Raw genomic sequence first — 53,566 nt, 5'->3', positions numbered from 1 at the left:
TACAGCTGGGCTCCTCTCTTAGTTAAGGTTCACTATTGCTGGGAAGAGGCACCATGGCCATGGCAACATTTTTTGGGAGGGGAAGGGGATTGTCCCAACAGAAAACCATTTTATTTCTTGGTGAATGTGTCTTAATAAGGCCTCAAAGTAAATAAAGCCAGGATTCCACTCACTGGAATTCCACTCCAACCCTCACCCCACCCCCCCACCCCACCCCAAACCTACCATTCTTCCTCATCATTTTTGTCTTGTCCTGAGGAAATTGCTTGTGAAGTTAATTGTTGCCTTTTGTAGGAAGGCTGCTTGTTTGTTCCTGGCTGCCCAGACCTGAAATAATAACACAGAAACTATATTATTTGCCCCACTGCTTGGCCTATTAGCTTATGTGTACTTCTGGCTAACTCATATCTTAAATTAACCCATCTCCATTAATCTGTGTATCACCACGAGGCTGTGGCTAACCAGGTAATGTTCCGGCATCTGCCACTGATGGGGCTACTCCCTGACTCCACCTTCTTTCTCCTAGCATTCAGTTTAGTTTTCCCTGCCTAGCTAAGTTCTGCCTTGCTATAGGCCAAAGCAGTTTCTTTACAACCAATAAAAGCAACACATAGACAGAAGGACCTCCCAAGGAAAGCAACAAGTTGACTGGTGGACAATTGTTTGTTTTAGTTATTAAAGAAAGACATTGTTGGGCTGGAGAGATGGCTCAGTGGTTAAGAGCATTGCCTGTTCTTTTAAAGGTCCTTAGTTCAATTCCCAGCAACCACATGGTGGCTCACAACCATCTGTAATGAGATCTGGTGCCCTCTTTTGTCCTGCAGGCATACACACAGACAGAATATTGTATATAAAATAAATAAATAAATAAATACATAAATAATTTTTTTTTAAAAAAAAAAGAAAGACATCGTTATTCCCAGAACTCCCTATTACCCAACCCCATCCTATATGTGTACTGGGGATGGAACCAAGGACCTTGTGCATATTAGACAAGGGCTCTACCACCTTCAAACCCCCGAGCCCCACCCCAAGCTATTTCTATGTGGTTCTGTCTGATCTGGAACTCATAGAGATCCCCACCTCTGCTTTCCAAGTGCATATGACCATGACAACTTTTATAAAAAAACATTTAATTGAGGTGATGGCTTGCAGTTTCAGAAGTTCAATCCATTAACATCATGATGGGGAACATGGCAGCACGCAGGCAGATGTGGTGCTGGCTATATCTTGACCAGAAGGCAGCAAGAAGTCAACTAACTGTCACACTGCAAACAAACCTCTTTCAAGAAATTTATTGGGAAGGGGATGTCCAGGAGTGTCACTGCCTCTAGGGTGAGAAGAAGCAACAAACCAAACATTGAGAGCTTATATAGGGTTTCTTGTTGTGGGGGGGCAGATTGGGTAGTTTTTCCAGGGTGGTTTGGTATTGGTGGGATTTTGTAGCATGATTCTGGGGCAAGCTCAAGGATTGATGGAATTCTATGCTCAGGGATTGGTGGGATTTCATGCCCAGGAACCCCAGGAATTGGTGGGATCCTGTGCTCAGGGGTTGGTGTGATTCTGTGGCCTGATTCTGAGGCAGGCTCTCAGGATGGTCAAGTCAGAGTCAGGGTGTTTTTTTTCCTTGACCCCTTTGGGCCTACAAAGGCCTCATTGGGTTGTTGACATCGAATATTCCTACCTTGGAACACTGCCTTAGCCCACACACTGGGGTGACACTAAGCCTGCCAGCTTGGCCATAGCTCAGTGGGGGAAAGGCTGATGAAACAGGTTCAGGCTGTTTGTGCCACTGCCCAGCTCTTTGTGCCACATGATCTCACATACCCTCTGACCCCAGAGTTTTGAGGATAGGATGTCAGTGGGGGAATCAAAAGGCAGCTTTCTTGGATTCCTGACCAAGGAGATTCAGAAAATTTTACACTTTTCATAAAATACCCCCTGGCATGCCACTACACAGTGTCTGGGGGCATACACCTTGACTGAGATATAGCAAATGTCAGAATGATCAATTATGACCTGAATTCCGTTATCTCATCAGTCAAGTCAGGCATCTACAAGATCAACTGTTCGTGAGGTGGAAGGGCTGAGGATATATGCACGCTGCTTTAGCTCAAGCCTCTGTCACTACTAGATCTGTGCCTCCTCCTTGGCTCTTTCCTGCGACTGCTAAGCATCCTTTGTTACCTTATGGAGGAAGCAGACCAAACTTGACTCATGGATGAGTTAATTTGGTATTTGGTAGTGCTTACAACTCAGTTGGGTTGACCCTATAAGGCCATAAATCCTCCCACTGGGCAGAGCTTCCAGTGGTGCACAGTATGAATGTTCTACCTTGTGTGGGTGGAGAAACAGTTCAAGTTTAATTGTGCATGGACTTGTAGACACTGGTAAATATATTGCCTATTAAATGTCTAAAATGTTCAAGGTAATAAAAGAAGTGTGGGTAGAGGAACAGGAGTAGACATTTGGTAACACTCATTTGTGAGGGACTCAGTGGACAAGGGGTTGAATGACCAGGTTGACCAGATGAACCTAGCCTTATCTATAATGACAAATAATCTGCAGTGTTGAAATCTTGTTTTTTTTTAATGGTCTCTGGAATACAAACTGGAAATCACAGTGTCGGAATGTTGGAAGGTTTAAATCTCAAATGTTGAAATTCTGAAAGTACGCATGTCCCAACAAGAATTTGGAAGTGGATCAAAAGCTATCAGAATGGGATGGGAAACTGAGTTTTGAAGAATAGATTAGCCATGCTACACAGCTGCAAATTTCAGTTCCAGGTGGCTGGAGAGATGGCTCAGTGGCTAAGAACATTTGATATACTTCCAGAGGACCTGGGCTCAGTTCCTGGCACCCTGGTGGCAGCTAATAACAATCTGCAAGTTCCAGTTCCAGATGATCTGATATCCCCTTTGGATTGCACAGGCATTGCATGTATATAGTACAGAGACATGCATGCATGCAAAACACATGTGCATCAATAAAATAAATGTTTTTAAAAAGGAAAAAAACCCACCTCAGTTTCAAAATGTATTATTTGCCTTGACATTTATTCTAACTGATGAAATTCAATAAGTTAAATGTGGGTTGTGTGATGGAGCCAGCAGGGTTACTGATTGCTTTAAAAGTAATTATGGGACAGACATGACAGGATGAGCCAGTGTGTGAAGGTGTTGCTGAGAAGTCACCAGTATTGTGTCTGTCACCTCTGCTGCATGTGTAGATCAAGAACACGTAGAATGGGTTCCCACATGTCCCAAACGCCTTTTTGTTTTGTTTTATGGCATCTTTTTGCAATTTTTCAGCATGTATTTACTATTTATAACTATTTAGCCCTGGTTGCAGCATTAATGATCCAGCTGGCATTTCCCTGGGCAAGGGCCAAGATTCATACAATGATTTCATTGTTACCTTGTTTTCCAAACCATCTTTCCATATTAGTTTATGCTTGTTTTTTTTAAGCCCAAGTAAATGGGTAAATAGGTTGAAAATTGATTGTTAGTCTAATTCCTATAACAATATAAAGAAGCACCAAACTGAAAAGCAAATTCTTAATTTTTATCATTTCATTCTTAAAATTCAAGGATTGAGCTAAATTATGGTCAGATTTGAAAATGTAGGCAAACTCGTACCTCTGGAGTAGCAACGTCCCAGCATTCCACGAGATGGTATGTTTTTTCTATTGCACTAGAGTTTGAAGGCTGAATGGATGTGGCTTTTTAGAAATCACATCTGCTTTGTGCTCCACTGAAGCAGGAAAACATCTTCCCTGTGTGGTTTTTTTTTCCCTGTTTGTAGTTTGGGGGTGAAATCTTATTTTGTTTTTCATGCATAAAAGTGTAGCAAGGAGGCCCACTTGTTTATCCCAGCTGTCTGACTAGCTTAGCCCCGAAATAACCACACAGAAACTGTATTAATTAAATCACTGCTTGGCCCATTAGCTCTAGCTTCTTATTGGCTAACTCTTGCATCTTAATTTAACCCATCTCCATTAATCTGTGCATCACCACCAAGTCGTGGCCTATCAGCACGTCTATCTCTGGTGGCTCCATGGTGTCTCTCTGACTCTAACTTCTTCCTCCCAGCATCCAGTTCAGTTTTTCCTGCCTACCTAAGTTCTGCCCTATCAACAGGCCAAGGCAGTTCCTTTATTCATTAATGGTAATCAGAGCACATAGAGGGCACTCCCACATTATAAAAGTGAAAGAAAAATCTAACTTACTTTAAGTAACTTCTATTACTCATCTAACCTAGTTTTCTTCTGGTACAACAAAGAAATATCTTTGTTACAATTAACTTACAAATTAAAATTTATGTATTCACTTTTGGCAATCAGTTTAATCTTTCAAATATCACAGTATCTTATCTCTTGGGCCTATATTTAGTTACTTAATAATTTCAGTATATAAAAGTTTTATGATTTTAAAAAACTCTTACAATATAACATGCATTTATTTATTTAGTTAGGTTTTTTTGAGACTATTTCTCTGTATAATCCTTGCTTTCCTGGAACTCCCTCTGTAGACAAGGCTGGCCTTGAATTCAGAGATCTGTGTGCCTCTACTTCTATAGTGCTGAGATTAGTGGTGTGAGCCACAATGCCTTGCTTTCCTTCCTTCCTTCCTTCCTTCCTTCCTTCCTTCCTTCCTTCCTTCCTTCCTTCCTTCCTTTCTTAACATGTTTATATTTAATACAGTTCTTTTCACAATAGATGCCTCTTAATATATAGTTTTTCTTCTTTATTTTTACAATATACCTGTCCTACAGTTTGATGTGACTATAATATTTTATTATACCAAATAATTTTCCATTTCATCATCAGATTCATGGAATATATGTTCTTGATAATATTTTCTTCATGACATAAGAGTTTAAATTGTTGGTTATTTGATATCTAAGTGCAATATTTGCTTGGAAGATAAAATAAATATCTAATAGACACATGAAGAAAAAGTTTTAGTGAACCAGGAGTCAGAAGTTATAACTGACTGGTGGTGCTTTGCTGGATTCTGGATTACAGCTTTCTTCTTATTTCCTGTGCTTTGAAATCTTCAGACTATTAAATAATGCTGTACACATTAAGTTATCTTCTTGGACCACCTTTCTATGTAGCAAATAAGAATAGCTTGTATTGTTCAGTGTACTATTTGTTTAAAGAAAACATCCCCCCCTCTTTTGAAAAAAATATTCATTTGGTGGTATTTTCAGGGAAACAGCTAAGAATACAAAGCCACTTACTCACTGTTGCAACAGACCAAAGTTAAGTTTTAGACTATAGCAGAAAGTCTATCAGGACAAAATTTGGTACCATAAGCCATTTAAAATCACATCTGTGCATTTCTCTTTTTTTCATATACCCCTGAGAAAGCACAAATGCCTGCCATGCAGGGAACCACAAGCAACAGGAGAGTGATTATATCCTTCTGCTTCTAGCACAACAGCCAGAACCCAAGGCAGCGAACTGAGGATGAGGAGCAATGAGCTGAGAAGGTGTTTCTTGTTGTTGGAGGAGAGAGCGGCTTGTTCTTCCTGGCCACCCAGCTAGCTTAGCCCCAAAATAATCACACAGAAACAGTATTAATTAAATCACTGCTTGGCCCATTAGCTCTAACTTCTTATTGGTTAACTCTTACATCTTAGTTTAACCCATTTCTAGTAATCTATATGTCACCATGAGGTCATGGCCTACCAGCAAAGTTTCAGCACGTCTATCTCTGGTGGCTCCATGGCGTCCCTCTGACTCCACCCTTCTTCCTATAGGTCAGGCGGTTATAGAAAGATCAAATAAAACCATAAAAGATATGTAAAACTAACATAAAGGGATGAAAAATACTCCCAGAAATAGATTACACAATACTTTATTAACCTTGAATTTTCTTAATGCTAATGAGAAAGGAACAACAGCAGCAGACAGATACTGGATAATAGAAAAGTCTTTTAAATTAAATCAGCCAGTGTATTTCAAGGATGTGGTAACCTCACAATGGAAACCAGGAGATGTGCTATGTTGGAGAAGGGGTTTTGCTCTTGTTTCCACAGGAGAAGAAATGTTATGGATGCCATCAAAATTAATAAAGATTTGGTTTGAAAAAGAGATATATCTTGAGCAAGATAAATGACGGCTCATCCACAGAGGTGACAACCATACAGGTAGTAAGGAAACCTCATAAAGGTTGGGTCAGGGTTCTCTTCTCGTCTTTGCAGGAAAATGCTCATGTTAAAAAAAATCAAGAGACTCTGGACATCTAGATGCCTAAAGAGGAAAAGATAATTATCCAGATAGGATCACCCAGCAAAGATAATTATGTCTTATGAGTATAGGTACTCCGTAGTTTAACCTCCCCAAAAAATTAGACCCATTCATGCTGGTGAACCAGGAAACTGATGTTTTGAAACCACATGGCTTTTTTTTCTGCTATCACTAAATCAGGAAAACCTCTCTTAAAGGAGCCCCAGTGTTAAGCCTTGCTTAATTCTGTGTTCTCTCTCTCCCTCTCTCTCTTTTGCCTAGAATTCCTTTCCAATCTCTCTTAGGTTTTAAGTGGATTTAGTTGGCCACATTGGCACAATCACAATTTCATATTCTTTTTTCTCTCTTAAAAAAGGGCCAAAATCAAAACTAACAAAAGGTTAATAGGCAATAATCCTCCCCACCCCCCAAAAAAACCCAAAGAATTTTTGTGTTGGTCAACTGTTCCTAAGCATGCAGCCTGACCTGGGGTGTGGTTGATATACCCAGTGTCACTTCTTTGATGAAAAGTCATTTTTCCTCTTGCAGTATCAATCAGTTCCAGATATCTTCTGGCTATAGGTGGGACTTTGTGATCATTCTTCATCCTCATACTGTGATTTTATCTGGTTTGAACTTGTCCAGGCCTGTGCATGCTTCATAGTCTTTGAGAGTCCATTGTGTGTCAGATCTCTTGTTTCTGGAAAATACTCTTTCCTTGGAGTCATTCACAACTTCTGGCTGTTACAGTCTTCACATCTCTGCTTCCTCATAGATCCCTGAGTCAAAATTGTAGGTATTTAATATAGACATCTCATTTAGAGCTGAATGCTCCAAGGTCTTTCACTCTCTAAACATTATCTAGTTATAAATCTCTGTGTTGATTTTCCATCTATTGCAAAAAGAAGCATCTGTGATAAAAGTTCAGTGATACACTGATCAATGGATATAGCATTATGCCATTAGGAGTAATTTTATCTCTATGTTAATTTAGCATAATAATTATAGTAGATTTTCCCTTAAGGCCCATAACCTTTCTAGTTTCAATTTCTTGGCCTTTCTAACAGTGTTAGGTCTGGGTTCCAACTCATGGAATAAGCTTTAAATCCATTTAAAATGTGATTGGTTACTCCCACAATATCTGTGCCACTATTGTGCCAATGAGTATATCTTGAAAGCAAGTTGTTATTGTAGGTCTCAGGGTTTGTAGATGGGTGAGATTAATGATTACTCTTTCTTTTTAATTTTTTCCTTTATACTTATCTCATACTTCATATCCCAAATGATGTCCTCTACACCTTATAGTCCTCACATCCCAACACCCCTCTCCCCCAGATCCACTCCTCCTCCTTTCACTTCCAAATAAGAGTAGCTCTCCCAGGGACAGCCACCAAACATACCTAACAAGTTACAAAAAGACTAGGCATAAACACTCATAAAAAGCCTGGATGAGGTAACCCAGAAAAATGAAAAGAGTCCTAAGTACAGGTAAAACAGTCAGACATACCCATCCCCAACTTCCACTGTTGGGAGTCCAACAAGAGTACCAAGCTACATAATTAAAAGGTATATACAGAAAACCTAGCCCAGGCCCATATGTGGTCTGTGTTTGTGAATTCAATTTCTATCACCTCCCATGAGCCCTGCTTTGTTGACTCTGGGCTGTGCTCTCATGGTATCCTCTACCTCCTGGCTCCTATGACCCTTCCTTCCCCTGTTCTTTTGGGTTCCTATGGCTCTGCCTAGTGTTCAACTGTGGGTCTCTCCATCTGCTTCCATCAGTTGCTGGATGGTGCCCTCTGACGACAATTGGGCTAGACACTGATCTATGAGTATAGCAGAATATAATTAGAAATAGTTTCATTGACTTTTTTTGTAGTCATATTTGGTTCCACCCAGGATTCTCTGAGCTGTCCTGCCTCTGGTTCCTGTCATCCAGGCAGTGTCAGACATGGGTTCTCTCTTCTGACATGGGCATCAAGTTGGACCAGTGGTTGTTTGACTGCTCCCACAAATTCTGTCCAACCATTACCCTAGCACATCTTGAAGGCAGAATAGATTATAACTCAAAGGTTTTGTGGCTGTGTTATGTCCCATTTCCACTGCTAGGAGCCTTGCCTGGTTATAGAAGATAGCCAGTTCAGGCTCCATATCCCCCACTACTAGGAGACTTTTCTATGGTCATTCTCATAGATTCCAGGGATTTTCCACTGCTCTAGGGTTCTACATTGCCCCTCAAATGGCCTACAACTCCAGTAGTCTCTCCTATTGTGCTCTCCCTGCTCCCTCAGCATCCCACCTGAACCCTCAGATTCCAATCCCCACCCATCCCCCCTCTACCCGCAAAATTTCCCCTTTCCAGGAAGATCCCTGTGTCCAGCATCCGTCTCTGGCAGAGCTACATGGCTTCTCTCTAACTCTGCCCTTCTTCCTCCCAGCATCCAGTCCTCCCTACCTAGCTCTGCTCTGCCCCGCCCTGCTCTGCTATAGGCTCAAAGCAGTTCTTTATTCATTAATGGTAATCACAGAGTACAGAGGGAAACCCCACATCATTTACTTTTTGATCCAACTGGTTGTTTCCTTCTGGGGCTGTAGTTTGACTGTTGTTTCTGCAGGAGTGGAACAGTGTAGAATACCATAACCTGATAGACACAACCGGTTTCGTTGATCACAAAGCACTACTGGGGAGATTCTTAAGTTGGTCTGAAAATGGTGTTGAACAACCTGGAAGGGTCACTGATTTAAGAATTGTGTCTTGATTAGGAGGTAAAATTAGAGTGAGAGATCTCTGTGCAGGTCAGGGATAGTATAACTTCCTGCTTGTGCTTAGGACAGGAACACTTGGGTTCTGAATCTGCATATATAGATGTGGTATGAGAGCAAGAGTAATGGACAAAGCTAAGAGCTGAATCAAACCACAAACTTATTATGCTATATGTAGTATATTAAACATATACTCTTTATTCTAACTACCATATGTATTTTCCAATGTTAAATGTAATTCTGCTTTCTCCCATTATTCTTTTCTTCTACGAGGAAGGCACCTGTAACTATTTCAAATATTCTTTTTAATATAAAATTGTAGTCTGTCTATTGTTAAAATGTTTAGTTTATAAAAATCAGTGTTGGCACTGTAAGGAAATGTCCACACTTAGACTTAATTGAACCCATTGACAAATATTTCTAAGTGACTTAGAGTCATGTGTTTTCCTTTTATGAGTTATAACATTTGTGATATAGAGAAAAAGGGATTATTTGTGGAAAAATTAACAAAACAATTAACACATAACATGGAGCACATTAGGGAACCCAAAGTAAAATATATTTCAGGCCCCTGGAGGACACAGTGGTGATGCCGTCTAGGTAACTTATGCTCCCAATTTTTTAATTACTAAACTTTGTATTTATTTGTGGATGGTGTATTAACTTCCAGCCTCCATTCTCCTATGGCTTCCCTGTGACCCTAGCTTCCCTCTGGCCTGTGTCCGCTGACATGTAATCTCTGTTGTTATTTGTGGATGGTGTATTAACTTCCAGCCTCCATCCTCCTATGGCTTCCCTCTGGCCTGTGTCCGCTGACATGTAATCTCTGTTGTTATTTTTCAGCATTGCTTTGACTACAATATAAGAAATTTCAAGCCCTGATTGAGAATTTTCATAAAACTCTCAGAATTATAGCACCCCACGGATCCAGGTAAGATCCAGCCCTATTTACATGTGAAAGTGCTACTGGCTCACTTGCTGACATCTCAAGGGTCAGTCTTATGTTGTGAGAGTTGACGGGAAGGGAGGTGGATACTCTAGGGCTGGCACCTGGAGAAGGTTAGACTGTGGTCTCTCAGGAAAAATGAAGAGAAACTTGGGGTATTTGGGTGCACAAAATGATCTTTGTGGGAAGAAGAGGAGACTATTGGAGTAATATACAGTAGGCTATAAGCTGAAGGCATGCACCAAATACCAATAACCACCTCTGCCATTCTCAGGACATCCTCCACACACATTTTTCTGTGACCAGTTTGTGATAACAGCAGATCTCTGTCTTCTACTCCAGTGCCTGACTTGTTTTGGCAAACACATCATTTGCCTATAAGTCTTCCCACTTTTTAATTGAAAATATAGTTAGCAAATTTGGAGTCTGTGCTTTGAGGTCATCTGGAGACCACCATGCATTCTGGGTTTGAAATATTAAAGAAAGATGACTGGCCAGGCAACTGAAACAGCTGACTCCGTAGCAACCACGTCCGCACGTTTAATGAAGTTTCTTTTAGACTTTGCCTTACTGGGCAAAGGGTAAAAACAGAGAACCTTTACAGGGGAAAGTTTGCAATGTGCGATTAATACACAACAGGGTTGCTTAGGATAAAATGGCATTTCGTTTTTACAAATACCCTGAAATTAATTATTAATATACGAAAGAGGGAAGGGAGCAGCACACACTCTTTAGAGCCCAGTTTTAATAGGTCAGAAGTTTTAGTTAGAGATGACATCTGTAGTAAAGTTTCTCAGGCATTGGGTGGTGAACTCACAAGTTGTCTCGTGACTAAATGTGGTGGTAGAAAAAAAAGTAAATGGTTACTGAATGTGCTAGGATCAAACCTTAACTCAGAGTAAATATTGTAAGGAAGCCAAAGTGTTGCTGGCAGTGTTTCCTGCTGTTGCATTGTGCCCCTTCATTTCACCCTTGACTCTGAACATGCACCATGCACACATTTTTTATGAGAATGCTGTCACATTAGCAAGGCCAGTGAGGTCTGCCCAAAATACACTGGCTCAGATTCAAGACTATTGTATGTTGTGAACTGCAGTGCTTTTATTGTACATACACCAACTTCTATTTTTATAAAAACACAATGGTTTGCTTACAGAATAGGGGACATTTTCATCTCATCATTCTTTAGTATCTTTTGATTTTCTTGTGTTAAATGCTCCAATCTCACGAACTTGAAAATCTGCTTCCATTTTCAATTAATCATAAATTATGTAAATAGCAAAAAGCTTTTCCAAAATATGTTTCTCTATGATTTATTATGAGTTGTTGCACATGCTTTGCACAGGGCATCTCCAACCGTTTGGTCCTTGCTCTTTACCCCATGTGCATTCAAGAGGTACTTGGAACTTGTCTTTACTCAACATTTCGTGAAGAGGTAGATGGTTCAGAAAGATCTGTAAAGGCTCACTGTGGAGATAATGGGGGTTTCTTTCTCTTTCAGCTGTGCAATGCTTTCTCTGCTCAACTTTACTTCCAGGAAGTCATAATAAGATTTAAAAGGCTGATTATCAAACCAATTTATTTTGGAGAAAATAAAAGAACACCAAGCATTTCTGAACTTCACTAACCCTCGGGACTGTATTGATTATTTCCTGGTGAGAATGAAAATGATGAAAATTGCTGTGTGACCTTTGGATAATCTTTCACTTTCTTGGTAAAACTGGGATATTAAAACTAATATCTTCTTTCCTTAGGATTTGTTGATTGTGCAGTCTATTGCTTGGCCAAACCATACTGAAAGTCCTAAGATCATTAAATTTGCAGAGGACTGAGTATTAGAAAGATTTATATTTAGCATATCAAATGAGAGTTTAATTGGGAGGTAGACTGAAACATACGCAAACCCATTGAAGGATGATGATATCACGTCCCTGTACATAAAATAACTCCATGGATGGAAGACATCCATGATTAGGTAGTAGAGGGCAGAACTGGGAAAAAGGATGGCCATTGGAGATATGCTATGTGTTAGGAATACTTCCTAATGCGAGCTCTCGGCCGATGCAAAAACCCCAATCAAGCCAAATCACAACAAGCTGAATTAAAGGATATCTAGGTTTTAATGGGATTCTTGTACTCTTGGGTGGCCCTGAGTGGAACCAGCAAGCCCCCAATGCGACCACGGAGGAGGTGGGGAGGGAAGATCACTAAGGGACTTTCCTGGGAGCAGTTTAGACTGGGGGAGCGGTCAAGATTTGGTGGACTGCCTTGACCCTCCTCTGGGGGAGAGGTCAAGGTTTTGGTGGGCTGCCTTGACACTCCACAGGAAAAGGATCAAGGTTTGGTGGGCACAGGGACAGGGCCTCCAAAGATGGAGGCTAGAGACTGGGACTTACATTCCAGACTATATGTGACAGGAAGCTGAGGTGATATTTTGACTAACATTTAGGCTCTCTTTGGAAAAAGGCTACTTCCTGGGCATGGGGCAATGTGGGGAAGGGGAGAGCTGGGTGTTGGTGGGTCCACGCTCAACGCTCAGCAAGAGGTGTGGCTGGAAAGACATCCTGTGTACTGTCATCCCAGAGATGCCAGGCATCTGTTCCTTGGGGGAGGTGAGAAGGCAGGTGGTGTGTGACGTCCTGTCCATCGAGGTTTGAGAGACCTAGGAGTTCAGCTAAGGATATCTCAACCCAGTAAAGGTGCTGGGCAAGCAAGTATCACAAAGAAAGGATGAGAGAAAAATTGTCCTGCAGGGATGCAGGGCAGTGGTAAAGTTTTAAGTGGGGAGGAACGGGTCCCGTCTACTCCCATAACTGAAATTGATGAGGGGAACGTAAGGCCCGAGTATGATGTTATAACAGAGTAAGTAGCTCCTGTGTCCAAAAGAAAAGTAATGGACTTACCCCGCTACCTGCAGCTTTACCTAAGGCTTGGATAGAGTTATGGGATATACCAAGTCTGGGCAGCGTCAGTCAATCCTCTGCAAGGCTGAGAAGTTCCAAGGCTGGCACAGTTTCACTTGTTGATGTTGGTGAGGCCGGACATCCGTGGCGTGGCAGAGAAGGACAAGCCCCCACTGGGGCATTGTGATTTCCAGTGTCCAAGGTTGCTGGCAGATAGGGCATGGCTTCGTAGGAGGTTTAGTGGGATATCGTGACATATGATCATTTTGGCCACATTTGTAACAGCTTGCCTGTGAGGTTGACTTAGGCTGGGCTCCATCAGGGTAGAGCCTTGTGGTTGGCTTCCCTTGCCCCCTTTCCCGTGGCCTTAGGGCAGCTGCTAAGGCTTGAGCTTTCAGATTAACTGCTTGTTGTAGACTTTTCTATCAGGAAGACTCAGCTGTTTCTTCTTGGGCATTAAAAACTTTAAAGGCCATTTTTACAAATTCCCGTATAGGAGTTTGGGGACCCTCCTCAGCCTTTCTTAACTTTTTTCTAATATCTGGTGCTGACTGAGAAATAAAATGGGTAGCCAAGACCGTGGCTCCCACTGGGGAGGCTGGATCTAGCCTGGTATACTGGACCATGATCTCTTGTAACTGATTTAAAAAAAAAAGGCTGGATTTTCATCTGCTAGCTGTGTAATCTCTCTAAGTTTGTCAAAATTAATTACTTTTTCTGAGACCATTTCCATACCCTGAAGGAGACAACGAACCATGATGTCCTGCCTCTGTTGGCTGCTTTGGCCAGGTTGGTAGTCCCAGTTTGGTTCTGTGGCCGGCACAGCCACTTCTCCCACAGGGATTGTACTGTGTACCAAATGAATCTGGTCTGCATATTGCCTAGCTGCTGCCTGAATTCTATTCCACTCCCTAGCAGTGAGAGTAGAAGCTTGGATGACGTAATAGTCCGCCAAGTTAGATTGTAGGCCTTGGATAAATAATGAAACTCTTTAATATAAGCAGAAGGATTAGTAGAAAAGGAACCTAGCCACCTGCCTTTCTATCTGAGAGAGATCTGGAAGAGAAAAGGGAACACAAACTTGGATAATGCCATCTGCTCCCGTCACTTCCTGGAGAGGGCAGAGAAGGGCAGCGTTATGATGGGATCTGGTATGGGAGGAGACTGGGGAGGATTGGGAGGGGCTAACCCAGTGTGCAGAGAGGGTCCAAGGGTGGGAAGATAAAGTAGGAGGGGGAGGGGATGGAAAAAGGTGGAAGTTGACCTTGAATTTCAAGATTGGCCAGGGAGGGGATAGGCAAGGACAGGGAAAGAGAGGAATGTTGCTCCACAGGAAGGGGGTGGGTAGTGTGGGTTTGGGGGAGTGGGGGACGGGCCAGTACCTCTGCCTTCATGGTCCAACTGGAATTGTCAGGGTCCCAATTCCCAGATGACCAGGAATTTGAAGGCATCGTGGCCCTAGTGACCAAGACAGGTACTGCGAGACACTGGCTACTGAGGGAAGGGTGAGTGCAGAGCCCCAAACCATGAACATATGTAAGCTCTGTCCCATTTGTCTCTATTACCACAAAAATTTTCTAGGTCCCAGATGACAGTAAGCTCAAGGCTTCCTTCTGGTGGCCAATGAGTCCTATTGTCAAGATAGTATTGAGGCCAAATCTTAGTGCATAGGGAAATTGGCAGTTCCGGACAGATTGTATCAGACAGCCCCAATTTATAAAGATTTTATAATAGGCACCCCAGGGGCAACAGCAGATCTGGCTTTGAATTTCAAGTGCCCATTTTAAAGTCTATGCCCAGCTGTGTGGCCTAAGTCTATTACAGCATGTCTGCCAAAATAGGTCTTAGGCCTAAATGGGGCCATGAAAATAGAATGCTAGGCATCCCTAAACAAACAAAATTCACTTCAGCTAGGCCCAGCCTAGCTGCTCAGATTGGACTCTTGGTGTGGACCTGCATCTTCCACAAGAGTCCAATAGTCAAGAAAAGTAAATATGAATGGGTCCCTCCAAACCCTATGGCATAGACAAGAAAAAAGGGACTCACGAAGACATAGCCACTGTAGTCTGGGAGCCGGTTTTAGCCTGGTATGGAGAGCTTGGTTTGTGGACAAGGGCACTTTGGATGCATGGCCATAGGCTGCGGGGAAAGGCTGCCCTATTTCGGTGGGATCTCCAGACATTAGGAATATTTCCTAGCAAGTGCTCTCTGCTGACAAAAATCCCAGTCAAGCCAAATCACAGCAATCCAAATTAAAGGATATCCAGGTTTTAATGGGATTCCTGCGCTCTTGGGTATCCCCAATGGGAACCGGAAGCAGCCAACATGACCATGGTGGGGCGGGGAGGGAGAGGGAGAGGGAAGAAAGAGACTTTCCAGGGAGCAGATTAAATAGATTCGGGGAGTGGTCAAGATTTGGTGGGCTGCCTTGACCCTCCTGCGGGGGGGGGGGGGGGGGGGGGGGGGGGGGAAGGGTTCAAGGTTTGGGCAGGTTTCCTTGACACTCCTCAGCTCCTCAGGGGAGGGGTCAAGGTTTGGCAGGCACAGGGGCAGAGCTTCCAAAGATGGGGCCAGAGACCGGGACTTATACTATGTAGCTTGAAAGTTAAGATTTAAGGAAGTTTCTGGTTATGATAAACAGGAAATGGCAATTGTAATGATCAAATGTACACAAACTTTGAGGAGATTGTCTTGATTTTCATTTATGAACAATGGTGAGTAAAATGACTAAAGAGTCTGAATAGGGAAGCAGTTTGAAGCCGTGTACTGCTATTGACCTGAATGAAGAATTTAAACATAAGAAATTTACAACAGACATTAGAAATGGTGTCATCAGTATAGAACTTGCTACATGTTACAGATTTGAAAGAGTGTCATGAGCCACCTTTTTGTGGTGACTTCTGCTGGGCTTCTAGGCATGGTGGGTTTGTATGTTCCAGGGCAGGGTCATGAGGATTAGAAAAGATAGATGGGAGAACAGAGATAGGAAAACTCCCAGAGACACAGGATAAAGGGGAGGGTGACTCAGTGAATACAGAATGCTGAATTCTGACTTCCGAGTTCACCTGTGTTTATTTTCCATACACTTTTATCCCCCAATACAAAAGGGGGGAAGAAGGCAAAAGAGTATTTTAACGATACAAAGGACAACTGGAACAGTTACTTGCCCCAATACTTGAGATATCAAGTAACTATCCTAAGTTAAGCATTCTGTTGTTTAGGTAGTGAACCCACACTAGACCAAGTATCTTGAAGGCAGCCATGTCACAGGTCAAACCTCCTATTTCAAAAGAAAGAGCAGAAGTATACTTGAATTCTCTAACATTTGGTCAGGGTGCAGTGGATGTATGTCTATGGGCCATCTTAATGTACAAAATATAAAGTAACCACACCCTAGTTCAGGGTGTACGGCTACAGTTATCGTCAACAACTTTGAACAAGCTCGGACTCTCTGACCTTCAGACAAGGTGGAATAGGCTCACATTTTTGGGCCTCCAAATATTATTTCCTGTAGTGATGAGCTGTGGGCCGGCTTCCCGCCACCCCGCTCCCAGCCGCCTGCTAGCTTATGCCCCAAAATAACATCACACAAATTGTATTCTTTTAAATACTGCCTGGCCCATTATTTTCAGCCTCTTACTCACATCTTGACTAACCCATATCTAATAATCTTTGTAACACCACGAATGGTGTCTTACCGGGAAAGATTCAGCACATCTGACCTGGTGGCTGGCTTCATCGCATCTCTCCCTGAGCAGAGGCATGGCAGTTTGTCTAACTTAGGAGAGGCGTAGCATCTGACTGAGCCAACTACCTCACTTCCTACTTCCTGTTCTGTCTACTCCGCCCACCTAAGGGCTGGCCAACCAAATGGGCCAGGCAGTTTCTTTATTACCCAATGAGAGTCCTCCATCAATTTCCTTTTTACAAAATTTATTTAAGCCTGAGCTTCCGCTACAGGACACATGACTATGCCTCTCTTGGGGTCCATTTTCCCATTTTCCAAACTTACCTGTCATCGGTGCACACACTCTATCATTTATATCCTGTCTTGGATTGCCTGGGGGAGGGAGATCTAACCCATCTCTGACTACCAGTCTCTGTAAACAAAAGGTTAAGGTCTATGTTAGCCATGTGGCTTAGTGTTTTTTTGAGGGGGGCAAGGCAATCACATCTTGCTTTCTCTGTGTCTGGCTTCCTCTGTGTCTGGTTGATGACTGCAGACTGAAACTTTCCTCTTCCCAGAATTCTCATTGCCCTGCCTCTACTACCTGCCTGGTCACCCTGCCTATATTTCTTGCCTGGCTACTGGCCAATCAGCATTTATTTAAAATATAAGTGACAGGGTACGGACCATTGTTCTACAGCACTTCCCCCTGCTTTTTTTTTTTTAAAAAAAAAAAAACAAGAACTCTGAATAAAATCTTCTTTATTTAGTTTTTTTACTGACCATTATTCATAACAACTTGTAACCAACATTTTAAACAAAGGCAAACATCCATAATCCATTTTTTTGGGAATGTAGGCATAGTTTTCCAGGCTACTTCCTGCTGATTGGTGGCACTGATAATCTTATAGGGACCTAAAAAAATTTAGAATTATGATCAAGTCCTGACTGGAGTATCCTGTAAGGCTTGATCATCTCAGGCAGCAGTCTTTGAACTGTTTTAGATGTAGAACTCAGACATCTGGGTCATTTTTCCTATTGGAGATTACTCAGGGAGTCTTCCTTGGTCAAACTGATTTTTCTTTTTTTTCTTTTTTGACATCATGAAATTTGCAGGCAAATGATATGGTTAAAAAATCATTCCAGAACCAGAAAAACAAATATGTTATATATTCACTTATATGTGAATATTCATTCTTAAGTCTATGATAACAAAACTATAATACCTAGAACCATAGAAGGTAGGTATAAAGTAAGGTACTAGAGTGTACCAATAGATCTCACTAAGAAAGGGATAATTATAGAGGGATGGTGGGTGCTGTAATAGAAGGATAAAGTGGGAGAGGAGGAGAGGGTTGAAGGAGAGAATATGGAGATAAACAGCTAAACTTAAAGGGCAATTGAGAGGTAGTATAGAAGCCTAATACAGTAGAAACTTCCTAAAACATATACATTAATGATGTCAATCTAAATGATGTCACCAAATAGTGGGGGAGTCAGAGTACAAACTGGCCATCTCTTGTCACCAAATGAAGTTTCTAGTACTGGGATTGGGTTGTTGACCAAAGGAGTAGAGAGAGATAAATGGACATAGTTGTTGAGAAAGGTCAAATTCTGCAGACTAATTTTAGTTTTCATACAATTGCTACTATTTTATACTAATCTATCCCTCAATATCTTTCTTTAATTCTGATACTTATTCACAACTGATTTACTTCTTGAGAGTTACGAATTTTATCATTTTTTTCTCTTAGGTGTTTCTAAATTTTAGTTAAAGAAGGCTATCCTTTTGTTATCATTTGCTTTATTCTATAAGACTTCCAGGCTTGCACACAAAAGTACCAATTTTGGAGCATCAAATATGTTCCACAAAGAGGGAACTGTAAGGCTTGGTTATAGCTCTCTATTTTTTTTTAATATACTTGTAAGAAGAAAATCCATAGTCACGACACATACCACACCACAGGTTGGAGTTCCTGATGGTGAATATATGTGAACACTTCCTCCTTCTTCAAATGTGTGTCTCCCATTTCCTCCTAGAAAACTGTAAGTTTTTCTATGCCAGGTATGGAATGTGCTTTATGGTTCAGTCTTATGGGATTGGTGGGACTATCTCAGTTATCATCCCAGTATCATTCCCTCCTGTAGTGTCATTGGTAATAAATGTAAATTGGTATTTTACAGGGTCATGAGCTTGACCAAACTCTTCTGTGTGTTCTGGGACAAGACACTGAAGTTCTTTCTAGGCTGAGAAACTACTGTGTTTTGTTGGAGTCACTATGAGGATATGTATAGATGAAGATTCTGTATATTTCATGTTTGTCTAGCAGCCTCTCACCACCCTGTTGGATTGGTGCCTCATATTTTAGGGATGTTTCTCATCAGATGCTTAAGAAATTCCTAAGTGGAAGGGAACCTGGTGTCAAGAAGAAGTCATGGGCAGGAATGCAGAAATAGATATTTGAAGAGTACCAGGAGACAAAGGGCAATGAGCAAATCAAACTCTGAACACACAAAATCAAGACAAACCAAACAGAAACTAGAATGCCTTCAAAGTTCCAAGGGCCAATGAAACTGAAAACAAACAGAACACTCAGAAGCCAAAATGTTCTGGAAGCACACAAAGCAGAAACTTTAAACAATTGCTTTGTAAGCAAAACACGCATCCCAAAGAATAGGATCCTACAAAATCACAGCTCAAAATACAACATGGGACTAATGACCAAATCTAAGGAGGAACCAGCTCCCAGAAAGGACTCACAAACTTTTAAACAAGAAGATAAGACTACAGGGGATCCCTTGTAATGGTGTCTGGTGCCAGTGCAGTTGAGTCCTTTGGGGAAGAGCAGGGCATTCTTTTGAGGCCCCATATTGGTCATCAGGAAAAACTCAGCTCTTTACTCTTAATTTTCAAAGGGAAAAGAGACATTATTCTAGGGCCAAATATGAGTGACAGTGGCCTGGGAAAAGATTTGTTTGTCAAATGGCAAGTCTCTGTGTGGTTCTACTTCCATGATATTTTTACAGTAACAGAACATAGAAAATCATAAATCAATACATTTTTCAAGTACATTGATGAGTGCCTCAAATAGATGGGCTACAAAAAATGGGAAATTCTTAACCTACATAGGACTCAGACACAGTCTGATGACATTCTTGGCATAATAACTGATAGAAGTTAGAGTATATGTTTTTACATTCAAAGGATTTATCCATTAGTCACAAATTTGTTAGGTCTCAGACAGAATAAGGCAGTAAATGTCTATTAAAGGGATTAAAGGTATTCTAAAGTAATTTGGCTCTGATTTGCAGCATCCTTATATCCCTGCACCATTGAAGTTCTAATCAGTCAATCAGCTTTTGTAGTTCAATGATCTTTCTAAGAGTTCTTATTCATAAAGACAAGCTCTTGGAATGCAAAGTTGATACCCATGACTTCATCTTTTCCCTTCTTTCAGACTGAAGTTCCTTGTGATATTTTAATACTTTACAGATCATGGTTTTAATGGTCTGTTAATTAAATGGAGGGCCACATGCATCTCTGTTTAGAATATCTTCACTCTTGCCAGGAAAGTAACAAATCATATTTAACTTTAATTTTTTAAAAGCCATCTTTGGGATTAGGTGGGGGAGGGGAGGATAGGGGAGAGAGTACGAGGAGATATGACTGGAATTGGGGGTCATTTGAGGGGTGATTGGAACCCTAGTAAATGGAGAGTTTTTAAAGTCTATAAGGTGACTATAGCAAGGACTCCTAGTAGTGGAGGATATGGACCAGCCATCTTCAAGGCAAGGCTTCAAGTGGTGGGATTGGAACATTTACTCACAATCTTTGACCTATAATATGTCCTGTCTGCAAGATATCCTGCAGCAATGGTGGCTCAGAGTTTGTGGGAGTGGCCAATCAATGGCTAATCTCATTGAATACCCACCCCAGGAGAAGGAGCCCTTGCCTGACACTGCTTAAATGATCAGGAACTGGAAGCTGGACAGCCCAGAGACCTAGGGAAGAAACAAACACGACTGGCCAAAAAAAAAAAAAAGTCAATGAAATGATTTTTAATGCTATATATATATATATATATATATATATATATGTTATAGATCAGTGCCTATAATCATCAGAGAGGCTTCCTCAGCTACTACTAGGAGCAGATGTGTGGACCCACAGCCAAGCATTAGGTAGATTTTGGGGATACCTGAGGAAGATGCGAAGGAAGTATTGTAGTGGAAGAGAGGTTGAAGGTGCAGGGAGAACATGACCTACAGAACCAACTAAGCAGGGCTCATAGAGACTGAAGCATGATTCTTTCACCAGCTCTCGGGACCTCTTTCCTCCTGCTGAGTTGCCCTGTCCAGACTTGATATGAGGGTTTGTGCCTGTCTTAGTCTATCTTCTTAGGGGAGGTGGTGGTGGGAACTAGGAAGAGTAGAGGGAGGGGAGGCTGTTGTCAGATGTGTTGTATAAGAGATGAATGAATAAAAAGAAAAAAAAACAGCCATCTATAACACACTTTAATAAAGGGAGTGTTGTGTTAAAATGAAATAGCAAACACATAGAAAGTGTTAGGAAATGGGCAGTTTTGTTTATACAGACCGAAGTGTACTAAAGAGAGAGGCCCCACCCCCCAGTGCAAATCCTGTGTGCTTTTTGGAGCTGCATTTATAGACTCTTGGAGAGCAAACTTTCCAGTGCATTTGTTCAATGTGAGCCAATGGCTCTTTTTACCATTTTGGGAATCTGCCTGTCTTGTTTGATCTTTTTTTTCCTATGGAATCAGCACCACAGCAAAGGGAAGCTTCCACCTGGACCCACTCCTCTTCCAATTGTTGGAAATATTTTGCAGGTGGATGTTAAAAATATCAACAAATCTCTGAGAACGGTAAGAGTAATTAGCTTCCTCTCAGTGTTTTCAATGAGTGAATTATACATCCTCAGCACAAATAAAATGTGATCCTAGACTCCATGGAGATGCTACCAGGAATGAGGAAGAAAACCCTGACACTTGGGGTCCCAACTTAATAGTCTTAGCCACTTGTTTTAACAGAAGCGTGGGTACAAAAGTTAACTGTACAGCAAAAAGAGGTATTTTACTATTACTGTGACCACTTTGAAAGAGAAATCCACAGGCTTTCTTTGTGTTGACAATCTTGAGAGGTTTTGCATGTGAAAAAACAAAGACAAGAACTGAGGAGTTTGCATAGCACAGTTTTAAAAATTTATCAGTGTTGAAGAATTTTCCGGTCCTTGAGGGTAGAGGACAATGCTCATTTGGTGGTGAGGAAACTGATTTCATTTTGTTCAGGAAGTTGTTCAACTGGTCATGTTCAATTTCCTGGTTTTCTGGAAGGAGTACTATAGTTCTCATAATATAACTGCCCCTTTTGAGGATATATCCTTCATAGAGGGAGCTGCCTACAGAGCTCTGTCAATTTTGGTGGTTTAGGATAATTATGGATGGTTCGTAGGGTGCTATAGAGGCTCTAACAGAGCCTGTGAGGTTGAAAAGACTTCAATCATGTCAATGGCTTCAACATTGATGTAGGAGGATTAGCCACTTCATATAAACACTTGAATGCTTACCGAGCCTACACTCAGAGTCCAACAGTAACTGAACCACAATTTAAGGTCATGGAGACAGGTATAAGCTGAAGGCAGAGATGTTAAGATTTATCTTGGTTTTAGTTACCCATCAGACCCAAGTGAAGAGTGAATGTGTGTCTGATGAGTATACATGTATATGTGTGTGCATATGTGTGTTTGAGTGTGAGCACACGTCTGTCACAGTGATCATGTGGCAGTCAGAGGACAATCTTGAGTGTCTGTCCTGCTTGCCATGTTTGAGACAGTGCCTTTGCCAGTCACTGCTGTGAATCTCAGGCTGGGTGGCTGTGAGCTTCTGGGATTCTCCTGTCTGTCTCCCTTCTTGTGGGAGAGATTGAGTTGCATGTGTGTTTGACTGTTCCTGACTTTATGTGAGCACAGCAAGTCCTTTATACGTGGAAACATCTCTCTAGGCAAAGAATGAAAACAAAATTTTTAATGGAAACTCAAGTCAGCTCCTTGTTCTACTGAGAGCTAGAAGGAAATGGGATCCAGGAGTTGATCTGTGATGCTGTCAGGAGCAGAACAGTCGGTGTTCACGTACTGTCCTAGGTCCTTCAGCACAGCAATTATTCTCTGGTGAACTACGGTACAGATGGAACTGTGTTCAGTTACAAAAACCTATTGATTTATAAGTTTTCAAGTCTACATTTCCCTAGAGAATATATTGACTTGAAATCAAGGACATAACTAAGAATTCAGGAATTCTGAGAGTTCCTACCATGTTTTCTGGATAATGAATCACTGACTGCTCTATCATTGATCCACATGGCAGCCATTTTCTGAAACCTGAAGGAGTGACGGGAAAGCTATCTTTTGCCTGAGACAGTCAGTCACCAGAGCACTCGCTGCCCCGACAGCTCCTTCTTCCTGGGCTGGGAGTTAACTCCTGGGCTGGGAGTTAACTCATAGCTTGGTACAAGATTTAAAATCTCCTTGGGATTTAATTTCTGTCTCTTTAATATGTAATGATTCCACACAGGTTAGTTGGCTGTGTTTACATTGAACAGTAATGAATGGCTGCCTGGCTTCAGGCACCATACTCTGTGCCTGCAGCTGATTGTAAGGGTGACTGGAATGTAGAAAGTCTTACAGAAGGTGCAGTCTGGAGAGTAGGCATGTCTGTTCTGTTGTGTTTGCAGTTGTGCTAAAACTCTGAGACGTCAGCATGAAAGATGACATGGAGAACGGATGACAGAAGATGACTATTGTGTCCAAGTAGGATGAGTGGCACAGATGTTCCGTCCTCAGGAATGAAACACATTGAATGTAATATAAGAATAGGCTGGAAGAGAAATCTAATGCAAATATAGATTTGGCAAGAAAGCATAAAAGTAAAATTTGAGCAAATACACATCACAATCTGTGTTGTATAGAAGACGACTAGTAACAGCAATGTCGGCAAGAGCCTAGCGATAATGGCTGTTGCTATTAAACTATTGGGTCTAAAAGTCAATGAACACGTGAATATTAAAACGTCTCTTCAGTATGAATGAAAATATTTCCCTCACTGACCACCTATGCTCTGTTTCCAGCTAGCAAAAGAATATGGCTCTGTGTTCACCGTGTATCTGGGCATGAAACCCACGGTGGTGCTGTATGGATACGAATCATTGAAGGAAGCTCTGATCGACCGGGGAGATGAGTTTTCTGGCAAAACGCAGTCGTCATTACTCAGTCAAGTCAACCAAGGGTTAGGTATGTCTCTGTGTTGGGGCACATTCAGAGCTACACATGTGTCAATGAAGTTACATAGGCAAGGAAACCGAGAAGCCAGAAGTATTTATAAGTTCATGAGTTATTTTGTAAAAATTGGAAACAATATAAATATAGCACAGGAAAAGCATTTCCTTATGTCATATTTGTGAAATCTCTGTTCTTTCTGATTTGTCATCTGCCCACTGCTCTCCCCCTTCTTGTCTGTGTCACTGATTCCCCTGTTCCTCCCCAATAGCCCATCTCTGCTTTCACACATTAGCCTCTCTTTTTATCCCCTCCTCCTAGATCTCTTCTTCCCCTCTCATAGTCTTTCTTCTTTCATTACACACAGACACACAGACACTCACACACACAACACACACACACACACACACACGTGCATACTCAAGCACGCACACACATGCATAGGTGCAGCCACATATGCACACTTTAGAACTCTGTAACAGACACCTGCTGGTTTTTTTTTTTTTTTTTGTTTTTTTTGAGTCTGGCTTCCTTTACTTGAAACAAATAATTTACAGTTAGGTTTTCTGTTGCTACAATATGACCAAAAATAAGTTGGGGAGGAAAGGGTTTATTTGACTTTAAACTTTCAATTTGCTATTTATTATTGAAGTCGGGATAGGAACTAGAACAGGGCAGGATCCTAGAGGCAGGAACGATGCAGATGCCATGGCAGGGAACTGGAGATGGTAGTGCTGCTTACTGGCTCGCTTCTCATGGCTTGCTCAGCCTGCTTTCTTATAGAACCCAGAACCACCAGCCCAGGGATGGCACCACCCACCATGACCTGGGCCTTCCTGCACTGCTAGTTGAGAAAATGCCTTACAGCTGGATCTCATTGAGACATTTCCTCAACTGAGTCTCCTCTGATGACTCTAGCTTGTGTCAAGCTGACACACTAAACCACTGACTACACCCTGTAAATGTGTTCATTTTCTTTATGTTTGGTAGATTTTGATTATAATGCATTATTAGATTTAAGTTGCATTTGGTGTGACATTTCAGCAAACAGATACAGCACCTACTGACAAATTTGGCTCATTTTTTTCCTCACCATTCCCGGCCCTCTTCTGACCTCTAGTGATCATTAATGATATGTGCTGTTTATAGGGGATCTTTAAACCATTTTCAAGATTGATTAACTTTACACACAGTGTCCCCATGAAGTATTAAGTTTGAACTTGTGACTCCAGCGTACTCATTTTATATTAAAACCAAAGCATATTGATGAAGATACTGACACAGAGAAAAGAAATGAAAGGAACAAAATATCTTAGTCACTAAATCTTCTGTCTCCGGTCTGAGTATGAATCTAGGTGATTTTATGTCTGTATAGTGTGAGGACCAGTGTAAATATGAATATTTCCAGACTCGTATTCAGTCTTTTGTCTTTAAAAGTCATAAGGAATATTTGAATACAATGCAAAGGGACAAAAAAAGCACAGCCTTACTCCCCTAAGAGTGCCTCAGGGACACTCAGTGTTTGTGTACTGCCCTGATATTGGAAACGCTCTTTTCCTTTTAAATTATTTTTCACATTATTATAATATAACTACAAAATTTCTCCCTCCAAATCCTCCCATATACTCCTTGTTCTTTTTCAAATTCATTAACTTTTTTGATAATTGTCATTGTATGAATATATATATATACATATATATATGTATATATATATATAAAACCTAAGTATATAATATATAAATATAACCTGCTAAGTCTGTATGATGTTACTTGAATGTATATTTTCAGGGCTAACCATTTGCTGTTGAATAACTAGTCAATACTCAAGGTTGTAGAGCCCAGTCCTAATGGAAATATCCACAAAATAGTCCTGCACCCAAGATCTAGGGAACACTGTGGAGAGGGAAGAGAAAGGATGGAAGAACCACAGGATCAGGGAGTTTGCTGTGAGAATGTGTCTCTTAATAGTGTCAGAAGTCTTACTAACATGACTTCCCAAATATGAGGTGAAAAAGGATGTCACCAATAGACATGGCAAAGTGAATGGCGAGGGGAACTGTAAGTCCTCAACATTATAAACAGAACTTCAAGCACCTGAGGAATGTTCAGAATGGAGGAAATTGTCTTCCCTTAGGATACTGTTTCCATCCATTGGAAATGCTTTTAAAACAAGTTCAGAAGTTTCTCAGGTCACACTGAGATTACATCCCTGCAAATTCATCTAAATGAAAACTAGTCTAAGTTGGAAATGTACTTACTACTTACCATAGTTAACCTAACAAACACCACGGTCTCACATGGCACATTGTAGAGTACGGGTTACTGTCTTCTGTGGTTGCATGGCTGATTAGGAGATCTGGCTTGCTGCTCAAGATTAGGAGGGCATATTATAATACAATTTAATAACCTAAGAAAGGAGGAGCATTCAATATTCACATTATGGTTTATACTAATCATGTAGCTATTTTCTACTAACTCATTGCAGAGAAACGAGAAGTTGAAACACTGAGCGTTGGAAACTAAGTGTATATCAGTTATTGATTTTGAGTCTGGCATAAAGCTGTCCAGTCTTCTGTTGGAGCACTGAGTGCTGGCAAAAGTGACAAGGGATCTTTGGCTCCTCTGTATTGTTGTCTAAAACTTCCTTGACAATTTTATTTTTATAGGCTTACCTTTTGCCTTGATCACGTTTTGAATTAAGAGAATTTATGTTGAACTTCTAGATGCACAGATCACACAATACATGCAAGAATTTAAGCAAGCTTAAGAATCAATATCATTTCCTGTGATGAATACTCTCCACTAGAATTCACATTATTTTCTTTCAACAGGCATCATTTTCAGTGATGGGGAAATATGGAAGCAAACGCGGCGTTTCTCCCTCATGGCCTTACGGTCAATGGGAATGGGAAAGAAAACTATTGAAGACCGAATTCAGGAGGAAATCTCTTATCTATTGGAAGCACTGAGAAAAACCAATGGTATGTATCTATTTCTAGAATTACTAAATGAGCAAGGCTTTTTATAAATGTCATGGAGTCAGAAGTATAATTAAAGGTTACTCTGATCACATAAGAACAGTAAGACATGATGCCGCCTGCCTTCCCAGGACCCAGGCTCACCAGCTTTTGCCCAATTAACTTTCAGTATTATCCATGGTTCCTGGTTTCATGTGATTTTGGAAGGAGAGAAAGTTACAGGAATCAGGAAATGCTTTCTAGATTAGATATGAAAGCAGCCCTGAGAATTCCCCGTACATTGGCAGGCTCTGTCTAGCAACAGGACCACACTGACCTTCACGAGGAGGGTAAAAACATGACGAGCTATGTACCCTGGAAGAAAAAAAAAAAGGTGTTCAAGAACTTTTTGAGAAGCGTTAAAGGGTGACCAAATTATCTAATGTGTCAGGAGCAATGATTCACATGGAAGAATATGAAATGATGGAGCTGCCTCAGAAGAAGTCTCAGTGCATAAGTGGGGTTTGGGCTATGGAGGAGGAGAAAGTATGGGCAGGAGAGCGGGTAGAAGGGGATGGAGTCAGGGTTGCAAGATATATATGACTTTGAACTTCAGCATCTAAATGTTTTTAAGAACACCACTAACACTGGGTGGTGATGGAGCCTGCCTTTAATTCCAGCACAGAGAAACCCTGTCTCAAAAGAAAGAACATCATTAACATCATTATTGTGTTTTAAGCCAATATTCTATAATTTTAAAAGCATTTTAACAGTTTTTTGGTAGTACATAAAATACAATTATTACAGATAGCATTTGTATAATCTGGTTGATATGCGGACAAATATGTGGAAATGAATGGAGCGTGTCAATGAAGCTAATTTGGGTGATACAAAGTAACGTTATGCTCCATACAGGTGCAGAAGTGGAAAAGAACATGCTGCATGCATTGTGTATATTATTTGTGTGAGTTCATTTTCAAATGTAATATGTTGATTATCCTCTTGTGTTTAACTTTCTAGGAACTCTGGAGTGTTAGTAGCTATATAATACAGAACTGTGCTGATTAAATGCAGTGTAGTTCATTCAATCACTTTACTTCTGGATAATAGACTTATTTCAGCCTTTGGAGTTAGTAACATAAAATTTACAGTGCCTAAAAGTCATTGCAGACCTTTGAGTTCTCTGTCAATTTTTTAGAAATATATATAAAATATATAAAATATATGTGTGTATGTATATTTATACATATATATTACTAAATGATGTGCCTGTTTAACATATCAAAGCAGAGCTGGCTGCCTGGTTCTCCCAGCATACTTCGGCCTCTACTAGTAGCATGGTATGACTGGCATATGCTTTTCCTTACCCTAAATTTCTCCAGCCCAGGGGCTACTCTTACCCTAAATGCCCTTCCCTGTATAATTCATCCATTCTGATTACCTGGTTTCTGTTTTGCGTATCCTTTACTCTTCTGTTTCTCCCGTTTCCCTTCATCCCTGTCCTCACATGACCTGTCTCAGGGTCTTCCCAACCTTGGCAAGCATCCCAGCTTTCTTGGGTCCCCAGCAAAGAAACCCGAATGTCATCAGGAAGTAGTCATACAAAAAATTTCATTCCGTATCATTTATTATCAACAAAAAGACTGGGATGTCAAGTCTCAAATCTGGGACAATGGCTAATGGAGAAACCTGTTTGACATATCAAAGTAGACTGACTCCAAGTTCTCTCATCATACACCAGTTCCTACCTGTTACAAGGGAAGACTGGTATATCCTGGTCCCTACCATAAATTTCTCCAGTTTGGGGGCTGGGCTGCCCTCTCCCCAGCTGTTCTTCCCTGTAGAATCCAGTCATTTTGGCTACCCTGTACCTCTTCTGTCTACTTTTTACTCTAATGGCTCTCCCCCCACTCCCCTTACATGGTCTAGCTCAGGGTCATGTTCTTTTTGGATTCTACTAACATCCCACTATCTGAATATGCTCTCTATTTTACCTCCAATAAATCTTCCCCTCCATCATAAAAGTAATATTTTGAAAGTTTGAGTAAGTAAAACAACGTATTGGGGTTATACATATATGAAATGATTTGACCTATATAACAATAATATTATATATATTATGTATATATATAATTACACATACACACATATAATACGATACAAATTGTCTGAAAAAGGTGTGAAAGACCATAGAGATTTATACTTGATTGTGATTTTCTATCATCTCCTAACCCACATTCGTTCACACTTGTCTTCATTCCACTTCTCCACTGGACCTCACACTCTTATTGATGTTATTTCTCCATTACACAATAGAAAACCCTGGAAGTTTCTTTATAGGTTGCATAGACCTGTTGTCTTTGTAACTGTTATTATTATTATTATTATTATTATTATTATTTTGAGACAGGCTTTCTCTGTGTGTAGTCCTGGCTGTCCTGGCTCACTCTGTAGACCAGGATGGCCTTGAACTCACAGAGATCCATCTTCCTCTCTAGTGCTGGGATTAAAAGCATGTGCCACCACTGCCTGGCAGTGATTTTAGTTTTAGATTCAGTCATTCGTTTCCCTCTTAGGTTGTAGGATGGTTGACACCACACAGAGGCACAGTGCAGGTGCCGCAGACTTGACAGCACAGAAATGGTTTGGTTAGTCACATAATAATACTTTCTGGAGATCAGGGTGATGCTCTAGCTGGCTTATAACTCCTGTGAATGATTAGGGAAAGGCTGATGTCTTGAATTTACATATTAATTAAGAGGTGGGTCTAGGATGTGGTCCCAGTGTCAGCCAAGGTTACCTTGGGTTGAACTTCCTGCTTGTACTAAAGGAAGGCACATTGGATGTTGTAGGTCATGGGGTCTACATGTGGGTGCAGGAGGATTAGGTTTTTAGTACTTTTCTAAACTGTCATGTATACTTTCAAACACGTGACTATACATGTACTTTCTGTCAACCTTACACAAGAAAAATCCGTTTGAATTATCTTAAGTGCGCCTTCTTAAACGTAGTTGCAAGTTCCCTCTGCCAGTTGTTCTCCCCGCTCCACCTCCCCAAAATTATTGATGTCTTTCTTTTTTTTTTTTTTGGTTTTTCGAGACAGGGTTTCTCTGCAGCTTTTTTAGAGCCTGTCATGGAACTAGCTCTTGTAGACCAGGCTGGCCTCGAACTGATGTCTTTCTTTTATGAGATTATGTGGACTTTGTAATTTGGAAGTTCATAAGTTTAAACTCTTTTTTGAGAATTTGATACATGAGTCCTAGTCTATATCATTTCCATAGCCTTCCCCAATTAAAGATTTCTTCTTCTGTAATTTTTGATAATATATATGTATATATCAATCATGTATACACATCTGCTTAGTCTTTTTAGCATTGCTTGTATGTACTTGTGTCCAGAGCTGAATACTTGGGATTGGATAACCTCTGTGGGAATTTTTCCTTGGAGGAAGGATTCTCCATCTCTCAATAGCTGTTGATTGCTTGTAAACTGGGCTGACACAGGGGCTCCTCAGCCTATACTAACTTCTTAATCAATACAGAAAATGGAATTCATCTAGAGCTAGGAACATGTGGAATTTCCCCTGTTGCTTGCCATGCCAACTGGTGTCATTATGCTGTTCTTATTCAGGAAACCGTATTGCTGAGAAGTCATGAGAGCATTTCCCATATTATGCTTGGGACTGTCTCTAGCATCTGATGTCCTTGACCTCTGGTTCTTACCACTCTCTCCCCTTCCTTCTCCATGATTTTTCCTGAGTCTATGTGGAGAGGCTGCATTGCAGATGTATCAGTTAGGGTTGGGTACCCCACAATCACTTATTCTCTGCAATTTGGCTAGTTGTAGATATTTGTAAGTTTCTACCTGTTAAAAAAAAGTTTTTGTGAATTATAAGGGTAAACATTTGTGATACAGGTAGAAATTAATTTAAAACTAATTGAGTTTTGTATTTAGAAGATAATTATAAGTTGATATATTCGCTTTCTCTAATACAGAAGGTTCTCACTTGCTAGCTCAGCTTTCCCACAAATAGAAGAAGCTGTATTGCTTACTGCAAAGCAGATATCAGTCAGTGTGCCCTATGTGCTTCATGTCAACCCCCACTTAGTGCACTTCCATCTTCCTTAGGAAATTGAGGAGCCATCATTCTTATGGAACTGCCTGGGGCATTGTGAATGCAGATGAGCTGCAAATTTAAGATGTATTGTGGGTTTGCCAAGATTGTGAATGTCTCATTCACAAATTTAAAATATTTCACACATGTTGGCTCTTTTGAATGCTTGGGATTTAATAAAACATACCATTGACAGAAGCATTTTCATCTTGCTTCCTCTGCATCGGGGTGGTGACTGCAGACTTAGCCTTTCCTCTTCCCAGAATTCTCCTGGTCTTGTTGCCCCACCTGTACTCCCTGCCTGGTTTAACAGCATCTTATTAAACCAATACAGTGACAAATATTTTCAGGGTACAAGAACGTTAGCCCACAGCAACATACTGTAAATTTTTAGAAGAAAAGAAATTGATTAAAAAAAAATGAAGTTACTAAGATTTATATGTGTACTGTGAAGAACTTCCACACAGATTTAAATTGCACTCATTTATAAATATTTTTAAATGATCTAAGTTCCTGCTTTTTCCTCTTTAGAATGAGGACTTTAGGAGCCCAGTAAAAAGAAGAGAATATTTGTAAATTGCAAATTAGATGAAGCACATCAGAAAGTTTCTTTGGGGGACAGAGAATAAAGTGTCTCTCAGGTTTACAGAAGTCACCGTGATGATTCCTCTCTAGTATTTCACATGCCCAATTGTTTTAATTTCAAAGTTCTAGGTCTGTCTGAGGATTGCATATTAACTTCTAACTTCCTTTGTTCTAGGATCTCCTTGTGACCCCAGCTACCTTCTGGCCTGTGTTCCCTGCAATGTGATCTCTGCTGTCATTTTCCAGCATCGTTTTGACTACAATGATGAGATATTCCGAGAGTTCATGGAACATTTTTATAAAACTCTTAAAATTTTAGCCTCACCTTGGGTTCAGGTGAGATCCAGTTGTATTTATATGTGAAAACGTTATGTGACCCAAATCTGTTCCATTACCATCCAAAAGCCTTATGTGTCTTGATATCAGGTTTATTGGAGAGTTGACTTTCTGAGAAGATGTTGGTAGTTTCAACTTAAAAAAAAAGGCCCTATATGTGAATCTGGGAAAATAAAAGGCTTTTGCAGGTGTAGAGTGCAATAAGGCTGTGTCCTGACTTGTGCATTTTGTCTTCTAGGTGTCCCCGATTCTTAGAGCATCTTCTCCTCTTTCAGTCTTTTCTTCTCTCTCTCCTTCTTCCATCCCTCCATCCTTTATTTTCCTTCCTTCCTTTCTTCTTACTTTCCATTATATAGCTCAGGCTAGCCTTGAACTCGTAACTTTTCTGATCTGCCTTCTGAGCTGCTGCAATGACAGATATGTGCCTGCTTAATGAACTCAACAGTTTGAATTTTTTTTATAATGTACCAGTTCAGCTGTAGTGCAGCAGCAGTTGATATAATCATTCTCATAAGTACAGCAATGATCAGTTCTATCATGAGACAAGTTTTTTTGAGCACTCTTTCAGTGAGCTTCTGTACTAGAAGCATCGCAAGTGAGTCTTGCCATGGCCTCAACAGTTTTACTAGCTTCTAGAAGGCTGGCCTTGCCCTATCTGAGGTGACAAATAAGGTAATAGAACACATGCTACCAAAAGGTTATTCTGATGTAAGCTAAAGGACGAAGTATATTTACTATTATTTATGTTCTACTTTCTTTACCATGCTTTAAGAGGTCAAAAGGCACTTAACTAATTTCCACAAATTTGAACTCAATTGCCAGATTCCAAAAGGGAACTTGACATTTCAACACCATGCCATTGAATAGGTTATTCAAAGTAGAACTAATTTCTACAGTTTCATTCAAACTATACCATTGCCTCCTCAGTTCTGAGAATACTTTCTTTGAGGGAAGCCATTCAGGTTCCAACCAATAACTTCTCCATGGTAGATATTATCTAGTACCCAAGTGTTCTTGCTTTCACATTGTTGCCAATGGAAACACTCAGATTCCTTGTTGGTAACCCACATCTCACAAAACAGCACGTTTATGGAACTGGTGACATTAATCTCCTATCCTCTAAAACCAGATGCACGAACCATATACAAAACACGTAAAAATCCTGTGTAGTATTAAACATAGACATCTATACCTGGAAGTTATATTTAGATATTGAGTTCCATTACACATACAAATAGGAATTATTTACACGTCCATGGTATAATTTATGACTTCCTTACCCTCCTCCATATACTCAGCAGGTCCTTGGTTTTCATAAGGACCACGGAGATTCATTAACTGCCACTAGGATATCCATATCTTCCCAATTGACTCCTATGCAAATTAGAGGATTAGGAATACAGATCCCATATGTGTGATTGGTTCTTTTTACCTGTACGGTTACCATGGACAGCATAGCAAGAAATAGAGTTGCCGCTTTCACAGGTTTCTCGGCCAGTCAAACCATAGTTTCCCTTACCAGACAGTTTCTTTAGCTGTCTCCAGGTAAGAGGACCGGCCTTCTATTTTAAGGTCTTTCCGCGTCTCTTTCTTCACCATTTTTCATCTCCTGGAGAAACATAAGCATAACTGTGGCCCCGTGACTACACTTACCTTGGTTTCCGTCCCGATGTTAAAACATTCTTGTAGTATACAGGCTGATTCAGTTCAGTGTTTTTCACAATCCAAGGCCTTTCAGCAGCTGTGGTCCCTGCTTCATTAGCATTTAAAAATTTAAAGTTAGTAAACATTATGCAATCTATCCTTGGGAGGCCTCATATCCCCCTTCTGTCTAAAAAGCATCTCTCAGTTAATTTTTATTAACCTGAGTATATCTTCATAACATTAGGAATTTATCATCATATGAAAATCTATTTTAATCCAAAATAATAATCAGAGGTTCATTAGGACTAAGAAATTTTATAGGTACCACCTTTTACCAATAATGGCCACTGTTCCTGGCTATTCTCCTAGGTGATAGTATTTTTTAGTAGCTGAGGTGAGTGCAGTTCAGTATTATACTGTCATGTTTCAATAAAGTTTGATTGATTTATTTACTTTTAAAGCAAGGAAACTGAGCTGAAAGAGCACACTAACCCTTCTTCACACTTATTTCCATTTTTTAATTTTTATTTCTGTCACAAACCACTTATGCTCCTTCCATTCCAGCTTCTTGTTAACTAGTCTCCATCCTCAAGTACCTCATTGCAAATGTTTCCTTCTATTACATCTACAATCCTTCTGCTCCTTTTCTTTCCAGTTAGGTGCTTTCTACTCTCAGTGCATCTCTATCCTTCATGTGTTGATTTATGTATGAGGCCAGTTAATGTTGAGCCTCAATCTTCCTTAGAGATACCCATTTTGGATGAGGATGGGGCAAACCATTATTACCATAAAGCTGAATTGTTTCTTAGGCCACCCAATAAACTTGTCCCCCAAATTTAAATAAACAGCAAAATCAGTAAAAAAAAATAGTCAGTAGATTAGAAGCATTTAATAAGGCTGACTGATTACAGTGAATTTAATTTTTTGAGCTGTATAGCTCAGTGTAGGTACAATCTTTTTGTGGAGCGTGTGGAATTTACATGTAAGTATACTCTTTGTCCTTTTTAAATGCCGTCTAAAAAAAAGCACCAAAAGAAACCCTATAGGATATTAGGAGGCAACTTTGGGCAATACCCATGGAGTTTGTAATGGATTTGCTGCAGGTCCCCAGCAGCTTGCTGCGGGGTAGAGGGGTAGAGACCACGCGGCAGGTCCCCAAACCAAGGTGGCTGGTCCCCAGCCATGTTGCGACTGGCTGGTCCCCTGTGAGCAGTGTGAGCAGGCGGCAGGTGGGAGGCACAGAGCTAGATATACCATACAAAATAAAATTGGACATTTATTTGGACATTTATGGAGGGGAAGGAAAAGGGGGGAAGGAGGGAGAGAGAGAGAGAGAGAGAGAGAGAGAGAGAGAGAGAGAGAGAGAGAGAGAGAGAGAGAGAAAGAGGGGAAGGGGAGAAGTGGAAAGAGAGGGGACAGAAGGAAGAGAGAGAGGGGGTCTGACGCTGCAAGCAGGAAGGGGATGGGGGTGGCTTGTCTCTTAAAGAGACAGAACAACAGTAGTCATAAAAGAGGATTTTTTTTTATTTTTATAGATTGCAAGTAACATGTTAATATGACCTGTCAATTATTAACAGTGTGGAACAAACAATTTACTTGCACTTTATTTAGTGGAAAAATAATTTTGTAGGCTCTTTATCGGTAAGAGAACATTTCTATGAGCTACTACCTTAGAATATTTAGTAAGTTAATAGCCTGTTCTGTTTCAGGTGTTACATTTTTATAGAATTGATCTGAGCCTTTCCAGAAAGTCACTTAAAAGAACAGAGCCAGATCATCAGGAGTGATTAATAGATAAGAGAATACCTAATGATATTATGTTGAAAATTACGAATTTTTCACTTTCATTTATCTACTATGATAATCAGTCATTCATTTAAGCATTAATTAGATGATCCAGAGAAGAGGAGATCCTCCATATAATGAATGACTAATACTGCTGGAAGTTTAAACAGCATTGGCTTAGTACTTTATGTCTTGATTCCAATTATTTTTGTACTAGAAGTTGAGCTTGTCTTTTCTTTCATGAAGGGACCATAGATATTGAGTTATCCTTGCTATTAGGAAAAAACAAAAATATTTTCCATGAAGGGACTTTTAATAGTGAGTTATATACCTAGAAGTGAAAAGCAAAAATCATTTAAACAAAAATCAAACAAGCAAAGAAGAAAATTCTAAGTTCTGGGCTGGCTGTGTTGGTTCAAGCTGCAGCAGGGGAGCCCAGCCTGCAGTTCTTTGGAATTCAGCTGTTGCTGCTCTGCAATGGTGGGCCCTCAGCGGGAAGAGCTGGCAGGCAGCGTGCAGCTGGAGAGCACTGAGTTCCAGCTGGTGTTAATTCCTCCCAATTTTGTAGGATAATCCTATTCTGAGTAGCCTAGTTATTTAAATTCTGCCTCACACAGGGTGAGCGCAGCTCCTATGCCAGCACTGGTTCTTTAAACTGCTTTGGATCTGTTGTCTCTGTAGGCTTCCAGCTAAGAACTACTTTTATTTTTTTTTTTTTTCTGTCGCGAAGAGCTTTTTTTCTTTCTCTATTCTTTTGTCTCTCGATCCTTTCTCTTTCTTGGCCTTTATCAAACATTTTCCCTTCTTCTATCAGGAAAATCCTCTTTCTTGATGAAACACTTCCCCCTTTTCCACAGAGAAGGGCCTTTTCCTTGATTTATTTTCCGTCTCAGGAGCCATTCTATTTGTATCTGTAATATTGCAAATGTGCAGTTAATGTTTCTCTTTTTAGCAACTATACATATTGCCACTCCTGAGATGGGGAATTTCTCACATCCCTGCCAAATCCTGGAATCCTGCTAACCTGAGAAATCTTTACCACCAATCCTGAAGTTCCACTTACCTAAGCTTAGGTACCTCCAGTCCTGGAGTGTTCAGATTGCTCTTTCCTCCCAGTCCCACAGCGTTGGGTACCATATGTATGTGTTCTTATGACTTAAGTAGGTCGAAGGAGACTCACTCCAGACTGTAATTCAACTTTTTTGCTAGCAGCAGGGGAATCAGCTTCTCATGAGCTGAAGGCCTAGCAGCTTCATGTAGCCTCTTCATTGTTACATTGATTGGCATTTTTAGTGTGTCAATTTCCCCATTCTAAAACTGCTTATCTGATCTAGTTGTCTGAAGGAACAATCACCCAAGAAATTACCAGTCATACAAGACTTCCTGGTTTTCCAGGCATGTCTGGAGACTAAGCAATGTGAAGGCTCTGAAATTCCTTTAGGAAGAGCAACTCAGATAACTACTGACTATTAATAAAAGGTTGCTTCAAAGCCTAGGTTCCATCACTTTGGAATTTATGCCAGGTACGAAGAATCTGTTGAATATATCACTACAATTCGCATTTTTAATAAGATGGTAGTTGACTACAGAATGTCCCTATTTCATACTTTTTTCCAAAATAAAAAAATAAAAAATTTTAAACAGCTAGTCACTGTTTATACTTTCAAATTATATATTATATATAATAACCTATATATATTGACATTATTTTAAAATTGTGCTTTCATTTAAGCATTAATTAAATGATCAAGAGATGAAAATATCCTCCATTTTAACAAATAACTAATTTGAGATTGTAATTTTATCATTTCCCTCTTCCCTTTCTCCTCTCCATCTCCTCCCATGTACCTTTCTCCCTTGTTCTGATTAAAATTCAAGGTCTCTTTTTCTTTAAGAACACACACACACACACACACACACACACACACACACACAGGGTGCCATTTTGTAAACAGAGACTGCTTTTTCATTTCCTGGCTGCCCAGACACCAATAATCACACAGAAACTATATTAATTACAATACTCTTTGGCCAAAAGGTCAGGTGTATTTCTAGCTAGCGCTTATATCTTTAATTAACCCATTTCTATTATTTTGTATTTTACCACTAGGTTCATGGTTTGTTACCTCTTGTTTTTTGGGCAGTTACATGGTGGCTGCCTCCCTTGGCAGCTACATGGTGTCTCCCTGACTCCACCTACTCTCTCCCTATACCACCTCATCCAGCCTGGCTATATAGTGCCCTGCCAAAGGTCAAAACAGCCTTGTTCATTAACCAATGAAAGCAACATGTATACAGAAACACATCCCACATCCCCTGCCCCACAGACCACAATATGTAAACATAGACCGCTGATTTATTCAGTGTTGCTTGTATGGGTATATTTTCAGGCTAACCACTTGGTGTTAGGAGACATTTCCAGCGACCACATGTTCTCCCTCTCCCAGTAGTCCCGACTCATCCCTGAGTGGAACCTCATGAGATGTCCCCCTTCCACTTTCTCATGTCTGTTGGAGTTGCAGTTCTCACGTGACTGGAGAAACATATGTAGGATATACAACTGGGATAAAGACCACTTCTATCCATGCTATCACTGATATGTGTTCTCAGAATTTGACTAGTCATTATGCATCTCAGTGTTCTCAGTACAACAGAGGGGACACTTGGATTAGCCTACACCTTCTGCTGGAGATTTGCTGCCAGGAATTGCATGTGATCAGTATTTGCTGCGCAAGTGGTGCGCATGGCAACTCTGATCATTTGATCCATGCTGTGCCTCCTCCTCTAAATGCCAGGCATATAGGAACACAGGAGACATGGGGGACTCACTTTTTTGGAGTGTTGGACAGATAAGCAAAGCCTAGAAGGTGTGTTGTTTACACTAATGCGAATTTCTTTCTCTTCCAGCTGTGCAGTGCCTACCCTGTTTTATACTCTCTCCCAGGAAGCCATAAAGACTTCTTTAAATATGCGACTGGACAGAAAGAGTTTATTTTGAAGGAAATAAAAAGGCATCAAGAATCTCTGAGCCTCAGTAGCCCTCAGGACTTCATTGACTATTTTCTGATTAGAATGGAAAAGGTACAAGAGATCCTGACTTGCTACTTCATATTTGTGGGAGTTCTGACTCAGTTTTCTTTTTCTTGGTAAAAGTTGGATGTTCAAACTAATGTTCCTTCTAGTGATACATTCATTGCTTGTTGAACTAATTTCTTAAGGCAAATCATTTAGAATATATTGGGATCATTAAGATTCTCAGTTATTTAGAATTAGGAAGTATACCTTTACCGTGTTCTAGGTTTGTTTTTTACTTTGAGGCAAATGAAAACACGTACACACTCATTCAAGAGTGATGAGAACTTGCCATTATATATAAACAAACCTCCATAAACAACAGGTGTAAAGACTTATGGAAAACAGTACTTTTCTTTAAAGAGACTCTAGGAAACCTTTGCAATGGAGCTCGGCTTTGAGGAAACTGCAGTTTAGTCTAACAGGAGGATAAGCTAGAGGGTGGTAACTGTAGTCTTCAGCTGAGCTATCTTTGAGAAGGTGACATAGATTTTAATTATGGTGGTGGGTGTAAGGACTGAGTTGGTTAAAAATAGCAATGGAGTTTGTATGTGTATAGTTCCTGAGACTTTAAATGTAATAAAGTTTTTACTGGCGCTAGAACTGATGGAATCAGTAGCTGATTTGATACACACTTTTTGTGGGCTTTAGGGACCAGTCTTAAACTACCCCCGCGGTCCAAAAGAGACACTACAATAAGTGAAGTAAAAGGAGTCTCTACTATGTACTTTTCTGCATCAGTTTGTTTAATTCTCCTGCTATTCTCCAAATATACACAAAAAAGACACAATCAACAATTCTCTGGCAATAGGAAGGATATCAGGTATGCATTTCTTAGGGCCATGAAGACAGAGAAGGGCTAACAAGGCAGGTGCCTGTATCCTACTTCTTGGCTCAGGGGTGTGTGCCTTGTGAAATGCTGGGCATATCTGAAGAGGGGCAATAGAGGAAGGGGCTATGATTTCTAAGAGGTGAGAAGGGAAGTTCATGTATAATTACATTCGTGTGGCTAGTTAAGCTGCAAGTTTGTGCTCCAATAAATGTAGGAAAAGGGAGGAAAATGCAGCAATGCCGCACACTTTCTAAGCACCACTTCTTCTACTATGGCTGGAAATACATCACTGCGGTAATCATGATATCCCGCGTATGCCGTGGTAAGAAGGTGGGTGGAGTTTGGTCCACAATAGCATTTTTGCCAAATGTTAGCTGATTAACGGGGGCCTCTCAGCCCTAGAGATTGCACATACAGTAGCTAGATCAAAGGGGAAACCCCCTATGGTAATGTAGTATAAAATCTGGAGGCTCATGCTACCAGGCTCAGGCTAAATGGTGGAGCACTTGTTCCCGCAGATGCCCAAGGGAGAAGAAATTACTTTTTCTGGGGCTGGTTAAGTGATTCATAGCTTTTCCCTGTATCTCTAGGGGTAAAGGCACAAATAATTAATTTCCTAGACTAAGGTCTTGTATCAAAAAGCTGAGATGAAGGTAAGGAAAGAATATTACCATTAGGATAGAGCAGGGACCAGCGATTACACTCACCTAAGTCAGCTCTTACAGTAATCAGGATTCCCAGTCCTCCTTATCGTGAGGGCAGGCCTGCTGTATCCTCCTTCCCAGTAGTATCCTCCTTCCCAGTACTTGTTCTTTGAGGCTCCAACTACTTGCAAGGCTTCTCTCCTGCCATAAAAGATAATTGTCGGAAATTAACTTCTCTGTTTACATTAGGGAGTGGGCATAGACTTAACTATGAAAACAAAGGTTTCTAGACTGTGTTAAAACTTTCACACGGGGGTGGTGTGTGAAAAGGTCATTCAGTGTAGCAGTACAAGAGAGTTATACCCAATAATTGATTGACACACTGCTGGGGTTTTTTGGGACGGGTCCCACTATGGAAAAGGGAGTGCTATGGCTTCACAGGGGTTTTACAGAAATGACAGTGACTATTTCAAAGGCAAATATATCCTGCAGTTTGGGTGTCCCCCCATTAGAATGTGTGATTCTATCACACATTCAGCCTAGTGATTTTATCAGTTGTATTTTCACTGTATAATCCTACGGACCACAGCATGCACTATATTTGAAAAAAAGTCACAGAAGAAGTAATTTCCCCAGTGGTTGAAAAGTGAGGAACCAGAAAAAAACCTCAGAATTGTATGTCTTCAATTATGTTTTGACTGTGTGAAGAAATCCTAAGGGCCACTAGATTTCTTTATCTTTGGGTAGAACACTTTCTAATGTCTAGCTTACCTATAAAATTAGTTTTCATATTGAATTATTTTATGACCTGTAAGCCTTTAAAACTAACAAATATTCAAACAGGCAAAACTAATTCCTATAAACTGTAATTGTTAGGAAAAAGAGAATAAAATGTCAGAATTTACCATGGAAAACCTGGTCATCACCATATCGGATCTTTTTGGTGCGGGCACAGAGACAACAAGTTCCACAATGAAATATGGGCTTTTACTCCTGTTGAAGCACCCAGAGGTCACAGGTATGATCATAGATGGGCAGCTGAACGTAGAAATGGGCAGATAGTACTAGCAACTGTCTCACTATTTCCTAGAATGGACACTGTATTAGCAACATTTGCATAATTAGTGCACTTACTTCCTGCTGGATTAATTCAATTCCAACTAGATCATAATAAAGATAAAATAAAATATTTAAGCTGCAGCAAGGGATGAAAGGGCAATGATCACTATTTTCCCTGCAATGATTCAGAATCCTTGATTAGGTTGAGACAAATACATAGCAGTTTTCTTAGGGTCCAAATAGAACTAGCCTTTCCTTGCATTTTCCCTACTTCATAATAAATAGTTATTTATTTTACAGAAAGTATAGAAGCGTTTCTTAGCATATATTAATTATAGACAGTGATGTGTGTTATTACAACAATTTCATACATATATAATTATTTTGGTTATACTCCACTGCACTTTCTTTCTCCCCTTCTCTCCCAGTAATTGCCTTATTCTTCCTTACGGGTCCCTTTTTACTTTATGTCTGTTTTTTTTCTCTTTTTACAATAAGCCAATAGTTTCATTAGGTTTATTTACCCGATCATTGGTAAGGTTTTATGTAAATGGAGATTGCTCATTCATTTCCCGGCTGCCCAGATCCTAATAATCAAACAGAAACTATATTAATTACAACACTGGCTTAGGCATATTCCTAGCTAGCTCTTACATCTTAAATTAACCAGTTAATTAATTGGTTATCGCTAATCTATTAATCTCTTAATCTGTGTATCACCATGAGGCTGTGGCCTACCAGTAAGTCTCTGGTGTCTTTCTCCTTTAGCAGCTACATGACATCTCTCTGACTCTGCGTTCTTTCTGCATTCAGTTTAGTTTTCCTACCTAGCACTATTTCTAACCTGCCATTGGCCAAAGCAGTTTCTTTATTAACCAATGGTAATAAAACATTCATGGCATACAGAAGGGAATCCCACATCAGTGTTATTTACTGGATTATCAACAACTGACCAGTGGCTACATTACTCAAGAGAATCTCTCTTTACATCCCAGGAAGCATTAACTGCCCATAGATCCTCCAGAGGGAAGGTTGATGGGACCAGTCTTGTACAGATGTTTTGTGGGTTATCATAGCTGCTGACAGTTTACAGGTGAAATGGCCATGTCTCATAGGGCTTCTATTACTGTGAAAAGCCACCATGACCACTGCAACTCTTATAAAGGAAAGCATTTAATTGGGATTGCTTTACAGTTCAGAGGTGTAGTTTGTTATCAACATTGTGGGACATATGGTGGGACACAGGCAGACATGGTACTGGAGAGGTGGCAGACAGTTCTACATCTGGATGTCAGGCAGTGGGAAGAGAGAGTGATCCACTGTGTTTGCTTTGAGCTTCTGAGTCCTCTAAGCCCACCCCCCACCACCGTGGTAAACTTCTCCCAGTAAGACCATACCTACTTCAACAAGGTTACACCTCTAATAATACTACTCCCTAGGAGTCTATGGGAGCCATTTTCATTCAAACCACTACACCAGACTTTATAAAATGTTTACAAGCTTCTTGTGCTTCATTTCTTAAGAACTCTGTTCAGAACTATAGCCCATGTTTTGATTGGATTATTTGTTTCATGTTTAGAGTTTCATGTTCATGTGTATTCTAGGTATCAATCCTGCATCAGATGTGTAGTTGAAAATGACTTTCTCTTATTCTATTGACTGCCTCTTCATTTGATCAACCATTTCCGCAACCATTGCTGCACAGAAGAGGCTTTTTCATTTCATGATGTTCTTATCAATTGCTGACTTTATTTCATTAGCAACTGGAGTCCTATTTATTAAGTCCTTTGTTTCTCCTTGTAGCCTTACCCAAGCATCTTTTCCTCCATCATACCCATGTGCACTTTTTATTATATTCTGTTGGTAGAGGCGGCTTGTTGGTTCCTGGCTGCCTGGCTAGCTTAGACCCAAAATAATCACACAGAAACTGTATTAATTAAATCACTGCTTGGCCTATTATCTCTAGCTTCTTATTGTCTAACTCTTATATTGAATTAACCCATTTCTATTAATCTGTATATTGCCACATGGTTGTGGTTTACTGGGTAAAGTTTCCAGCATCTGTCTCCAACAGCTCCTTGGCTTCTCTCTGTCTCTGCCCTCTTTCTCCCAGCATTCAGCCTAGTTTCCCCCACATAGTGCTGTTCTGCCCTGCCATAGACACAAAGCAGTTCTTCATTAATCAATGGTAATCATAGCATACAGAGGGAAATCCCACATCAATTTTCTCTTTTCTTTCATCACCTATAATACCCTTGCTTTGTCTCCACATGCCACAACTGTTTACGTGCATACACATAGACACAGTAGGTTAGGGTTCCCCTATGAGGGAGAACATGCAGTTTCTCATTTCTGAGTTTAGTCTACCTCAATATTATATTCTCCTTATCCTTTTTTTTACTGAACAATTTTATGTTGTCATTTCTTTTATAGATGAAAACTCTTTCATTCTGTATGTGTACACATTTGCACCATCCATTCATTGGTTGATGGGCATCTAGGCCAGCTCCATTTTTTGTTATCAATAAACAAGGATCTATAAATGTGTCTGTGGTAACATATGGGGTTCTTGGATATATGTCTGGGAGTATTCTTGTGATACATCTCTCTTTAGCTTCTTGAGGAACTGCCATAATGTTTTTCATAATGGCTGTACTAATTTGCACTCCCATCAGCAAGGCCAAAGGGTCCCTTTTCTCATATCCACAGCAACATCTCTTGTCAGATTCCTTAATGATAGTTATTCTGACTTGGGTAAGATGCTATCTCAAAGTAATTTTAATTTGCATTTTCCTGATGACTAGGGTTGTTAATCACCTAAACAAACATTTTTAGCAAGTTGTGATTCTTCTTATGAGAACTTTATAGTCATTTAATCTATCTACCTGCTGACTGACAAATTTTTTTCTTTAGCATTTAGTGATTACAGTTCTTTATAATTTCTGAATTTCTGAAACTTAGCCTGAAAGATAGTTGGCCAAGAGTTTGTCCTATTCTGGGAATTCTGTGTTTATTCTTCTATTAGTTTTTTTTTAAAAAAAAAAACACTTTTTTTTGCTATGTAGACTCTTGATTTCATTTGGTCCCATATGTTAATTCTTGAGGCCAATGCCCTGTTCTCAGAACTCTGTTCAAAGAGTTATTTCCTATACCTATTTCTTTAAGTTTATCTTTGATGTTTTTCCTAGAAGTCTCAGCATTTCAGGCATTAATGAAAGGCTTTGATTTATTTTGATTTTTGCATAGAGTGAAAGACATGTAATTTAATTCTTCTGCAAATAGATATTCAGTTTAGCCAACAATATTTACTGGGAAGACAGTCTTATTTTTCCCCACTGCATGTTTCTCCCTGTGTGTGTGTGTGTGTGTGTGTGTGTGTGTGTGTGTGTGTATGTATGTATGAGGATAGTGTGAATATGTTTATTTCACTAATTTATTTCTCAGTATGTTTGTTATTGGTTTATGGGAAAGGTATTGGTTTTATATGTTAGCTTTATATTCTGATTCTTTGCTGAAAGTGTTTATAGTCTTAAGCATTTTATGTTATATACACTAGTATATTATACTTAGACTCTTGTCATCTGTGTGTTAGGTTTTCTAGTCTTGTAGAAATGTTGGAACTTGTTTCCCTCATCTCTCCACTTCCTTCTACAACTTGAGAATGATCAAGAATTATATAAAAGATAATTCTTTTCCATTTTATAAAAACCATGGATTTCTGCCCTGGTAGCTAAAATTCAGGAAGAAATTACACGTGTGATTGGCAGACATCGAAGGCCCTGCATGCAGGACAGGAACCACATGCCCTACACAGATGCTGTGCTGCATGAGATCCAGAGATACATTGATTTTGTTCCCATTCCCTTGCCTCGTAAAACAACACAGGACGTGAAATTCAGAGGATACCACATTCCCAAGGTGAGATCTGTTTCATCTGTGTCCCTCACCATGCATCTTTCCCTGTCAACAATTAAGTAATGTGATTACATAAAACCTGGCCTTCCACAAAGATGCCAGAATCACACACTGTCATCTCAGCCCCCTCATGCTCTGCTCCTTTGTTTGTCATTTGTTGATATGGTTTTCTAAAATGATTGAGTTCTCACAATCTTTTCAGTCCATTGATATGTCCACATGCTTCATGACTGTTAGTTCAATCTGCTGTCCACATCCTTGCTTTCCAGTGGGTTTTACTACTGTATTCCCTCCTCCCTCCGTGCTTTCTGTTTGACTTACTTAGAAGAAATCCAATCTAACAATATCTTTCCTCTTCCTTGGTTTGGTGGAACTCATCTATGTAGCTCAGTAAGTTGGTATCATACCAAACACATTGGTATTGTTTTTATATATACAATTTATTTTGAGACTTGGTCTTATTCTGGACTTAAAGAAAAAAATAATATCCCAGGTCCAATCTCCTAAGTACTGGCATTTACAGGCTTGAGTCACCATTTTCTATTTAGTTTTAACCAGCACTTAGTATTTAGTTTACCAATAATAAACTCATTTTATTCCAATTAACTGCAGATTAAAAGCATCACACAGATAGTTTAAGGAATCAAGTCAAATACAAGCCCAGTCCTCACAGTTGCTTGGCGAGCACTTTCTCCACTGAACCATCTCACTGGACTCTACATTATGAATATTAATGATTAATGTTAGTTGAGCCCCAAGGTTTTTGGAGATAAAGACATAATTTCTCTCTGTCTGAAGTTGTTTTTGTATTACCTAGTGGTATTAGTAGATGTTTTGGATAATTCATTATACAATTTTAATGTTTGTCCTAAATATGCTTAGTTCATGAAGTTGCTAAATATTTTGTTGATCTCACCATCAAAGTTTAGGGTTCTATTCTGGTCTTTCTGTTTCTGGGAGGTACCCTTTTTCTCTTTGGCTTCTGTGTGGGCGTATAAGGCAGGCTTGACACTGGTTGTTTAATAAGGGAGACTAAAGCTATAGAGCCAAGATAAAGTCTTTCAATCCTTTCTCCTGGAACCTGCCCTCTGAATAATACCAAGATAATGAAGATCCCATTCTGTACTCTTTTAATTTTTCAAGAACCTTCCATGTTCAAGATTATTCAAAGTTTTTCCAAATTCTACTCTAATAACATGCATGTGTGTTATGATTATAGATCATCATGTGGAGTCTCTCAGCTGACTCCCTATTTACTAATATTTGATACTTTGTAATAGTTGGATATATTAATAAGAACTTCCTTCACTTAGAAATGTAGTGTCTCCTGTATTCTTTTACAGTTATTTTTTCAAATGCTCAAATATATTTATAATAGCTATATTTTGAAGTTTTGCATGACCACTGTAAGTTTATACAATCATACTGGCTCATAGCTTTTCATTTGTTATGGCTTGCATTTTTCCTTTTCCAAGTTTACTAATGGGAGGTTCTTAATCTTATGCAACATTGAAGGTTGTTGAAGAAAATGGCAATGAGGTTTTCAAAAACGACACACATTCATTCTTCCAGAATGAAAAAAATGAGATGAATTTACCTTTCTTTTTTTTTAAAAATTATGTATACAATATTCTGTATATGTGTGTATGCCTGTAGGCCAGAAGGGGGCACCAGACCCCATTACAGATGGTTGTGAGCCACCATGTGGTTGCTGGGAATTGAACTCAGGACCTTTGGAAGAGCAGGCAATGCTCTTAACCTCTGAGCCATCTCTCCAGCCCGAATTTACCTTTCTTAAATTAAAGCATATTTTTTCATATATTTTAATTATGGGTTTCCCTCCTCCAATTCCTTGCAGGTCTCTTTACCTCACAACCCACCCAAATCTATACATTTTCTTTCTCTCTCTCATTAGATAATGAACTCATTAGATAAAACCAAAAGCAAGCTGGGTTTTAAAAGCAGCTTTAGGCCGGGCGGTGGTGGCGCACGCCTTTAATCCCAGCACTCGGGAGGCAGAGGCAGGCGGATCTCTGTGAGTTCGAGGCCAGCCTGGTCTACAAGAGCTAGTTCCAGGACAGGCACCAAAGCCACAGAGAAACCCTGTCTCGAAAAACAAAAAACAAAAACAAAAACAAAAACAAAAAAAAAGCAGCTTTAATTCCAGCACTCAGGAGGCAGAGGGAGGTGGATCTCTGTGAGTTTGAGGCCAGCCTAGTCTACAAACCAAGTTCCAGAACACGCACCAAAGCTAGACAGAGAAACCCTGTCTCAAAAATCAAATCAAAACAAAAGCCAAAAAAGCAACCCCCAAAACAAACAAAAACAAACAGCAACAATAACAAGAAAAACCCAAACAAGTAGCAACAAAAACAAACAAACCAGAATAGAACAAAACAGAGAAAAAAGTTCCAAATGAAAAGCACATGGAACACATACAGATGCATGCACAAATTCACGTGCACAGAAACCACTTAAAAACAAAATCAGATACCATACTATATAAACCAAAGACCTGAAAATAAAAAAAAGAATTCCCAGAGAAAGCATTAAAAAACAAAGAAACAAACAAACAGAAAAGCCTTCCATAAACCCCTGAGTTCTTGTGTTGGGCATCTACTGCTTGACATTGGTCCTGCCTGAAGTGCGGTTTGTTTCCCTGAGACTGTTGGAGGAAACTAATTTTTCCTAAGTCAATAGTTGTTAATTTAAGGTATTTCTGGGTTAGGGATTGGACTTATGTCTGCTTATCCCTTCAGTGCTGAGAACTCACCTGGCTTAGACCTGTGAAAGTACTGTTCATGCTGCTATGGTCTCTGTGACTTCATATAACATGCCAGCTCTGTTGTGTCTAGAAGGCCTTGTTTCCTTGGTGTCCTCTGTCCCCACTGGATCTTATGATCTTTCTATCTAATCCTCCACCAAGTTCAGATGAATTTTCAATGTTGTTGCCCTGTGGGATGACACTGTTGAATGTGTGTCAAGACAGATGCACTTCAGGGAACTTCTTCAATTCTGTAGATTCCTGGCATCAGAGCACAAGCTAGAGATGTTGGTTGTGATGAGGTCAATGCACAAAGTCCCTGAATGAGAATTATTGGATACAAAATCTGTTAGTACTGGTATTGATGGTTTTTTGACAAGAACAAATGACTTCTCTCTCTCTCCCTCTTGGCCTCAATCTGCTCATCATCCACAGAACAAAGAGATCAAAGGAGAGACAACTAGGTTTTTTTTTTTTTTTTTTTTTTTTTTTTTTTTTTTTTTTTTCGGGTTCCAAGGCCTCCTTCATAAATTACTTTTGTTTATTTTCTTTCAGGGCACAAGTGTAATGACATGTCTGACTTCTGTCCTACATGATGACAAAGAATTTCCCCACCCGGAGAAGTTTGACCCTGGTCACTTTCTGGATGAGAGAGGCAACTTCAAGAGGAGTGACTACTTCATGGCTTTCTCAGCAGGCAAGCGAGCTTTGTTTCCATGTGTGTTAGGACCCATGTGAGGGGAGAAGGGTTAGGCATGGAGGCTCCCATGGGTGACATGACGAGCCATTTCCATGAGGCCAGAGGCAGCAACCCCAAGACCAAGGCTGCTTTCCATTGGATTAGAGGCTTCACCATTGTTCCTGCTTTCTGACTGAAAGCTGAGCTTCTCAAGAGCTCTTTCTGAAAGAAATCCTATTCTTCTGAGGCATTTCTCTCTACCCAGAGGAGTCAGGCCACTGTGGACCCAAGAAACACTTTACATGTAGCAACTCAGTGCTCAGATTCAGGGGTACAGTATTTGAAAGAAACAAAGAGGATAAACAAATAGGAGAAGACAGTACCCTGTGAAAATGTGCTTTTCTCAAGTCCTGCAGGGGAGTCCAGGGAGAGTAGTTTGGGTGTTTTTGAAGGACACCAGGCTGAATGGTCAGACTGCAGAAGTTGCTCACAGGAAGTACCATTTAAGTGCCTTCTTTCAATTTGAAAGGGTCTAAAAAAAAAGAAAAATTGATCCACTCTAAGGTATGATTAAAATGTTAAAATGATGATTAAAGTGATTAAAAAGGAAGAGACTGTTCCCTTGGGAACAGAGGAAATGACAAGTCTGACACAAGCAAGTAGGCTTCAATAGACCAAGAAGCAGGTGGGACTGGAACCTGTCTTGCTGAGGCAGAATTTCATGTTCCAGGAGAGCCAGGGCTATTACATAGAGAAACACTGCCTCAAAGAAAAAAAAAAAGGAAAGAAAAGAAAAGAATGTTTTGTATTTGAGAGTGAGTGAGATGGGTCACAGAAAAACTTGGAGTGGGAAAGGAATGCTTAAAAATGATGTAAATATATTAATTTATGAAATATAAAAATGTAAAATTACCTCCCCAAAAAGAAATAGCTGAAAAGAATAGAAAAGCAAAGCAAAGCAAAGAAAGGAAAAGAGAAGAAAAGAAAAAAAGGAAAAGGAGATTTGTCCTGAGGAATGGAAGGACAGGAAAGAAAACAGAACAGTACAAAAATACAGTCAGTTGTTGGGTAATTAGTCTGGGTCAATTAGTTAACATTATCATCTGTTCTATGTGTGTTAACTCAAAATCAGAATTAAATGACTTACAAGTTGTTATGTCTTTTTTAGGAAAAAGAGCTTGTATTGGAGAAGGTCTGGCCCGCATGGAGATGTTTTTAATCCTGACTAGCATTTTACAGAATTTTACTTTAAAACCTCTCGTCGATCCAGAGGACATCGACACCACCCCAGTTCAAACTGGCTTGTTGTCTTTGCCTCCATCTTACGAGCTCTGTTTCATTCCAATCTGAAGTGGGTGGTCTTTCTCACTGATGACTGAGACCCTGCTTTTACTTGTCAGCAAACAATGGTTTTGTGTCCTATGTGCCTGCAATCTGCAGTTCTTCTTAGTGGCAGACCGCTACTTCTGAAATATTCTAAAATTTCTTCATAAAATTCTTCATGAACAAGTTCCAGTTTCCGCATATGAAAAAAAGCCTCATCGATTCAGTAATAATAAAAATTTTTGTTGCACGGTGTGTCAGATCATTAGTTACTTTTCCATTTGAGTGCATTCCAAATTGAAAGCACATCATCAAATCATGTCGTTCTAGTAAGAGTTAGCAAGCAGACTTATTCTGTGATTTTACAAGAAAACCAATGGACAGTGGAACTGAGCCATCATTCATTCCTGTGTCATTATCTAGGAGAATATCTCTTGACAGTGTGTCATGCATACACTTTGTCTTTTCTCTACAACTTATAAAAGTGATGTGCATGGTTATGTATATAAACATATAGGTAGATAAATATGTATGCACGTAAGGAGATAACAATGGAAAAATCATGCTTACCAAGAGGAGTAGCATGAGATAAACTTAAATTTCCCAGTTTCCAAGGATTACCCTTTTTTATCTTCTTCCAGAGCTACCTCTACACACTTGATGTATGATTCCATATAACCTCATATATACAAACAGAAATATCTGCATACAGCCGGGCGGTGGTGGCGCACGCCTTTAATCCCAGCACTCGGGAGGCAGAGGCAGGCGGATCTCTGTGAGTTCAAGACCAGCCTGGTCTACAAGAGCTAGCTCCAGGATAGGCTCTAAAGCTGCAGAGAAACCTGTCTCGAAAAACAAAAAAAAAAAAACAAAAAAAAAAAGAAATATCTGCATATGTCGGTTTTAAGTGAACTATGATTTAGAAGTGCTATTTGTATAACAACATATCATAGGTGTTTTTATAAACACATAAACATAACTTATAATATCTTACTCTTTGTCTATTACATAAGTTTCAAACTTATTTCCTATTTAAATACATATCCATATTTAATAATTTTTAGGTTAGTTTTGAAATATTACCTTCATATATTACTATAGCCACATATCTTTAATGACTTCAATACTATTTTTTAAGTGGCTTGCTAGCTGTGCAATGGTCACTCAACAGTAAATATAAACTGTTATTTTTAAAATACTGAATATTATTACATTAAACATTATGTAATTATTCATTTAACTTATAGACCTAGTTAAAAACTACTTGATCAAACATGTGAATATGCTAGAAATTGAATTCTTTGATATATTTTTAATGTTGGTTGCCTTGCAGTGACATTTTCCAGTACAAAAATCCTGTTATATGCAAACAATATTTTAAGTTTTAGAAATTGTTTTACATGTATGTCTGTATATGCTTTGTCTCTGTGAACACTTACATGAATACACATACTGCCCCTTATGCATTCTTACATACCTCTGCCCCCACACCATTGCTTGTGTACATACATCAGTGATAGAAATTGTAAGTCCTTGTGAAGACAAATAGAACAGAGTGATTGGGAAATTCTTCTTGGGAAACCTAATTTTACTAAGTCTAAAATTTAGTCTAAATGACTGGATTTGAGATCAGGAGCTGAGAAGCTGAAAAAATGACTGTAAAATGGCATTTTGGAATGTTAGGACAGAAATAATGCCTCGGCCTGTGATAGGATAGAGTAGAGCTGGGTGGGGAAAACTAAATTGAATGCTGGGAGAAATAAGGCAGAGTTGAGAGAAGGCATGGAACTGCCACCAGAGACAGACATGTTAAAAATTTGCAGGTAAGCCACAGCCACGTGATGATACACAGATTAATGGAGATGGATTAGGTTAGGATATGAGTTAGCTGGAAATACACTTAAGCTATTGGCTAAACAGTGTTGCAAATAATATAGTTTCTGTGTGGTTGTTTCGGGAGTCTGGGCAGCTGGGACTACACAAACAGACTCTCCTACAACAGGGAGAGTGAGCTTTAGATGCTTTGTTGGCTTATGGACAACAAGAGTATTTTTTCTTTTTCTAAGCATGTTTTAAAGGATTCTGTACTTTCCTTTGCCCTCCCTGGCTACATATAACAGTCTCTCAGGTTTCTCTCATTACTACTGGGTCCTCTCACACTGGGACCAGATATCCATCTGACAACCCATGAGAGGGAGCAAGGTTAAGAGATCATCTATAGATGAGCTTGGGGAAGGCTTATCATACCCTCATCTTGATGGTCCCACACTCCAAATCACAGGAGACATTTTTTCTTTCTTTGGAAGAAGTCTACAGTCTAAGCTTCTGTAATTTCATTATATTAATTTACTTATTTATTAAAATGCTCCATTAAAATGTTTGCATGCTTAAAAACTTTTGATGGCTCAGTGCTTGAGAGCAAAATTCCTCTTCTAAATGACCCAGGTTCAATTCCTAGCATCCTCATGGTAGCTCGAAACTGCCTGTGAATCCAGTTCTAGGGAATCTGATGACTCCTTCTACTTCTTTGGGCACCATGCTCACACATATCCATAGACACAAATGCAGGCAAAACATGCATAAACACAATTTTTAAGTTTAATTTCAAAAGTTACATGTATTTAGTGTGTATGTGTGCACTCATGTATGTACAGGTATGTGCATGCCATGCTATGTTGAAAGAAGGTAGTTCAAAGACAACTTGTAAGACTTGGTTTTCTTCTTCTATCATATATGTTGTGGGGTTCAAACTCAGGATTGGCAACAAGTTCCTTTGCCTGATGAGCCATCTCACCAGCCCTAAAATGTTTGGAATTGAACTCAAGACCTCACACATGCTAGGAAAGTGCTCTACAGCTGAGCTAAATTTCCAGACCATAACTGAGTATTTTAATGGCTCCTTTAGTTTGATTTTTGGATTGGTTTTGATTTGGCGTTTTCTGTTTGTTTGCTTGCTTGCTTGGTTGGTTGGTTGGTTTGTTATTGATTGATTGAATGATTTTTGAGACACTGTCTCTCCATGTTGTCCTGCCTGTCCCGGAACTCACTATGTAGAACTCTCAGAAATCCACCTGCATCTGCCTCCCAAGCACTGGAATTAAGGTGTGTGCCACGACACTGGCTCCTTTAGCTTTCTATCAAAGGCAATCTCTTCACCTCACCCAACCTCAGCCCTACATGAAGGCATCTCAGAAGGGTCAGAGTGAGCAGCTGCTCCAGGCATTCTGCCCCAAGCATAGCAAACAGGCTCCCTCACTTTCTGACTGAGGGGGCTTGGCTGCAAGGAAAGAGCAGCACCTCTGCACTCATGGATAGGATGGAGAGGCTAACTAACCACAGAAGAGGCTGGGGTCTCAAATATAAGCTAACCTCTTTCCATAGCTCACTCGGTCAATAGGAAAACCACCTGGAAATAAGAGAAAGTGCAAATGGTAGAAACTAGACTGAAGGAGACTAGAGTTGGGAGCCCTGGAGGAGCTGTGTGCTGCAGCAGTCCTCATTCTCAGCCATGCAGCGCCACCTGCTGGCTCCAGGTTGTTAGGCGAAAAGTGTTTGAGAAAGCAACCTCAGTTCAGCACTCCCTGCCTGAGCAAGCAGGTGGATCAAATCTGCTAGGAGTGCAGAGGCAGGTGAGCATGGTAGATTCCTCCTGCCATAAACAGTACGCTGCATGGCAGACTTAGCTTTAAATAAAAACCAAAAACCTATCTTTTCTCATTTTGCATACAGTCCCAGTTCCTACTCCCTGCCTCCCTCCCATTCCCCCAACTTTCCTCCCACCCTAACACAACCTCCATCCCCTCAGAGAGGGTAAGGTTTCCCATGGGAAATCAATAAAGTCTAGCACATCGCTTTGAGACAGGACCACCACGGCCCTCCCCACTATATCTAGGCTGAGCAAGGTATCCCTCCAAAGAGAATGGGCTCCAAATGCTAGTACAAGCAATAGGGATAAGTACTGATCTCACTGTCAGTAGCCTCACAGTCTGCCCCTGCCATACAACTGTCACCCACATTCAGAGGGCCTAGATTGGTCTTATGCTGGTTCCCCACTG

The 53,566-nt window shown here is 40.1% G+C and overlaps 1 protein-coding gene and 1 long non-coding RNA gene across 2 annotated transcripts; one reads left to right on the top strand and one right to left on the bottom strand.

The window, feature by feature from the left end:
• Positions 1-15,855: 15,855 nt before the first annotated feature.
• LOC119805836 lies at positions 15,856-17,015 on the bottom strand. Its single transcript, XR_005284006.2, has 2 exons — positions 16,860-17,015; positions 15,856-16,127 (listed from the first exon to the last, which is right to left on the bottom strand). It is a non-coding gene; the product is annotated as an uncharacterized LOC119805836 (long non-coding RNA).
• Positions 17,016-21,180: 4,165 nt separating this feature from the next.
• LOC119814029 (cytochrome P450 2C70-like) lies at positions 21,181-49,766 on the top strand. The gene is made up of 9 exons (XM_038329279.1): positions 21,181-21,397; positions 23,655-23,817; positions 26,634-26,783; positions 31,634-31,794; positions 38,131-38,304; positions 40,648-40,789; positions 44,561-44,748; positions 48,065-48,206; positions 49,357-49,766. Exons 1-9 carry the CDS (start codon positions 21,230-21,232, stop codon positions 49,536-49,538), a joined length of 1,470 nt encoding a protein of 489 aa, XP_038185207.1. The 5' UTR covers positions 21,181-21,229; the 3' UTR covers positions 49,539-49,766.
• The last annotated feature ends 3,800 nt before the right edge of the window (positions 49,767-53,566 follow it).

The sequence above is a fragment of the Arvicola amphibius genome, chromosome 1 (genome assembly GCF_903992535.2).
Source record: "Arvicola amphibius chromosome 1, mArvAmp1.2, whole genome shotgun sequence".
NCBI lineage: Eukaryota > Metazoa > Chordata > Mammalia > Rodentia > Cricetidae > Arvicola > Arvicola amphibius.
The sequence above is the reverse complement of the archived record's forward strand: the minus strand, read 5'-3'. Positions and strand labels throughout refer to the sequence as shown.

Coding starts and splice junctions, on each gene's coding strand:
- LOC119814029 (XM_038329279.1), top strand. CDS start 21,230: ATGGCTCTTTTTACCATTTTGGGAATCTGCCTGTCTTGTTTGATCTTT. Junction 38,305..40,647: donor TTCTGATTAGAATGGAAAAG/GTACAAGAGATC, acceptor TGTAATTGTTAG/GAAAAAGAGAATAAAATGTC. Junction 44,749..48,064: donor GAGGATACCACATTCCCAAG/GTGAGATCTGTT, acceptor ATTTTCTTTCAG/GGCACAAGTGTAATGACATG.